This window comes from Coloeus monedula (assembly GCF_965178545.1).
Source record: "Coloeus monedula genome assembly, chromosome: 1".
In the NCBI taxonomy this organism is placed as follows: domain Eukaryota; kingdom Metazoa; phylum Chordata; class Aves; order Passeriformes; family Corvidae; genus Coloeus; species Coloeus monedula.
In genome coordinates, this window is record NC_138781.1 from 72857030 (window position 1) to 72929118 (window position 72089).

The 72089-nt window shown below is 38.4% G+C and overlaps 2 protein-coding genes across 6 annotated transcripts in view; one reads left to right on the forward strand and one right to left on the reverse strand.

Annotated features, from left to right (window-relative positions):
• The first annotated feature begins 19014 nt into the window (after positions 1-19014).
• On the forward strand, positions 19015-45480 carry ECI2 (enoyl-CoA delta isomerase 2). Of its 2 annotated transcripts, none has more exons than XM_082294045.1 (10): positions 19015-19133; positions 33840-34002; positions 34874-34972; positions 36698-36889; positions 37713-37782; positions 39145-39247; positions 40814-40934; positions 43035-43124; positions 43967-44110; positions 44929-45480. In XM_082294045.1, exons 1-10 carry the CDS (start codon positions 19072-19074, stop codon positions 45082-45084), a joined length of 1200 nt encoding a protein of 399 aa, XP_082150171.1. In that variant the 5' UTR covers positions 19015-19071; the 3' UTR covers positions 45085-45480. The 2 variants fall into 2 exon arrangements, with proteins under 2 accessions (XP_082150171.1, XP_082150172.1); XM_082294046.1 differs by lacking the exon at positions 19015-19133 and adding an exon at positions 29887-30011.
• Positions 45481-53357: 7877 nt separating this feature from the next.
• Positions 53358-72089, reverse strand: part of PRP4K (pre-mRNA processing factor kinase PRP4K) — a 24442-nt gene continuing 5710 nt past the window's right edge. The window contains exons 3-19 of one of the 4 annotated variants that reach the window (XR_014226907.1): positions 69645-69818; positions 69222-69377; positions 68405-68486; positions 66950-67160; positions 64445-64518; positions 62994-63084; positions 62469-62616; positions 61112-61249; positions 59767-59920; positions 59217-59331; positions 58592-58743; positions 58043-58129; positions 56596-57368; positions 56037-56082; positions 55431-55517; positions 54560-54605; positions 53358-53526 (exon numbers count right to left, since the gene is read on the reverse strand). Coding sequence is in view for 1 of the 4 variants with exons in the window: in XM_082292757.1 (XP_082148883.1) it covers positions 57165-57368; positions 58043-58129; positions 58592-58743; positions 59217-59331; positions 59767-59920; positions 61112-61249; positions 62469-62616; positions 62994-63084; positions 64445-64518; positions 66950-67160; positions 68405-68486; positions 69222-69377; positions 69645-69818 (1786 nt within the window). In the remaining 3 variants the exon portion in view is untranslated. Of the gene's footprint in view, positions 55518-55548; positions 57369-58042; positions 58130-58591; positions 58744-59216; positions 59332-59766; positions 59921-61111; positions 61250-62468; positions 62617-62993; positions 63085-64444; positions 64519-66949; positions 67161-68404; positions 68487-69221; positions 69378-69644; positions 69819-72089 lie in introns of those variants that run through there. The other 3 variants (XR_014226906.1, XR_014226908.1, XM_082292757.1) reach the window with 3 other exon arrangements.

Genomic DNA, 72089 nt, shown 5'->3' on the forward strand with positions numbered 1-72089 from the left:
ATTATAGGAATACTGTATTTTCTTTAGAGTGAAGGGCCATCAGAAGAGAACTGTTTTCTTAAAAAAACTTGTCCTGTTACATAATTCATAAATGGTTACAAGGGTTCAAAGTACACTAAAATTTAAGCAAGTTAATCTTAATTTATAATCAGTTTTAATAAGATATTCATGAATACTTTGTTCCTTTATTCTATGTGAATTAAGATCAAGGAGAATTGCAAAATTAAAGGAATTTTTAGATGCATTTCTTAAGTAGATAAAAGGAAAAAAATTTACCATTGCACCAAATCGTGAATATGCAATGAATTACACTAATGAATACAAACCTAAGTTTAAGGTATTTGAAGTACTGTGTTAAAAACTGAGGAGACCCTGGTGGCCAGCCTGTAAGTCCCATGCTCTTGAAGCTCCCCTCCAAGCCAACTTGGACATGGAATCATCTCTTTGTGATATGAATGTTACATAGTCCAAAACATTTGGTCAGTACTTCTTTGCAGAGAAGGCTTTGGGAAAATGCAGCTTCTTTTCTAATAGTTCTTTCTGCCAATACAGATGACACAAACTTGCATCCAACAAGATCAAGGTGTCTATTTCAGTATGACACCAATGGAAAAACTGGTGTAGGGAAAGATTAACCTCAGGGAGTAAGAGTTTAATTACTGCTTAAGCAACACAGCAATTTGCAGAAGAGCATGCTACCAATGTGTTGCATGAATCAACACTGAGTGGAACCTGAGTATATAATAATGACATTTAACTCAGAAAGAAGGCAACAGAGGAAAAAAAAGCCAACAAAAACCCCATAGCTATCTATAGTAAGTGAGACAGGGAGTGAGGAGGAATTACTTTTTTGCCAGGGCAGAGTAGGCTATTTCATATCATTACATGTGAAATGGAACATTTCGAGAAAAAAAAAAAAAATCCTGATGTTAATTGTAGAAGTAGGAATAACTGGAATACGGGACAGGATACGGGACTTGCAGAAGATGTACTACTGAAAACACCCAAAAATTGGCTGAAGAATTAACTGAAACCATTAGAATTTTCAGTTTTTCTACCACCTAGACCGTAACACTATGACCTAGACAGAACAGCTCTGTGCAAGACTTTGTCATCCTGCTGAAGTCAAACATCCATTGCTCCTTCCTCATCCATAGATCTAGTCGTTTCATTATAACACGAATTGGGTTGGTCAGGCGTATCACCCTTGGTAAATCCACACTGTCTGTTCTCAGTGACCTTCTTCATGTGGTGAGGATTGGCTTCCAAGAGGACTTGAGCCATAATTTCCAAAGGATGTAAGCAAGGTTCGCCCATCTAGTCCCCATGTATTTTTATGGGTTCAGATTTCTTCAGTGAACCCTCACTTGACCATCCAACACTATCTCTCCTATTTGAACACGTCTCTGGGCACAAGGCTTGGGAAGTGCTGATAAAGACAGAGGCATTTTTTAATCTTCTGCCACTAACTTACCCAGCACATTCAGCCATGGGCCTACATTTTCATAATTTGTTCTTTTTGCTGCTAAAGTAGCAGTAAGCATGCCCTTGATGTTTATTGTCTGTTTCAGCTCTAGCTGAACTTTTGCTTTCCTACTGCCACCCATGCCATCATGGGCAGCCTCTGTATTCTTTCTTTGTAGTCTGCTTCTGCTTCTTATGTATATCCTTTTTGCATTGGAACTGAGCCACATGTTTCCTATTTTGTCAAGCCATGATACATATTTTCCTGAGTCCTGGCATGGGCAACACTTTGCTCCTTATCAATAATAACCTGAGCTCCTTTGCACTTCCGTGATGCCTTCTACAGGATCTCACCTACCAGCTCCCCATGAATAAGCCAAAGTCTTCTGAAGTTGAATTTCTCCCTTGTTCTTTGCCTACCTCACCCCACTCAGGATCTTGAACACTGCTGCTCTATGGTCACTGGGACAAGTCTACCACTGACCACATCAAGAAACTACATCATCTCAGATCATAGTATTCAAAGGGCTGAGATACTCGGTCCTACAACACAGGTTGTAAAGATCACTCCTGTAAGGCTGAAGTCCCAGGGCTCAGAATACTTGCAGAGGAAAGTTCACTGTGCAGCAAAAAATGTGTTCATTTTCTTTTCCTTTCTAAAAAATGGAAGAAAAAGCAAAGACTGTACAGCATGTGTATATGGATTTCGTTATTTAGGGGAATTTATATCAGCTTTTGAAAGATAGAGTTATCAATTCTGGCATGTCACATAAATATATTTATTCTTTACAGCATAGGGCACCGGAGGATTTTGAAGCCATGCTCTTATCCACTTCCCTTTAAATACCCAGCAATGACAACTGTACCAGCCTCCTATGAATTCACTGGCAGCTGTTTATTCCTTTATTTCTCACTGTCTTTCTCCACCCTGTTGTCTCTTAAATTGTAAGCTCTTTGTGGCAGAAAAGCTCTTTTTTCATTGTTTTGTGGTGGGTTTTTCTGAACAGCACCCAGAACAACAAGGAATGAGGTTCCTAAGCGTTACCATAATACTAAGCAACACATGTTCATAATTTTTTCTATTTTTGTATCTTTATAGGTGACATTTTAGACCCTTTTTACCCAGCTCAGCTAGACTCCAGAAGCTGCTCCATTCACATCTTCACAAAGATAGTGGTTTCAGCTGCAGTGAGCAGAAGATTGATCCAAATAATCTTCTTCAAATATGTGTAATGTAAATACTGCCCAATATGTCATCTACAGATATATTCAGCTTTCTGAAGAGAGACAGAGGCACAGAAAGATGACCATGTTACAGGCTGCTTTTGCCAGAGAAAGAAAGCAAACTGATCTTTGTTACAGTGAGTTGTTTTGTTCAAAAATAACAGCAAAACAAATCAGAAAGGACACCATGTTGTTCTTCATGATAGAGGAAGACAGTTCTTACTAACTTCCACTGAGGGATTGACATATTTGTACTTCAGTTTTTACAGTACATGCTTGGACCTAGAGAAAGGTTACCTTTCATTTTTGAAAGCTTTGGAACACCAGAACACCAGTGTTTCATCATGCCTTCAGTGACACACAGTCATGTAGAATAAACTTCACCTTTTAAAAAATTGCACAAACTCTGCAAGTTTTTACTTTCTTCACCATCCATGAAATAGGTACACAATTTCATGGATGGTGAAGAAAGTGAAAACAGTTTGTCTCTAAAGGCCTCAGTTCTTCTTTTCACAGGTTTTCACAAACTGTTTCTTCTACAATTATTTGGTAAGTTGAGTTCCTTCCAAAGCTTAGCAAGCGCTACCTAAAATGCCACTACATTTAGTGGCATTTTAGAAGAGAAGCAACAAAATAACTTGCCTCTGGAGATGACACTACTCAGGTCACCAGAGAGGTGGTCCAACAGTACTGACAGTCACTCTCATCCCAAATACTTCAGTGTTTAAGAAAATGGTCTACAGCTATGTAGTCTATTCAAGCATAATCAAAATAGCCCAGGATTACAAGAACACTGATGAATGATTTTGTGTTCTGATCTGTGTCTGTATGTCAGACCAGTTTCATTGTGGGGATACTTGGAATGGAACATCTTTTTGTTCCAGTAGTGACTATTCTGAGTAAGATTTGAATAAATTAGTCTCTCCTTCCACCAACATGAATAAATTTGCCAACACTTTTAAGCATCTGCAAATAAATAATAAAAAAATGACCTTTCATGAAGTCTGACTTGCATAACATTTTGTACTTTGTGTGTATTTTTCTTGAGAATCTCTTATGCTCTGAAACCTGGATGAAGCCACATGACTCTGTCAAAATTTAAATGATTTAGTCCTGTATTAAATACGTCTCTAATAAACTCCTGAAGCAAATTCACCACATTCACCTTACACCATGACATTCTATCAAAGTTCTAAGAATTAAGACACAAGTATTATATCTGAAAAGCAGCAATAAAGCTCTTGTGACTTGCACATGTAAAACATTTAAGGTGTGCCTCTCAGAATTTATTTTCATAATTTAATATTTTGTTCCCAAGTCTGCTAGTTTTTCTGGGATGCTCATAGAAAACACTTTAAGACATGACTTCTTTTTAACGCATGTGAAAAAGAAATAGCTAGATAATTTGAGTTCATTTTTAGGGGATTCTGCAAACCACGAAGGATTCTTGTGCATCATCTAACAAGGCTGGCTTTTCATGTTTGTTTTGCACTGAGAATAGAGTCCCTCACATCTCTACTACCTTGTAGTACTCTAGCTATTTCCGCTAGGTCTCACAAGGGGAAAGAAACTAATGGACCAACAATTTTCTACCTTGCCCCATCAGTCTTGGCTGTGCCAGGACACCATGGGGTGAGACAGAAGAATGTGCTGCCTCTTCACAGCCAAGATCAAGTCCCTTAGAGTGATAAAAATCACCAGTGGTGACAAGTCGATTTATAGGGGTGATCAGAGGCTTATGGTTTACAGAGTGGCTTTTCTGTATGAGCAGCTTCTCTGAGATGGTCTCCAAAATTGGTAAAGTCAGTGTTTTTCCTGCATCTACTGGTACTGCAATTATTTCCATAACACTAACAAGTACTTGATGTTTACAATAATAGTGAATGCAGGTTTGAAGGGCAAGTGCCAAAGGTATGGAAATAGAAACAAAGGGAGACCTAGTGCATGCCATTCTAAATGAGAACATGTAACATAAAATTCACACAGCTTCAGAAGATCCAGGTGTCCACCTAGTGTTCCTCCAAAGCATTAATTTATGGGACACTCTCCCAAGAGCTCACAGAACTTTAATCACATTGCAAATTCATGTGGCCTGAACATCTGAACTAGACTTAAATAACACAGATTCAATAAAGTGCTGCTCCCCATTCTCAGTGAAATGATGTTCAAATATTACAGTGTCAAAAGAGCAAGGCAGCTACAATTCCAGCTAAGAATAAAGTTCTAGGAAGTGGCAAATTTCATGTGAAACAACAACAAGAGACAGAATGTTTCTTTTGTCAGACAAGAAACAAAAGCTTCAAGGCACAAAGGAATCATGAAGGATTAATTACTTCACTGATATACTGTCTTCCCGAAGTGGGCACTTCAGCAAATCAGCAGTACTTATGATGACATCTACCAAAAAAAATGTAATACCACCTTCCAGAATTATTCATTTTCACAGACTATGTTTACTGAAACATTCTTTGTTTACTCATGAGTTTGTGGCAAAGAAACTTAATATTTTTTGATGTTTCTTCTTGCTATAATGCCCATATGACCATATGAGTAGAGGCATCTAATAAAAGGAAATGGATGCTACAAGTGTAATTACTGAGAGGGCCACACAAGCTGAACTATCCAGGATGTCTGTTTGTCTACAACGTGCATAAAGTAACTTTGTCAGCTAGCCATCGAATAGCCTACATGCATCGAAATAAAAGATTTTAGTTCAGATTGTATTTCAAAGCCCTTTTGAAAGTACTCTTAGTCCAGATGGTAAATAATGTTTCTCAGACTTTAGGAATTTTAAAAGGATTTAGTTTTATAAGAAGATAAGCATCACAGAATTGCTGACACCAGAGTACTTGTATATAGACATTTGGCTAAACACAATGCAATTGAATAATTATTCTGAACTCTTGCAGATGACGGAGGCTTGGGATTCAAAGAGACCAAGAGGATTTTGGGATCTTGTTCAAAATATTCATGAACTACTGGATGGATCCAGCAAGCAGTGATTAGGCCATTGTCAGCCTATGAAACTAGTTGGGCCATGTTTTATTGGGAGCAATGAGAAGACAGCTTCCAGATCTGCCTAGAAAGAACAGAGAAACGTAGTAAAACACCTACTAGAACTTTACAAGGGTTTGGACTTTATCTGAAAGAGAAGGGTGCAGGACTGTCAGGAAATAATGTTGTCGTCAAACAAGACAGATTTGTTTGGACCATGTTAAGTGTTGCTTTAATGTCCTTTTTATTGCTTCAAGAACTGCTCTCCTTCTCCTATAGTAGGCTCAATTTCTACAGAGGGTGATTAAAGATGCAGAATGAAGCAGCCTCAGGAAAAGGAGCAGCAGAGAATGCGAGCTGTGCTAAAACCACGCCCTGGCCAGATTGGTATTATTGCTGGCCTAAGTTTGAGCCAAAGAACAAATATTGTTAAATAGTGAATTGCAGAGTTTGTGGAGAGGTCATTGGCAAATCAAAACAGTGCAAAAACCTAGAATTGATGTGGTAATCCATACATGCTGGGGCACGGCAATAAAATGTGCTGACAGGTACAACAGAGACTTACAAAAGTGTTTGTTTTAAGAGTGCATCTGCAGATCACAATATGATAGACAAATACTTTTTTGCAGAGCTTCATCAATAAACTGCCTTTCATTAAATGTTTGACCCAAAAGGACAATTAAAAAGCATAAGCATGACAAAGGTACGTAACACTTCTATAATACTTAAAGCAGCTCCTGTGCTTTATGATAGCCAAAGAACACTGTGAGGAAGCCTAACTCAAATTATCTATGGAGGAGAGATGTATGCCTGTTAATTCGCTCTCAGTAGGTATAAAAAAATCAGTCACTTCTGAAGACATTCCATCAAGAGGAGTATAGGAATGAAATCCTGTATAGAATACCAGAAAAAGACAGAGTGAGGGGAAAACTAAAACAAAGTTTAATAAGAAAATGTGGTCACTTGTAATCAATACCTGCAAAGCAGTGACCAGCCTTTGCAGGATTCCTCTTTACAAATTTCATCAGCAGTGTGAGGGAAAAAGGAAAACACTGTAGTCTTGGCAAGCAGGTGAATTTTTCAGCAGACCTCTTCTGGGCTTAAGCAAGTCTGGAGTTTCCCCAGCTCTGTCTCAGATTTTGCAGGAATTCCCATGGCATCTATATTGTTGGGGCATGGAATAGTTTAGGTTGGAAGAGGCCTTGCAGATCATCGAGTTCCAAACCCCCTACCATGGGCAGGGACACCTTCCACTAGGTCAGGTTGCTCAGAGCCCCATCCAACCTGGCCTTGAACACTTCCAGGGATGAGGCATCCACAACATCTGAGCAACACATTCCTGTGCCTTACCACCCTCACAGTAAAGAATCTTTTACTAATGTGTAATCTCAATGCACCTTTTTTCAGTTTGAACCCATTTCACTGCAAGTGCAACAACTGATATTAGTGAAAGCCATTAGCAATTCTTCTGCTCCAGAAATTTTCCACTTCCCTCCAGACAGCTCCTGCTCTGATAGAGCCACTTATACTGGCTTGTACCCTATGCAAAAGTAAAGCTGGACTTGGATAATTTCTTCTGGTAACAGTCTCAGACAACTGGCTGGGTTGCAGTAAATTACCTAGAACACAGAGCTGTATTAGCTATAAACTTACACTCTTCAAATAAACAGTGAAGTAAAGGATACTAAAGATCATTTCAAGGTGGACTGATGGAAAGAAAATTAGTAGGTTGTCTCAAGTTTACATTTCATTCCTTATAATTAACTTAGACATCTAGTGGCTGTTCTCCAAGAAGACAGATACTGTGTTTATTTAAAAAACAATGGGTATGTGTTATATTTCTTAAATCGTGTTAAGAATCTTTAGTTACTAAAGAAGCGTGGGTTAAGTATTACAGCTTGTGTTTGCCAGTAGGGAGGAGGGGAATGATATTAGAAATATGCATCAGTGTTGCTATGATCCAGGTTACCAAAGACTACTTAAGCCTGGATGTGGAGTTAAGCATCATTAGAATTTATGCTTCAGATGTGACCAATTACTAACATTTCTGATCTTAACTTCATTTACTTACTGGCATTGCACTGCACCTTGCAATCTGAAAACTATTCTATGGGAAAGCAAGCATCTACAACACTCTCTTTTATCTATACTCAGTTTAATTATTTGATGGACCATGAATCATTTGATTAGGTTTGCTTCATTTGGGTTTTATATTGTATTAGATTATCTGTGCTGCTCCAGTACAAAGGATGCCGCCTTAACGTCTTCCTTGTCCTCGTTTTCCAGTGCTTTACCACGAGGAGGAGCTGTAGGGAGCCTTGTAACGAGATGGAACATTTATCTTAGAACACACCCGCAGCAAGCATTTGCTCCAGACTCGGCCACTACTGGTACAAGTATTTCAGACAACTGCTTACAACTCTTATGAGCAGGATAAAGGCTGCACTAGACTCTTGTCCTCTGAAATTATCCAATGTGATTTCTATTCTTTAAAAAAACCTCAACAATTTTAGGTCACTAATAAATAGATTTAGCTATTTTTCTTAGCTTTTACTCTTTCTCCCAAATACATGATGAGTGGAACTGACTGTTAGTGCCGACATTCATGCATAGTCACATGTGTGTCCATGCAAATGTCCCTTCTTGTAGGAAAGTCTACCAGAAGCTGAAATCTATATTTGAACTGGCTGAGTTCTCTCCAGAGAAGAAGGAAAAAATGAATTAGCATATATTACACTCCAGTGTCTTCTAAAAATTTAGTGTACTCATTATTTATAAATCCCAGGGGAGAAATTAGCAAAGAATTTCATTTGAAGCCTATAGAATTTTACGTTATTTCCTGCTCAGTTTTACAGCAGCTTTACTATTTAGTTACAGAGATGTAAAACACCAACAGCATACTGTGAACATCCTCTTCAAAGCAATAGTCATGACAAATATTTTACAAGCCAACCATGCTCTGAAATGTTTCAACTTTTATTCCTAACCCAGATTAATAGCAAATTTCTTTATAAAGCAGGAAAGGATGAGAAAATTACAATTTTTTCACCTGTTAACAGGAAATACATATATAAAAATTAAATAATGTCACTATATCTTTATTCTTTTCATTCTATTTCTGTTTCATCATTTAGCCCTCTCTATCATAGAATGAGATACTTGAGTCATTTCCTGATATTTCTCCTCTACCTACCTTTTGTATCATTCTCTTTTTTACAATATATAAGCAGTAGAAATCATCTCACTCTTCATGTCTGTTCATCCTTCTGCTTCTCTGCTGCATGCTGCTGTCTACCAGCACGACAGCTGGTGCCAGTGACTGGTATGATCAGGACACCTACTTGCTAGGAATTAGAAATAAGCTTGGTACAATTTCATTGCATGCCTCTTTAGGATTGCAAAAGAAATCCCTATTTCCAAACGTAACATGTTCAAATATATCATCCCAGGATATTCAGTAAAAAATAAAGTTTTATTTTAATTGCAAGAACTTTACAATTTTGCTTTCAGTGACATAATAAATGGGATAATTTGGAGCACTGAGATGTTCCACTAACAGCTTTTTGTCACTGAAAGCAATGAATCACTGTCACTGCTGAGGGTCTCTAGGCCATCACAGGAATTGGAGCCATACATAAAAGAGCTGCTGTCATGACCATAACTGCATACATCAGGTACTCTCTCCATAAACTAACACTCTATTTTCTTTGTGTACTGCCAAAACAGATCCAAAATCAACAACCGACATATTTAGAGTCTTCAAAGATAGACCAGTTCAAATCTTCTGAGAGGCAAACTACGGCTCTGTACCTTCCAAGTAATTAATATTTTAATGTTAAGGGAAATATCTGCAAAGCACTCTCCACACATGACTAAAAGCACTGGGCAATTAAAGGGTATTCATTACATACTGGAGAAGGAGAACCATTATCCTTTCCTCCACCAAGCATTTCCACCATGACAGAGAGATTAAATTCTACTGACTTACTGCAACAACACAAAATTCTTTGTCAGGCACAGTTTGCCCCTCTAATCATGAGGCAACACTTGTGGCTCATGGTGCTTATAGCACAGTTGGGATGCACAGATTAAGTGCATATGTGCAGGAAGGAGGCATCATGTTTTTGAACAAACTTTGCCTTGTTGTTCAAGAAACAATTTTGCTTATTGGTACAAAATGGGTGCCATTAGACTGAAGGATGATAACAACTTCTACTCTTGGCTACACCAAATCCATTTTAAGGAGCTTGGGTTTCTTTTTTGAGCAGAAACAATCTTGACCTTCATTTCAGCTACAGTTCAGGGCCATTTAATTGTTATGCTCAGGTTCTTTCCATGGGAAGTATAGGGCCTCAGGGCTGCCCCAGTTCATTTTGCAATCAAGCCAGAGCCCAAGTTCTCACTTCATTCAAAGTCATAAGATTCCTGATTTCCTTAGTGGTGACTCCATGGAATGGAAAGGTAAGTAACAATGGAGAGCCAGATCATTATCAAATGATAAAGACAGGTAAGTGCTGTGGTCTCCATTACAGCGACATGATTTAAAGGTTTTCTCTGTGATCTAAACAGCTATGGATTATCATGAAAACCAAAACATTCTAAAACCTAGCTGGAAAAAGGCATTTCTATAAACACTCTCCTCTAAGAGAAGCATCTCAACTATGTGGATTAACCTGCCTTAGATAAATATTGAACAAATTTTTTAAAACAACTAGTAACACAGGAGCATGTCTGAGGCTGGGTTGGTGGAGAGTAGGGGACAGGCAGGAGAATATAGACTGAGAGGGAAATTTGAGAAAAGTAAATAAGAGGTATAGAAGAAAAACCTACAGGAAGAAAAGCAATAACTTACTTAAGAAAAAACAAGGGACACTAGATTTTAAGTATCAGGATTTCATAATTTTGACCAAGTATAATAAATAAATTGACTTAAATTGACTCTCAAGTTACAGGACTCCTTAAGGGGTGAGGTGTGTGTGTGATTTCCCTTAGGAAATTACTTCTATTATTCTAATGATTAATAGATTCATTTATATGACCTGCTTATCAACCCAATTTAGAACAGAAATTATAACTTTAAAACAAATTAAATAAATCAGTTAGGCTTTACATCATTTCAAAGTAATATACCTCTAGTATCAAACCATCTAGGTAGCAGGTTTACTTCCTCATCCTCATAAGATTCATATGATATAGAGGCATTTCAATCCAATTCAACAGATGTGGACAAAAATGTAGAGTCAGCTCTGTTTTATTTGCTATTGAGCACAAAACTGATGTTATCAAAGAACTAACTATTATAGCTCAATACTTTAGCATATCTATTCAAAATGGAATGAATACCATATAAAATTTTCTAGACTGAATTCATCTGACTTTTTATCATCCAGTCACTCAATATCTTGATGTCCTTATGCATATCTTTTCCATTGGCATGTATCATTCCTGTTGTGTTCCTACTATTCCTACTCCATCAAGAGTTGTTGGGCCAGTGGATGAGGAAAGAGCAGTGCATGAAATATGTTGTCCTGGTTTCAAGTGGGATAGAGTTGGTTTCCTTCCTTGGAACTGGCATGGTGCTGTGGTTTGGACTGACTTTGAGAAAAATTTTGATAACACACGGATGTTTGTTTCTAAGCAGTGCTTACCCTAAGTTAAGGACTTTTCAGTTTCCCATGCTCTGCTAGCGAGGAGGTGCACAAGAAGCTAGGAAGAAGCATGGACAGCTGACGTGAGGTGCCCAAAGGGATATTCCATACCACAGACATCATGCTGAGTATATAAACTGGGGGGAATTGTCCAGGAGAGGCCAATCACTGCTTGGAACAAATGTGTTCTGTGCTGCTTCTTGGGTTTTACTTCTCTTTTTGTTTTTTCCCTTATCATCATCATCATTATTATTATTAGCTTCAGTTATTAAGCTGTTCTTACCTCAACCTGAGAGTTTTACCTTTTTTCCAACTCTCCTTGCCATCCCATCAGTTTCTGTGTGTGTGTGCTGAGTGAGAGGCTGTGTGTTACCTAGTTGCCAGCTGGGGTTAAACCAAGACATACATACTGACTAAAATTGACCACAATTTCAAAATTAAACTTGCCTTAAAGCAGAGACAATGCGAATAAGAATTACAAAAGAAAAATATTATGTATTAGGGTAGCTTCCAAGAACATCATCAACACCCCAGAAAATCACTAGCTCAAAATTAAAGAGGAATCACCAGCTTCTGACACCTGAGTTGTGCAAGCAGTTCAAGCAAAGCTCCTGACATGGACCTATACCATACCCTTGTCAATAGATTTATGGTGCCCTGGAGTCTGCTAGGTCATCCAAGCCCTGGGCTGTGGGAGGAAATGAATTAGCAGGACCCAGTCTCCAAATTACACTGGGTACAAGCAGAATGCCCTGCTGCATTTAACACCAACCTGTGATTTACTGCTAAAACTCCTTTGCTGACTCTGGTCACTATGTGGAAAGGTGAAGTAGTGAAGGAACTAAGTCTTACTAAACATATGGATGCAGTCCAAATGTAAATGTTTCAGTAATCATGCCATCTCAAAGAGTGACTATGCTCTGAGCTGTGTCAGCTCCACTATTTTTGTGGAGAGAGTAAATCAAAATGGGAAACTGGTCCAGCTAAAGGGTCTCCTTGCGTGGGTTATTTTTTAACTGGCTCACTTCTCTGATCTGGTTCACTGAATGCCCACACAAATACCGGTGTCAGCACTGCACAATGGGCTGTGCAAGGGTGAGCACAAATAAGAAGTAAAGAATGCTGCTGCTTACTGTCCATCAAGGCCCAGAGAATCTCACACATGAGAAAAACGTTTACTACAACAATTGTTTGATGGAGGACGAAGCTTGTGATGCAGACTTTTGCTTACTGGAACCATTAATAGTTTCACTTTCCTCTGTCAACAAAAAAATGTGTAGGGATTTAATATCTTCCCCTATCTCTCTGTCAAGTTTCATTTTAACATGCTAATTGATGCAGATTACTGTCTCTTTATAATATGCTTCCTAAAGGAGCCAGGTAACAGCCCCATTTATACCTACTTACAGGTATACTGCCTTCTGCAAAATAAAACATTTTAGCAATATAAACAGCCCAAGACAGAAAGCATACCAGATCCCTCAAGGCTATGACAGAAACCGAAACAAATCCCCCAGAGGCAGTGCATTAATGCTTTAATGTCATAAACTGACGTAACTGCTGCTGAAAGAAGCAATCCCACTGCCTGTCAGGCCCCCTCACATCTCCCTCCTTGGCACCAGCATGAGCATGCATTCATCTGTGTGATGAAAAGGATAAGGTGTTTGATCTGGGTCACGATTAACCTTTATTCATTTACTTACTTGGGTTTTGCCTGGTTAATTGTAACTCAGATCAATTCCCTGAACCGGGTCAATGCGCGGCCATGAGAACAGCCCTGTCAGCAGAAAACAAGGCATGGGAGTGAATTAGGAGGGACTGAGGAAAATAGAGAAACTGCTCCTTTCAGTAGCAGTGTTTGCTTATTCTGGCTTAAAGTTAAACTGTGAAATGATGGCCCTAAATAGTTTGGGGGTCTTTTTTTTCAAATGAAAGCGCAAAAACGGGAGTGCCAGTTCTTTGGCAAAAGGGTCTGATGAGCCCACAGCCAACACCTGCATCGTTTAAGGGTTCAGGAAACTAAAAGGGACTCCAGCTTAAGAAGATTTCAATTCCTTTAATTAACAACAATTCTGCCGTTTGTTGATTCATATGTTAAATAAGATTCCTGTAACTACATCTCCTGATTTAATTCCAGGCAATAATGTTTCTTTACCAGGTGCTTTTAGTGTGAAAAACCAGTGGAACCAAACATATCACTTTAGACACATTCAAACAGGATTTTCTCGTTTCCTGCATTTGCAGATTATTTTTAATGGATATCTTGCCAAAGTACTGACAAATGAGATATGATATGTAACCTTTCACAAACAGTTGTAGAACTTCAGAACAGGAGGATGAGAATGTACACATTCCACAGATTGTGAATAGGGGTTGCAAATCTACAACATATTTGAAAACATACAGGTCTTTCAAAAGCTAAGTACCTAGATTTGTGTGTTACCGTGTAAAGCTCCACAAAGTATCTTTGAGATTGCTTTTCATGTTATTTCCTAAAAAAAAAAAAATATTATTTGCAATTGCACTTTTGTTTCTGTTCTGGTTAAACATCTTTAGAATAATATTCCTATGCCGCTTAAGTGCTCATTCAATAAACCAAGCAAGCTGATGAGGAAAGTGTAGCAACTTCTGAACACCAATACACTGGTTACAGAGAGAGGCCTTGAAACAAGATTGCCAAGCAGTTTCTTTAAACCTGCAACCATGACTTGCAAGAGCAGCTAAGTGCTGGTGTTAAGAAGCACAAAAGTTACTATGATGATGACTACAGAGCAAACAGCCTTCTCCAGTGTCTGAATACTCTAAGTAAATAATGGATGACCAAAGAAAATAGGAATCTGTCCATGTTCTACCTACAGGAAATTGTACTAGACCCTGTACAACATGGCCACATCCTGCAACTGTACTGTAAAGAGATCAGAAAGACTGTACAGTGAATTCTGTAAATTCTGAAAGAGAATATTGAGAGATATTACAGCATGCAGAGAGAAGAACTAAGCAATAAAAACACAATGTGACAGCTAACTTTATGGCACACTTGAGGCCACACTTGAGGCAAGTCCTTCAATAGCAGTATAGTGCCTAAATAATATACAGTAGTTTCCAGACAGGAGGCTTAGCCCCCCAGATAGTCCTTTGTGAAAATATTTCAGTGAGGTAGGCCTAAACTTCTAGTCCAGTACATAGGATCTTAATAAAAATTATATGTATTGTCCAACCTTACTGAATGCTGAGAGTTTTGGAAAGATTCATTATTCAAGATAGAAGAGATTATATTTTTATTAGATGAGGATAATCTGCAGCTAGATGGGATACATTAATTTACATTCATGGTGAAAGAACTGCAATGGTTGGGAGTAACAGGGATGTTTTGGGATGGAACATTAGGGCAAAGTGTGAGAAGACAGAGATAACTCAAGGCATGTACCAGGTGGTCAGTGGAGGTGACTACTGAGAGTTGTGGACCAAGAACTTGGCATTTTAGATCCAAAGTAAGCACAATGCTGCAAAAAGGCCATTACTCCAGAATTAATGATTGCATGAGAATGAACCAGCAATCTGGCCAAGAAAAGTGGAGTATAATTTGTTAGCTCCTGATTAAGTCTCATGCTTATATTTCTCTGCTGGTAAAAAACTCTGCTTAATTAAACAGGTCAAAATCTAATTCCTTCTTGAGTGTCAAGAACTGAGCATACCTTTGATGCTGAAGGAAAAACAGGGCCCTCGTAAACAGGAGGTTCCAAAGCCATGCTTACAAAAACATTGGTGATTAATGTCCTTTGCTAATACTGTAGTTTTTTACACTGTAGCAGCAAAACTATGAAAATGCCTCTCCCGTATGTCTGAAACAGGTTGTCATCATCAGTGCAAAAATCATGCTAATATCATCACAAATTAAGTCCTGCAGGATTTATTGGACTGGTTTTCAACAGGAAAACCATTTGTTATGGAAATCAAGTTCTGAATAATAAGTACACAACACATCTGCTTTCTGGATAAACACTTCCATCAAAGAGAGAACAGCTGCCTTGTCATGGTAAAGAATTGCAAATATTCAACTTCTTAATACTGAGTTCAGTCCAGTAACATTACAAAAAGCATATTTTGGAAAATCTACAGGAAAAATAATCAAACACCCAACACAAAGACTACAGAAATTACTGCAAAGATGCAAGAATTCTCATCACAGAAAAAAAAAAAAAAACATGATAAAGATGATTGTGCTGGTCAGACTGTAGAATATTGCACATATGAAGAAGAAGAAGCTGGTGATCCAAATTTCTTGAAGAAACTGGTGATGTAAACGATAGAATGATCACCTCAGTGTATCAAAATCAGCTTTGATTGTGTCAGCAGTGTTCCTCCCTTCCAACACAAAGTTATGCAAAAGGCTTTTATCAACACGTCAGAGACCCTGCAATTAGGCTGAAACACAGCACATAAGTATAGATTGCAACAGGCAATCATTCTGCAAACAAAACACCAGGATCTGGTGGCCTGAAAACTTAGTGCGTGATTTGGTGTTTGATAATAAGGGCCCAGTGTTTTCTCTAGCATACCCATACCTCATATTTATTAGGACAGGACAGAACTGGCAAAATGTACCTGTGCCTATGTATAAAGGGATAGAATAAAAGAGCATAACACAGAGCCACACTGAAAGTTGTAAGGTTTGTGACCTTCCTCCCCCAAGATCACACTTCCAAGAATAAGAACACTTCACAAAGAAGAAACAGTTAAAAACATGCTAAGAAAAGAAGCCATATTGCATATGTAAGGAAAAGATAACACCACCTATAGGGTAGAAAGAGGTTTATGTAATGAGCTTCTCATAAATGGGGGGGGGGGGAAGGGGTGGGGTGGTTATGTATTAGCTCACCTGAGCAGTCAGATGAATGCTAGGAAGTTGAGAGAAAGACAAGAGAAGAAAAAAGAGAAAAGAAAAAAGGGAGGAGAACACCTGGAGATACAGGTTTCTAGAGACAGACACGTACAGCAAATTGCACTCTTGTAGACACAATACATGGATTGTGATCTGTATCTTACAGAGGTGATGGGAAAAAGAAGTCGTTGAGGTTATGATTTCTCTATGGCCCTCTCTGTAAGCACTGAATACTGCTGGTGTCTGTATTTTATCCTGTAGTATACAATCCTTCTTTGAATGCAGAGATGCCTTTTTGCAGTCTTGAGGCAAAATTGGAAGATGTTCATGCATTTTCAGAAGTTCCAGTGGGACTTTATTAAAAAGGCTGGCTTATTTAAACTGACATACATTCAGCATAAAGAAATTAAGCAAAATTAAACTCCTAGACAGTAGCACAAAATGTGAAGATGAACTAAAAAAGGAAAAGAATATGAGACTTTTACCCAAGGATAAAAGTGCAGCCAGGAAAAAATCTTCATCTTACCATTAATAATAAAATGCTAGAGAGGACATTGCCATGAGGGACTTGTTTGTCAAACAATAAATCTGAAGCTAATAAATCATTACTAAATGAGTCCTCTAGGGAGCCCTCTCTAGATTCATTACTTTAGTGCTAACAATACTACTACAGTAAACTTTCAGTTGATACTCATTACATTACATTTCTGTAGTGATTTTTCTGGCCTTTGCAAATAACAAGACTAAAATTGTTGTGTTCACAAGGTTTTCGTTAAAAAAAAGTGCTCCTATAACTTGACCAAAAATTGCTGGCATTTTAGAGCCAAATTCTCCTCTTACTCACAGAATAAGCCTTGTTCCTATATCTCAGAGCAAAACTTAGCCCACAGATTCTCTACATGTTCAAAATACTGTCTCTAACAAGTTACATACTTGTAAGCCATGAGTTTGCTTGATATGGGGAAAATAAGGATATAGATCAACAAGAGCGTTTACTACAACACCTTCAGGAGGGTGCTTTTAAAGTCTTCTACAAATGTGAAATGATTTCACCTCACAGCCCTGTCTAGCAGAGATGTAAATTGCTACTGAGAGGATAAGCCACAAAGAAATACCTGCCTTAAGTAGGTCTGCTACAACTGTAAACCAGTAAAGATTGTGTCTGAAATTGAGAAATGCTAGGATCTGTAATCATGAGTAAAAGTCAAGGTCTATCAAGTTCAAAGAAGAACACCTGTACTTGAAACCCAAGGCAACGTTAGGAAAAGTCAGCTACGTGTGATTTGACCCAGGTCACACATCATGACCTTCACAGTATGAGGGGAAAAAACTGTGTCACCCTGATTGTTAGTCTCTAACAGTTACGTACTATTTGGAAAACTGCAATAAAACATTTAAGGAAGGGGAACCCTGCAGGTCATTAGCAGCTTCAAAACATTTATCCTTGAGGAGAGTCTTAAATGCATTTACTTTTGGGGAGGAGGGAGGGGAATCCCCAGGACTAAAAGGTGATTTTATTGGATGTCTTTTGAAAGGACACTAACAGAGCTGAGTACTGGAAATATGAGGATCTTCAGAGCTCATAAGCAAACACAGAAACATCTTTCACAGAGCAGATAACACTGGCAAGGGAAAATTAAATATAGCTTCGGGAGATGAAGATGAAAGACCAAAAGCTGAGCAATAAATAGTGATATCTTTTAAGCTAGATGGGGCAGACACTAGTGTTTATTCTGCCCTTACACAGTGCCAGTGCCACTGAGGTAGAGACACCAAGCCAACCAGCGGCCTGCCAGGTGATTTGTGGGCACAAGCAACAATACAAACATTTTAGGAGCTACCTAAATAGAAAGTTAGTACAGTAAGTGGCTCTAATTAATGATGCAATGCCCACTACAAGCTGCTTTTGGGGGGGACTGAGGCAAGCCCATGACTTTTGCCCATGAAAGGGCTCTGGTTTCATATCAATTCATTTTCCACTGATTGCTATGGTGACCTTGGCCACCCACCCGGGTTGCGCCACAGCTGGTTCCATTTCTGACCCTGCACAATTTACAGCGTGTGGAACTGCCTGGTCTTCTTGTTACCCTTGCTGTGAGTGAGTTTAGGGTCCTGAGCAGCTCCTAAAGCACCTTTAGCCACTCAGAAGTTTAAGGGACTGGATGAGATTTATCCAAGGGTACTGAGGGAGCTGGCTCACTAAGCTGCTCTCCATCATTTATTATCAGTACTGAGGGAGCTGGAGGTGTTTAGCCTGGAGGAGACTCAAGGGTGACCTTACCACTCTCCACAACTGCCTGAAAGGAGGCTGAAAGCCAGGTGGGATTGGCCTGTTCTCCCAGGCAACCAGCGACAGAATGAGAGGACGTAGCCTCAAGCTGCACCAGGGGAGGTTCAGGTTGGACATTACGAAGAATTTCTTCACGGAAGAAGTTGTTAAACATTGGAATGGGCAGTCCGGGGAGGTGGTGGCGTCACCATCCCTGGAGGCGTTCAAGAAACAATTGCATGAAGTTCCCTTAGTTCACTCAGTGCCATGGTCTAGTTGACAAGGTGGTGTTGGGTCATAGGTTGGACTCGGTGATCTCAGAGGTCTTTTCCGACCTAAATGATTCTGTGATTCCCGGGCATAGCTTCGAAGCGCCGCCACACACCGCAGCACCGCACCTCTTCCACCCACAGTGCCGTGACGGCGCTATCGGCACAGCCCCGCCCCAGGCCGCCCTCCCCGCGGCGATGGAGGCGGTGATCCACCCCCGGGTAGAGGGGGCGGCCGCCACCGCCCAGCCCGGGGCGCGGCCTCCCCGGCAGGGCGGCGTTTGCTGTCTCCTCCCCCCTCGTTCCTTCTTTTCCCCGGTTATGGCGTCCCCGTCTCTGACCTTTGTCCGGAGGCTGTGCTGGCGGTCGCTCTGTGGGACGAGGTGAGTGCCGATCGCACCGGGGCTGCCCGGCGGGGCCCCTCACGGGCCGGGTCGGTCGGGCCGGCAGCCGCGGGCCGGGGTCGTCCGTGCCGGGGGCTGGGCAGCCGCAGCTCCCTCCCGCCGGGGCTCGGCGTGCAGAGCCGGCGCTGCCCTGCCCGCGCCGCTGGATGAGCCGGGCTGGCGTTCCCTGGATGGCCCCGCCGCTCTCATCCTGAAAAACGGGGGAAGTCTTTCTGCTAAAGCTGGGGACGCCTCCGGCCGTACCAAGCCACCTTTAAGTGTTTGAACACAGCGTGGGAGTGGGAAACCTGTGTTTGATGCCTTCCTGAGGCGAATGTTTAACCACCAGAAAAATTGTTGGTTAGGCTGGGGGTGAGGTATCCAAAACCGTACTGAAATGTAGAGAAGAATGTGTTTTGGCCTTTTCTTGTTTTCTCTATTTTATTTTAGATTTTATTTTACTTTACCAGGCCCATATAATCATAGAATGGTTCGGGTTAGAAGGGACCTTCATCTAGTTCCGAGCCTCCTGCCGGGGCAGGGATGCCTTCCACTAGACCGGGTTGCTCAGAGCCCCATCCAGCCTGGCCTTGACAAAATCAAGTTTAATTGTGGGTCCAGCTAATTAGGGCTTCTTGCTAAGACTGTTTTGGCTTTCCAAATAATCATGCAGTATCTTCTACACCTTTATTTATTGTATACGTCTCTAAGCTGTTTCCAAATAAACTGTCACGTGCAGGAGTGTGCAGTGTAGCAGCCGTGCACCTTCAGGGTTAGCTGGGCAGTGGAAAGCAGAAGGGATGGCTTGAGTTGCAATTACACTTGGAATTGCGTGATTAACATTTTAATTGAAATGGCTGAATTGGAAATTCCTCTATAAAATTGCTTGTATGTGAATAAGAATCACAAAGTATGCTAATTCATAGAATTTCCTCTTCCAGTCAAAAATAGCTTAATACTAAAGAAAAAGCAAGCATTTGGTGTGTTAAGCATACTTGGTAAACAAGTTCCTAAATGGGATAGTGAAGCAAGCATCATCATATCAATAGATTTAAAGATGTGTGATACTCTGATTGTTAAAAACATTCATATTTGACTGTTATAGTGCACACTTTCATACGTGAAATGCTTTTACTCAAGTATCCAAGTCAGACACGAGTGCATCTTGACCAGAAGACTGTAAGACATTTATGCATTAAATTGTAATATTTTTCACCCAAAGCTTTGTAAGAAATTATTTGAAGTTAAGTACATGAACATCATAAGATAGAGGGAGAAAAAAGAGAATTGTAGGACTTCTGCCCTCAGTTCAAAAAAAGAACTCTCTAGGCAAGCTTTCTCAGCTAAATAATATTAATTTAAGGTAGCTAAATTGTTACAGTGAGAGTGAGGGAAAGCAGTTCTAAATTGGGAAAACATGTAAAAGACTGGCCTGCTGATCATCATTCGGCTGGTGGAGTCACATCTATTTGAAATGGCAAGATTCTCTATGAGATAGCAGTTCGTACATCAGTATTAATAATGGGTTCATGCTTTTAGTATTTTATTCAGATATAATAAAGGAAAGTAGTGCAATTTTTCCAATGCCAGAGCACCAGACAGATGAGCTTTGTTTTCTGTATTAGCAGTATGCAAGCAGAATTATATCAAAGACACTAGCAACATTGCTGTGCCAATGAATTTAGGAAGCATTTTTTGCAGTCTAAACTTGGAAAAAAGAGTTGTATCCTTGGAACACGGAAAGAGAAAGACTTGTACAAATATAAAGGCAAAATGCAAGGATTCCTCTGACTTTGTTTTGGTTTGTTTGTTTTCCTAAGCAAGACATTCATAACCCTTTCAGAAATGGAATTGTGAGCTCCACAGGCTCTCCTTTTCCTGCCACATTGCGATATATAATATTTCAAGTTTGAATTCATTTGAGGAGGGGGAAAGCTGACACAAGTGCGCATTCAGAAGAGTCTTACTGGGGCTGTACGTACTTGACAGTCTTTGTGTTCAGATCTTTGAGGTTGGAGGCCCCACAACACCACTGCTGTGAAGCCATATCTGGTCAGGCAGACCACTGGGCACTGAATGCTTGCTGCTGGGAAACCTGCATCTGTGCTATCCTTGTTCTGAAGGGTTCCTTTGGGCTAGTTGTCGTGCGATCCCAGCACTGAATGCCTGTCTGTGGCTGGAGGACATCTCCCAGTTTTATGTAGTCTAGAAGGGATCTGACTTGTATGTGCCAAGACAGCTGTGCTGCACAATCCAAGGGAGTGGAGTTGGCAGCAGCTCAGAGACTTTCTCCAAGAGCACTCTCCTGGTCAAACTGAGACAGTAACATTGTCACACGCAAGCTTCCAACTGTAGTCCTTGGTTCAGCTATTTCAGCAGCTTTAAAGGAGGTCAGATCTTGTCAAAGACCAATTTTCCATGAGCTACTCTTTTATTTCTCAGAAAAGCCTATTTCATAGGAGCACTATTAAATGCTGGTCTTTAAGTAAAGTGAATTGAAAACCAGTAAATTTTCTCTTACACTGTTGGCTTCTTCTTGCTTTTGTAGCTGTTGGTCTCTCCCTGTTCCTGATTCCTGCTTACAGTAAATCTCTCCTTACTACAGTATCTGGTTTTCAGCTTGGGAGGCAGCAGTCTTAAGAGTTCAAGTTCACTTCCATCTGTCTCTTGAGCAGCATTCCAAATCTCCTCTTGGCATCATCTCATGACAAAACATCTGGATGTTTACAGCCCACCCACATAGCAGGAGCTCAGGTGTTACAAAGTTCCAGGACAATACACAACAGTCCTTACTCAGCCCTCTTGTACGTCTGCCTGGGAGTTAAATGATCCTGCTCCCTGAATTGTTTACCCTTCATATGGTAGTGCAGTTGATTTGTTGGTCATTATATCAGGGGCCCTTTGATACATTTATGGCAAAGCAGGACATTATAACCCTTCCATCTCCTCCTTTACCTCTAACTGCAGCCCTGTAGACACGTAGAGAAGAGCTATGGGTCTTTTCTGCCTTGCCTCCCACTAAGCCAGTCAGGTGTAAAGTCCAGGATCTTTAGGGCCCAGAAGCTTTGTCTTTGCCCTGAAACTGTGCTTTTATGAGGAAGCTGCTCCACTGAGGGTGGAGGAAGAACTGATCTCTTGCAGCTGAGAGATTATTTCTTGCTTCATCAAATGCCTGTGCTCAGGGCCTCATTCAATGAGAAGCAGTTCAGTAGTCCAGGTCATTCCCTGAAAAGGCTTCTTGATTGCTGTTTATGTTGTATCACTTGCATCACAGGTTTTTGTTTGCTTCTTTTTAATATGTGAGGAGAGATAATATTGGGGGGAACTGTGGATGCCAGCACACCCAGAGGACATGTAAGCCTTGCCTTGTGGAAAACATCGTTGAGTCTGCTGTCATCCTGGAGGTGACGAGTAAGTCTGGTGTATCCCCTTTTCTGTTCTGTTTCTTTTTTCCAGGTTTGGCCATAAGGACCTGTTTGGCTTCAGAGAGAGTCTGCCTTGTATCCCTGTGGTGGGAAATGTCTAGTCCTTTCTGTCGATCTTACTCAGATAGTTGTGGTTGGGTATGGACGTACAAATTTTAGTAGCTTTGTTCGGATGTTCTCATGCTGGCTGAGCAAAGAGGGCACTATTGCCTCTTCACCTACTTTCCTCCTACCAGGGCCTATTTCTGTATTGCAGCAGCTGCTTTCCTTTTCTTTCCGGCTGTCTGCTGTCATTCCTAATCCAATTCCCTTTTACAAGGAGGAAGACTGGGTTTTTGTAGTGTTGTTTTCAAGTAATAGATCAGACTATATTCTTAAAAACTCTGTTTGCAAACACTCCTGAGTCTCCTGGGGGTCTGTACCAAAACCTCTGGCGCTGGCAGTAGAAGTTGCTTTTATGCCTGAAGCTTTTCCCCAGATGTAGGTGAGTTGGGTCTTGTTTCCCTCCTGATCTCAGTGTGGCATAGGCAGCAGATGTCCTGCAGCCTCCCAAACATCTGCCTACCAACTTCCCCACTCACTAGCGGTTGAGTGGGAATGCATCCTGGCTCACTGACATGGGAAAAGTGTCCACATACAAAGGCTGTGTCTTATCCACGGTACAAAACACATACCCTGATCCTACACCACAAAAGCCCTGTAGAGTATGTTTTTACTCCCTGTTGCTGTCTTACACAGACTCCTGTGTTTTGGTTTCTGAGTCTCTAAAGCTTGTGCCTCTTGGTGCTATATTTCAGGCTGTACCAACGCACCTTGCTCGACTCTTTGCTATTCCTATCAACCAACATCTTTTTCTATGACAGATTTCCGTTTATCAGCTCTCCTTGGCTTGTGCTGGATTCTGTAGTGCTCAGGTACTCTGCTCTGCTCCTCCTGCTCGAGATAACCATGCTTATCTTTAGTAGGTCAGATCTGTAGTTCTAATTGATGTTGTGAGTTATGTGGGTCACAGACCCTTGCCTGGGCACCAGAAAAGCAAGCAGAGCACATACCTGCCTTGATTTTAAACCTACTTTTTCCCCAAGCTTAGTCTTTTCTGTCTTGGTGCAAGTCAATAGTAAGTTTAGAGAGTTCATCATACTTTACTTACCTTTTAAGTAGTAATATTTCTTTTGTTTTATGTATTAAAGAAACCACCTTCTTTCCTTTCTTGAAACCTTGTGCCATTTGACTTTTGCAGTAAGCTTTTGCAGAATACTAGTAAAATCAGCTTCTTCTAGCATTTGTAAGGTAACTTTCAAGTATTTCAGAAAGGGTCTTTATACCACCAATGGATCTTGAATTTCTCTTTAAGGCCTAGGATTCTGAAACACAGCCTTTGGAATAAACTAATCCACTGTGGGCTTAACTAGTCAAAGGAAAATGAACAAATAACTCTCTTAATGGGAGGCTTTCTCTGCAAATACTCGTGTTAATTGCAGGGTTTTTTTGTTTGCACATGCTGGTTTGCTAATACAATTTAAAAGATAAAAGGTAGTGGTGAGTTGATTGGATAGTTTTCCAGAGAAGTGTCTTGGTAAACTTACGTGCTTATTTAAGGACACTCTTAAACTGTTTTGAGTGGAAATACACACAGTGCTTAAAATCAACAAAATGTAATCCAGAGCAGCAAGCTGTATGTAATTGAGCAGGATTTCACAGTTCATAGCCAAGGTGTCTGGACGTCTTGAGGATGGATTGTCTTGGATCACAGCTTTCTGAGCAATCCCAGTTCTCTAGGACTCTCTTCAATGTGAGATGCTCCATCTTCCTGGTTCTTTTCTGGTCTCTTCCCAGTATGACCATGTCTCTTGTGCTGTGGAACTCAGGATTGGATGCAGTAATCAGTAATCCAGGTGTGGTCTCACCCGTGTTGAATAGAAGAGGTTCCATTCTAAATTGGGAATAAAAATGATTTATTGAGGTTTAGAAATATTGTGCTGTATGGATTCTTTGTTGTTTCTTTGGCCCTCCAAAAGAGTGGCTACTGTTTTTTCTGGTAAGGTGTTGTGATAATATTTATTCTGGTATAAGGTCTGGTGTAAGAAGTATATAGCTTATAGAATGGTCAATAATTCTTTAATAATTTGATCCTTAGAAGCTAACCATTAATTTCAAATATGCTGTCATTTCATACCATGATACTCATGCTTATAAAATGCTGACTGCTTCAAACGTGTCGGTATAGTCAGCCTGTTTCTGAAACAAAAGAATCTTTGTTTGGTTTTGTGTTGTTTTATTTAATTCCCATTAAATGCAGATAAAACACACTTTTATTCAGAGGAAGAACTTCCAAGTTATATGGGTTGTCTGCCTCTTTCCCGGACCAGCAGTTCTTCATGATCTCTACAATGATAGAAGCCACTTTGGCTCCACCCTTGTTGCATCCCCGCTTATAACTGGCACAATTCAACATGATCCTCTGACCTCTGTCTTGGGAGCTGCTGCTTTAGGTGCAGCCTTCCAAATGCTCTAATTTAAGCTTTTTACAATGTCTTGGTAAGACATGACACGAAGTCCCCTTTAATGTGTATAATTTCCATTTCAGTTCATTGGATTTTTGTTGAGTAAATTGCTCCAGGTCTTTAAAGACAACCTGTTGGTCTGTTTGATTGTGGATGCTGGAAACACTGACAAAACCAAGAGCAGTGTGCTACTTTGTGTTTAGAACTAAAGTGTTTAATTCTAAGCTGTCTGAAAGAGCTCTGGATTTGTACAGGATAAGCCATTGGCAAATACTACTTCGTTACTGTTTTGTTCAGTATTCTTTGTGTCCACCCCCATTGTATCTAGGTGTCATGGATTCAGGAGAGAAAGTACGCCTCAGAGAAAAATTTTATTTCCTTTCACTGATTCAGCTGCACTATGAGGAGTGTCAGTGTGTGTTCTGATGTGGGTAGGAGCTCCAGCAGCTGGCTGTATCCACATCAAGAAACCTACCTACGTTGGCTGTTAACAATTAAACTAGCTACATGTTTTCTTGCTCTTCATACAACCAAGAAGATTTGTCCCTGCAAGCCAAATCAAAATGGCTTTTTCCTTTTTCCATTAGCAACAAAATTATTTTGAGTATTTGTTCATAACATCTTGTTAAGTAACCTTGGATAAGGATGTGTAAGGAACCTATTTGAGTTTGCTGCTCTCCAAATGCTGCAACAAACTCTCAGTGGTTCTCAGCAAATGTCACATGTATGAGTATTGCAGCTGTATATTTTTTATGCTAATGTTCTTATTTTTAACTTTCAAATGTGTTTCACAGGATATCTATCTGTAAATCTTCCTGCTCGTAGACGTGTCTTATATGGACTGAGAATATACAGGAGGTTCTCTCATGCTTTAGTCATTCACCATGTCCAAGCAACCTAAAGAAAAGGTTTAGGACTCTGTTAGTTACTCTGCTGGAAAGAGAATTCTTGTGGAGATTTCAGGAGATGATCCTAGTTTCCCTTCCAGCAGCTGTGATGAGAGAATGAGTAAAATAAAACTGTGCCTGTACAGAGCACAAAGATCAGAGCATTTCATATCTCAGTGAATGGTAATCTAGAGCCTTCATTCTTAGCTGTTCTTTAATATTGAAAAAGAAACTATCAAGCGCAGCTGAGCCACTTGCACTAAACAACAGTGATTCAGCACTTCAATTTGCCAACAGACACATAATTATCCTCCCGTTTTTATATGTCAAAACAGTGTAGGAGTGTAAAATAGTAAAAGCTGATAAGGATTTATACACAAAGCTTGTGTTTAGAGCAACTCTTGAAACATCCTAATGTAAAGGAGAAAAGAATTTGACTCTCATTTCTTTGTTTATTAAAGTAGCAGCAGGCAAATTGTTTATAGAGTATTTGCACTGATGTTTTCTACTAGTTAGGAACACTGGAAATATGAGAACACTAGACACATTCCTATTGCCTGATAGCAATAAATTTTAGTTTACTCCACGCTGCAGTATAGTGGGGTACAGCCAGGGACTATGCTGGTGGAACAGGAAGGGATGGATAGTTGTTTCCTTACGGCTTGGGGATTTTTTTAGGAAGGCTGGAGTTCTGTCTACTGAGTCATCATCTCCTTCATGGTATCGCCATGGTTAATAAAACTTGGTATTTTTCATCCCCAAGTGAACAAATGCATTGATTTCTAGAGAATAACTTCGATGCTGGTAAGACCCCATGGATGGAATAGGGACTGTGAGCCCACATGCAGGAACTCTGAGCAAATGGAACAGCATTGTAACCAGTCGCTATTAAATTAATCAATGCTTTTAACAAATTTGTTCTAACATGCTCTGGTCAGATCTGTTGTTATCTCAACCCTTTGTGCCCCACCTTGGGCATCAAAAAGGCCTGTTGTGGCTTAACCTCAGCTGAAGTACCATGCAGCCACTCGCTCACCACCTCTCTTCTCCTAGTGGTTACTCCACGTTTCCCAGTATAAGAGAAGAAACTTGAAAGGACAGACCTAGAAATAAAAACCTGAAGTAATTTGCCTTTATTAGTGTAAAAATTGTCAAGCTGAGGTTTCTTTTAGTATTATAGTGTCACTGCCTACTGCACAACTCCTATTTGTGAGAAAATCTGTCTATACAACTTAGAGGAAGAGTGCTTTGCAGCCAGAAGTCTAACAGCAGCAACAGGCATCATTGATTTGAGAGGCACACATAAAAAAATAATTTAGTAGCAAGAAAAGAAAAAAAAACTCAACTGGAAAAAGTGTATAGTGAGAAGTAGTGTGTATATTTAAATGATCTGAATTTCTTTGGGAGCAGCCTGTAATAAGATGGCATAAAGAAAGAAACTACTACAGCCAGAAGAAACTACCCAGAATTTATCTGTAAATTTACCATCTACGCTCTCCATAGCGCTCCTTTTTTTTCCAACAGCAAAGGAGCATGAGTGTTCCAAACATGCCACAGGATGCTCAGTTTGCTTTAGCATTTTCAGGTGCCTCTTCTTTTTCCCAGCTCAGACCTAGGTAGCTTGTATGGGGAGAATAACTGGAGAGATACAGCAGAAATGAGCCCTCTTCACTTCAATCTGTATGGGAAAAGCTCTTATATTGCTGTGTGAGTACTCGGGCTATGTAAAAAAATGTATGAGTCCTTAAAGTTACATTATTATCTGTTTGGATTCAGTAGAATGTGACCAATGGCATGATGAATGATAACTTGGGGAATCTGCAGATTAAAATTTTCTAATCATTTTTGTGTTAACAGCATAGACAATAGCTTCCTCTTGTCAGCAAAATGAAGTACAACTTTTACATTTACTGCATGAAGAAAATACTGCAAGTGAATATGGAAAATGATAAATATTATTTTCCTGGTTACCAAGGAAGCGTGGTACTGCTAATGCTTTGCTCATTGTCATTATTTGTCAAACTTTCTTTTTATTTTCATCTTGTTAGAGATTCTGATATGAAGGCTTGGGAGGAGGGGAATGAGCGAAGTTGGTGTATCAGGTTAAATTTCTTTTTTCAGATGGTCCACTCATTTTCTCATGGTTACAGTTTAAATACAGGTTTCTATTCCCCTCACACACCTCATTTCCTAGCAGTTGCTGCAATTTCCAGTGGTGACAAGCTTTCCCACCAGCTCTGCTCCTGTGCCCCTTGATGCATCTGAACTAATAATCCAAAGTTGCTATTCCTTCTCCAAATCCCTTTTCCCTTCCGGGGAGAAAAATCAGGATAATTTAAAGAGAGGATCAAAATGAGAGAAGTGCTACTGAAAGAGGGGGACTGAAGCCTGAAACTGGTTGGAGTGATACTGTCCAGGCACCAGCAGGGAAGGACAGCCCCAGCCACCTTGGCAGAGAGCATGTGTGGTTCCTCGCTGTGGATGGACACTCCTTGCAGCAGGAGGACAGGGAGCAAGGAGGTCTCTTTGAGCTGCTCTCCTGTGTGACTTTAGAGCACCCCTAAGAGCAGTTGCTGGTGCTCTTGGGATAGGTTTTAGGCTCCTGAACCTTGTAGAACAATTGAAGGTCTGGCTGACACCTGCAAATCAGTTGTGGGCTGGGCTGGGAAATGTTCTCTCTCTTCTTTGCAGGGACTCTGGAGAGGCGTGCAGTCAGAAGCTTGTGTTAGGTTATAACCAAACACTTAGCATCTTGAGGTTTGTGGGAATTGATTGCTTTGTGTCATAGCTAAAAAAAAACGACCAACAAAAACCAACCCATACAACTCTTCAAACAATAGCAGCAGCAAACCAGTATTTCATTTTATTTTCTCTTAAGATGGAAAGGACATGAGCAGAAATAGCAGCACTTTATGGTGCTGTAATACCCTTTGTGTGTGGGAAATGGCATGGGGTGGTTACCATGCCCTTCATTGTTCTGCATGAGGAACACGTGTAAAGAGCAATGGAAAAAATGACAGCACCTTGAGATAGTGATCATGGCAAAGAAGGGATGTTGCACGCATTATCTGAAGTGTTAAACATAATGGACAAAAGATGTTGCAGGATTCATCCAGGTGACAGTTTAATGTGCTTCTTTCTTCTGTCTAACAACACTTCCTGTTCTTTTTCATGCTTGTCTCCCTAAAGCTGCTTAAAATAATGTAAAATGACCATTTTCCATTTCAGGAGTTTTAAACCCATGTGTATCTAGCACCAGCCGCTGCTTTTAATCCTAATGGGATTTATAACTGCTTTTCTATGTGCTTTATTTCCCCAGGATCTACTAACGTTTAAAAGAAAACTTTTACTAAGTAAATGGAAGATGGATTTCAGGTATATCCATCCCTTTCTTTTGCTGAATGTACCTGATGTTTCCTGTGCAAAGAGATCTTTTGACTTCTGTTTAATCCTAATGAGGAAACTGCAATGTTGCTTTAAAAGTTAGAAAGTGAGCAGTCAGTATTTTACAAAATGTTGGCATTTTTAACTCTTTTAAAGTCCTTATGCAAGTGACAGAACTACACAGAAGTGAGAGGCCTGCCTTTAACAGGCTTTGCAGTCTTTTTGTGAATCATATAAACAGTGAGAAATTACTTTCAGTGTAATTGAAATCTTAAATTTTAGAGATTTACATTTGAATGTTTATTGGGATGAGAGACATTTAAGTGAACAGGTAGAATGAATAGGATGAATGGTGAACCTCCAAGATATCCTGAACAACTGAATGGCAACAGAGAGATGTCTGAAGCAAGGGAATAAACATGAAATGATTGTCAGCCTGGATGTTTCAGGTTCAGGCAGTGATGCCCAGGATTTATTTCTTTTTTCAGAGTGTACACCTTGCGAAGTCCCCAGTGACTGGTCTTGCAGGAATACGCAGGCATTTGTCATGGACTCTGACTGCTCTGCCAAGTTGTGACTCCTCTTGCTTCTGTCTCTCTGGTGGGGGCTGGCTTTTTACCCAGCTGGGGGAGGTTACCGAGCCCTCTCTGCTCTTCTGTGGGTGCCCCTACAGCGAAGGTAATTTGTAGTGGTGGGGCAGTGGCAGCTAATTGGCCACAGGGTGCAGGGCAGTAAACAGGAAGCTTTGTGAAGGAAATCATTTTGCTTTGTTGCTGTGAGTAGATGAGAAAGGGAAGTACAGAGGGGTTTTTGATTGCCTTTCCTAGGTTTCTTTTCCTGCCTGAATTAAAAGCTTGTATGTCAGGTTCCAGGCTCTCTGCCTGCCTTGCGTGGTTTCCACAAAGTGTGGCCACTAAAGTGGGGTGTGGATTTGCTGAGTGAATGACTAAGAAGGACTCAGTATCACAGCAAGAGAGCAGCAGATGGAGGGAGCAAGTTGTCCCAAAATGTACTGCAGCAGCCCCTCCTGCTTCTCCGTCCTTGTGCTGCAGCAGCCTCTCCAGCTCCTCTGCCCTTGGGACTGTGGCACAGCACCACTGTGCAGTGCCAGAGGTGGCAGCGCTTCTGTGTGTGCTGAGAGGTGTCAAGTCATCTCCTCACTCTGTGTGATTTACTTGGGATCGAGGCGCTCTCTTACTGCTGTTTGTTGTGCCTCTGAAGAATGAAGTCCTGTCCAAGATGAATTAATTGTGAAATAACTTAATTTTTCCTTTGTGTTTTCATCCTTTGTTGTTATTTTAATAGAGAAATCATAGTAATCGGCTTAGCCTTAGCATGTCGAGAATTGATGAGCATCTCTGATGTGTAGGAAATGTCTGTTGAGATCAGAAGGCAGAGGGAATGGAGTGAATCATCAAGTCCTGCAGAGAACTGAGCTACAAGCAGCAAGGAAGAATGAAAGATAAAAGGCCTTTTCTTATAAACGCACTTTAATAGGTTGCACAGTCTCCTATTACAAATCAGTAGGTAAGGAGGAAAAGAAGAATGAAAGATGAAGTATTTGAAGTGGATAGTTTTACCCAAACATTTTTTAACTTAGAAGCAGAAGTGAATATAACCAAACAGCAAAGTTCTTCTGAGCCTGGACTGGCTGAAAGATCATTCCACTTTTCCCCAGCCAGATTTTTTTATTCACCTAATTGTTTTCTCATTCTCTTCTAACTTGTCTACTTTGCATCCATAATAAGGAAGAGAACCATGACCTGCTAAATGCAAAAAAAAAAAAAAAAAAAAAAACCAACCAAAAAAAAACCCAAAAAACCAAGCCAACCTTAACAGCAAATATTGTGTACATACCTTCAGACTGGCTTCTATGGCATTTTCCTCTCCCTAGCTGCTCATCCTCAACTTTCATTAATTTATGATCATTATCAAATTGTATATAAAAGAGATTCTTAAAGCCTTTTTATGATATTGACCACCGCCAGGCTGGAATGAAATCCAGGTTGTCAAACATGGTGTAAACCCAAATCTGCATTTTTAAACATGGGATCTACCTCAGTCACTGCCTAGACTGACAAGAAAATTTGTGGCAGATACACAGATCATCTTGGGGACAGTAGCATTCCAGTAATTCCAAAGATGGCTAGCAAAATCGGAGGGAAAAAAAAACCAAACCAAAACAAACAATTATTCTTCCTGCGCTCTCATTTCTTCTTCCTGTAAATGTGATTTCAAAAACATGTTTGGAAATAGGATCTGAAAGGGTCATGTTCTGGGACTCTGGAGCAGACTAATGAAAGGGATGCAGTATTAAAAAACTTGTATCTGTATCCATTTAGGTGCACTTTTTCCTGTTGAAAGTCTTTTTTTGATGCTGGAAACGAAGTCCACAAGTTGGCTAAATAATCCCCAGCTGTTTAAGGGATGAACTCATTAAACTCTTGACAGAGGCTTCTGAACACACCAGCTTGAATACTGGTTACAGTGAGAGTTGTTAACCCCATGTTTGTCTGGGTGCGCTGCTATCTTAAGAAGTTTACAATGCATCAACTCAATTAAAAGGACTTTCTGTTCCTGCAACCTTTTCTGCTAGCCTATTCCATTTTGTATTGTTCAGATAGGTTTCTTGCTACTGGCATAAGATTTTGAAGCAAATTTTGAAATTCTTTCACTTCAAAGGAAATTCTGTGTATAAAAAAAAAAAAAATTCTTTCCATGTATGTCATTCAAACTTGGTATCTCCAAAATGTCAGAACTTAGATTTTATTAACGAAGAAAGGCTGTAATAGGACATAAAACCAATAGATCTTACAAACATTTGTACAAGACACCTAAACCATCTAGCTGCATAAAATGAAAGAGGAATAAAATTAATGGGGGGCAGTTCACATTCTTCACACTTTCTGCCTGCAACTTTAAGGCTTGCAGCAGAAATTGAATTCTCTTTAAGAAATAAGAGCAATGAGGATATTTTTGAGGTAGGCTGTAGAACATCTTTAAAATTCTCGTTAAGCTGTATAAAAAGGCAGAATTTCCATGGTTTTTAAATGATTGTCCTGTAACTGAAATATTAACATTAAGTTGATTAAGCATTCTGTCAGTCTGCATTTGAGATATTCATTAATTTTTCAAATGAGACTGATGATGAAATCTATTATGTATGATGTTCTAACAAGACAGGTGTGTCTGTAAGTTAGAGTAGGGAAAGTTAGGCTATTTTTCTTTTTACTAGAATAGAGATGGAAGGTTCATACATAAACTTCAAACATTTTAAAAATAGTAAAAAGGCTTAATGTATATTGCCATTTAACAAAAAAAAAAAAGGCTGTGACAACATGCTTTTGCCCTCTTGAAATAAGTCAAAATTATCGGACTTCTTGGCTTTTGATACCACACTTTACTGAAATAAAACTGTTTTTACAAAGCATTGTAGAGTTGGGTTAGGTTTGGTATTTTTGTGGGAGGTTTTGATGGAATTGCCTTTTTGTGGTGGGAAGTTGTTCTCCCAGAATATTTTGACTGCCTTTTTTTTTTTCCTTAAGTGCCTACAAGCTGGTTTACAGACAGTCTTTTTTCAAAGAACATTTTGAAATTAGTCTTCACTTGTGCTGCCCTGATTGGAGAACCAGGCTTTCAAATTGAGATGTTTCTAGCTAGAAGCACACACACTTGAAAAGATCACAAAGCAGACAGACTGCATCCTCGCCTCAGTTCGTGGACATATAAAGCTGCTAATCATAGAATCATTTAGGTTGGAAAGAGCCTTTGAGATCATCAAGTCCAGCCATTAAACCAGTACTGCTAAATCTGCCACTAAACTGCGTCCCCAGAGGCCACATGGACACATCTTTTAAATACCTCCAGGCACAGTGGCTCACTCCACTGCTTCCTTGGGCAGCCTCTTCCAGTGCCTGGCCACCTGTCTGGATATTAGGAAGATTTTCTTTGCCAATCTAAATTTCCGCTGGTGCAACTTGAAGCTGTTCCCTCTCATCCTCACAGTTGTTATCTGTGAGAAGAGACCACCTCCCACTTGGCTACACCCTCCTTTCAGGCAGTTTTAGAGAGTGGTAAGGTCCCTCCTGAGCCACTTTTTCTCCAGGCTAAACACCCCCACCTCCTTCAGCTGGTCCTCACAGGACTTGTGCTCCAGACCCTTCACCAGTTTTGTTCCCTTGTCTGGACACATTCCAGCACCAAAATGTCTGTCTTGTAGTGAGGGGCCCAGAACTGAATGCGTTATTCAAGGCGCTGAGTACAAGGGGGTGAGATTTAAATAATTAATAAAATTTAATAATTTCCAAAGGTTAATTATATCATAGCAAAAGCAAACTTCTAAAGCAACTTTCTTGTGACTTTTAATATCATTCTTGTTGTTTTGATTAGTGTTGTATGTAATATTTCACATTTACTTTAAATGTCTTAAAAAGCAGCATATTTGTTTCTCCTCTAGCCTTTCACAAAAGTCAAATAATGGGATTTTTTTTCCCCACTTACTCCCAGGCCAACACAAGCTGTTTGCACTCCAGCGATTCACCTGCACATGACTGCAGCCACCATGCAGGTCAGCCAGAAGGACTTCCAAAAGGCTCAAGAACAGCTGAAGCTTTTGAAAAAGGATCCTGGGAATGAAACCAAGTTGAAACTCTATGCTCTGTTTAAGCAGGTAGGCTTGACTTGACTTACTTTGTTTGGTAAGGAGCGTTTATAACCTGAGGGGATGGACCTGTAAAATTTATTAAAATACAGGCTGTTCAAATGTATTGTGCATTAACAGGCCCTTGATTTTACGTGCTCAAATTGTGTTCTTGAAATGTTAGCCCCTTAAAATGCCTAAATTCTGAGGGAAGCCAAACCTGTTTTTTCATGCTTTGAGTAGGAACCTTTATTCAAAGAAACAGAGCAAAATTACATCCATTGTGGGATGCCTTCCATATAATAATATTGATTCAGCTTTGGAAAATTGCTTATGCCTAGGAAAAAAAGAGTAGTCTGCATGCTTCCTCTTAAATTTCTTGCATCTACAGTTATCTGGGCCTAAAATGGTGTTGACATTTGACAGTTGATTTCTGTGGTATTTTCCTCTCTTTTTTTTTAGTATGGTCATTGTAAGTTTTGTTTGGGGTTTTTTGTTTGTGTATTTTGAATTCAAGGAACTGTTCCTCCACAGTTTGAGTGAAGGTTATTCTTTACACAGCATGAAAGGGGACCTTTCTAGAAATAGCTTTATGTCCGTAGCAGGGCTTGTATTGGTATTTGGGGAAGTGTTGGTGGATCAGGAGTGACTGCAGGGTCAGTACAGGCTGTGGCTTGTTATGTTGAGGAAGGCAATCAGTAACTCATTTCAAAAAACCTTAAAGACAGCTCATGGTTCCAGGTAGCTTTACTAATTAATAATAGTGAGCTCATAAATGTACTTTTTCTTTCTTTCCTGCTTCCCACTTGAAATATTTCTTTCCAATAGTTTATTTTTCTTCAGGAAAACTGATCATAGAATAATCAAAGGTTTAAATAAGTTTGTTTCACTCTCTTTTCAGGCTACTGAAGGTCCCTGCAATGCTCCAAAACCAGGTATGCTGGACTTTGTCAAGAAAGCCAAGTGGGATGCGTGGAACTCTCTTGGCAATTTGTCTCAGGTGACAAAACCCATAATTTCCCTTAGATACTGTGTAGATTACTCTACCTTGAAGTGTCTGGTCTTTAAGTGAGTGGCTGATGACAAGAACATGCTAGTTGAGCAACTCTGCTTCAGCCATCAAAATGTTTCCCTCTGTATTCCTCAATCATTTTACTGCTTCAGTGTTTGGAGATTTTTTTTTTGTGTGTGTGTGTAAGCCTAGTTCTACGTTATTGCTGCTAGCTTGTATCTGTGCAAGAGCTCTTATGTGGTGATTTTCAGTAAATGTTGTGTTCTTTTGTATTATGGTCTATTCTGCTCTTGTCTTTAAGAAAGATGGATTGAGCTTCTCAGTTCTTACAACAAAACCCAAATCTCTGAATTCAGCATATTCATAACTTTGTCATTTTAAAATGTCAGTCTCTTACACTGTTGACTAAAAGGCTAGGAAAAACTGGTTTATTGAGAGCCTCTTCATTCTTTCTTTCTCAATACATCTTGACATTTTTAGTATCTTTAATAACCTTTAGAGAAGTCAAGTGAAGCAAGCCGGAAGAATAAAGATGCAGAGATACGTAAGCATTCCTTTTTTATACAGGCTTTAGTAAGTCTGACTGCATATAGGTACCATGTTTTCCTCAGTCGCTATTAAATGAAGGAAACAAACTTTTCAAATCAGCTGTGCTGCATTAGGCCTGCTGCTCAGTAGTAGTTGCTGAGCTCAGTCAAAAAGATTCTTTAATATAGAGGGGGTTTTTTGTATTTTTCCTTTTTTATTATTTTAAACAAAACATTGTTGCATAATTTCATGAATACAACATATTGTTCTGCTTTAGGTTTTTTGGGGTGCATTTTGATTTTTTTTTTTTAGCTTGAGGTTTTGGATTTATTTTTGAGATGGCCCTGCTGCTTTTAGGAGTAGTCAAGAAATACTTAAGGAGAAGAATTGGCTCCTCAAGTTAGAGTGGAGAGTGGATAGACAATTTCATGTGCTACTCATTATGGATTATAGAATTGTTCGAAGTATATTATCCTTTCAAGCCAATAGGTAGTAACAACCAAGTACTTAAAATTCTTTTAAATCACTGCTTACTTTAGAAATAGGGAGACAGGATTCTTTAGGCTTCTGAGTGTCACGTTAGTGCTAAATGAAAACTTGTTAGTGCAAGTGAAAACTTGCTGTCTTCAAGCAGTTTTAAAATGCTGTAAGATCCATTTCAGTGCTCTTATTTTTGGCACCACTATTCTAAAATAAAAACTTCGGTTAGAGAAATGTCCAACTGGAAAGCAGAAACAAAGGATCCACAGAAATGTGTAAATGCTGGCAATATGACAAAGGTCTCTCTGGTAAGCTTAGGCATGGATGGGGGCACTCTTCCAGCAAAATAAATGTCATTATCCAAGCATCTATGCACTTCTCTTTTGTGAATCTATTGCTGCTGCTTTTGAGGTGACTTGAAGCATGTTCTGCAGTGTTCAAATAATACATGTTCCCGTCCTCACCCCCTTAATTGGAATATATTATAATAGAGATTTTTGTTTTCTTTTGTCCTGAAGCAGTCACCTTCCCCTCCCCCTGCATCCAGGTACCCATTTTATTAATACTGTAACTGATTTAAATTTTAGCTTTTCATAATCTTGTGTGTGTTATTTTCATCTTACCTTTTTTTTTTTAGTATTTTTTCCTTTTTTTTTTCCCTTTCTTTTTCTTCCCTATTTTTTAATTTCTTTTATTTTCTTGCAGGATAATGCCAGACAGAAATATGCTGAACTTGTCTCAAGTCTGGTCTCTGCAGAATCTGCTAGCCAGCAGAAAGAGGCTTCTCCAGAAGAGGGCAGACATGATGGCTACGAAACATTAATAGTTACTACCAAAAATAATATCACGAAGATAATGTTTAACCGACCTGATAGGAAAAATGCCATCAACCATCAGGTAAAGAAATGAACTTGGGAGGATTAATGATTTATTTCTTGCTGGATAAGCTACTTAAATCTTTAGAGTCCTTACTACAGGTTTAGCAGAACTGACTGAAGCATGGTGGTCTGAATTTTATGAGGGATTAGTATTGTGACTTCAACAACGACCTAAGGAATAAACATCTAGTACAAAATGAAATCATTCAGCTAAAATTTTACAAATTAGGCTTTTTTGTGTCTCTTGATTTCTTTCAAACAATATAGGATTATGGTCTGCACTAAATTAAAACGGCAAACTGCAGGAGGACTGGCCTGTGGTTTGCATGCAAGATTTGACTGCAGCCTTGAGTATAATAAAGCATTTGTGCAGCCTTTGGCTCAGCACTGCTGCATGTGTGTGTAGGTGATCCTCTGTTTCCCGTAGTTACCTTCATGAGTAAGTCCCTCCTGTTGGAAGCATCATGATCATCCTGGTTCACAACTGCAGAGATACCAGAGCAGGGTCTTCACCCCACTGCTGCTGATTCTTTCATGTGTTATTTTGTCCACTTAAACTGCTGTATTGAAATTAGCTGTTTCACGTCAGTGTTTGTTTCTGCAAAGGACCTTATTTTGTCCTTTAGGTTTGCACTGGAAGTTTTGAGTATTGCAAGTATGTGTCTTTATGGTCAGAAGTACTTCACGTGTAATACCAAACTTCTTGCGTATGATAAATTTTTCAGTGCTTAAAAGGATCATAGCTAATCTGTCTCTTGAGTTCCTTGTTGTCAGTGTCAATCTCGTTTTTATGTTCTTTTGCAGCATCACATTTGTACTTTGTTGATTTTCCTTTTATGCAGATGTACAGAGAAATTATCAAAGCACTTGAAGAAGCTGGAAAAAATGATTCTACCATAGCAGTTATTACTGGTATGTTTTATATTATACCAAAGTACAGTACTGACATGAAATTCCTACCTGTGCTTAGACTAAGATAAAATTAAGAGAGGAAATTCTTTCCTATATTATAGACCAAAGATTTTCCAGGATGTTTTGGCAGATTTTCTTCGAGCTGGTGTTTCAAATTCTTAAGTAAGCTTGCTGTTACATCAAAACATCTTTCTCAGCTGAGAAGATGGACATGGAATACTCCTAAGGGCTTTATTACTTTTGAATAGCTGCCTGTCTGGTCCATCCTCATTGCAGAGAAGTGTCTTTTTAGGAATTTAGCCAAAATTTGAGTTTTGGCTGGCAACTAAGTAGTGTGAATTCAAGGTGAATTTGGGCTTAAACCTGTTTACTCTGAGGTAATTGCATGCAAATTCTACTCCACTGTCTGCTTTACCGACACCTGGTTCCCATTCCCAGGATGCTGAATTTCCTTTCAGTAGCAATGACTGGGCACCACAGCTGTTACAAGATAAGAAGGGTGATTCACACAACTGGAGCTGGAAAGTCTTAACACATGTATAGCTGTGAGTCCACAGCAAACACCTCTGCACAAACCTTTCTGTTCCTTTGCACACAGTGAATAAGAGCTGCAGTGTAAAGTAGGTCCCATCCTGTGAATGTCCTCATGGAACATAGGGTGATTCAGGCAATTAAGTCATGCAGTCTAGCTTTTAAATGCTGCTTGCTTTTTTGGTGGTGCCTCAGACTGGCTTATACATTGAATACCAGCTTATCTGTTTCTTACTGAAGAACCATCTTCCAGTACAGTCATGGCGATGCAATGCTGTCAGTCTTATCCTTAGACTGCTGTGCCTTTTTCTAAGTAGATCATTAAAAATGTGAAACTACCATATATTAAATAGGTTATTCTATCTACTTTTGATTTCTTCATCAGTTTGAAGGTGGGTGAAGAGAGATGCATCAACTTACATTTCTATTGTCCTGTTTAAAAAAAGAAGTTTCTCACATCTAATTATTTGAATGCTTGTGAATTGACAGAAAAAAAATACCTGGGGAAGTATGCAGGGAAAAAAATAAAATATTTTTTCCATCTGACACTGTTACAGAAAAAAAAGAAAATTAATTTTCCCCATCAAATATTTCACAGTTAATGTTCTTTGGCTTTTTACTGATTGTTTTTTTCAACAAATTGACAGTCAGAAACTTACTTTTAAATCATAGATGTCCTTTAAGATACTGTGTATACTTTGAGAAAATCCCTCTAATGACTTAACAATGTTAGGCACTGGGGATGAAATTCTTTTGTAAATGTAATAAATGAAAGCTTCTCTTTCCTACTCAGAAACCATTGGTGCATTTACTCCTATGTGTTCTCTGCAGGAAATGGAGACTACTATAGTAGTGGAAATGATCTGAATAATTTCACTAATGTCCAGCCTGGTGAAATGGAGAAGATGGCAAAAGATGGAGCAGTATTACTCAAGTAGAACATCTTGGTTTCATATATGCATAAGTTACTGTAATGGGTAAAATATAATTTGCAGGCATGGTTAGAAAACAGCAGGGACCCAGTTATGCTACGATTCATCTGTTTAGGTGACTGTGTCTAAGGGCGCACCCTGTGCATAAACACAAAGATGGTGTGGGAGGAAGTGGTATTAATTGTATGAAATAAATAGATTAATATTAGAAGTCTTTTTAAATACAGTGATGCTGAAGACTTGATTTCATTGTTTAGTTCCCAAAGTACATGCAGATATAATGAAAAATTGTTTTAACTGTACATGAAAAAATTGTGGGGTTTTTGATATCCAGCAGTGTCTACACTAGCAGGAAGTGCCAAAATACCTTCGCTGTCAGACTTCTTTCAATAGAGACAGGTGTAATGAACTTGTTCAAAATTGCCCAGTAATTCTGAGATCTTGGTTTAAATTTGAATTTACCGGTTAAATGGATTTCTTTTCTAAGGCCAAGAAGATCAGGGATATCATCTGACACAAGGGGCTGTTTATTTTTTTTCCCTGCTTAAGCAGATTTTGTCTTCTTTTTTACTTCTGTATGTGATAATTGCATCTGAGAGATGCTTGCAAGTTGGATTGTTTCCTCAGGCACTTGCAATTGGTGGAAAAGCTGAAATACACAGAAAAGCAGTGGTTTTGATTTATGTTTTAAAGATGAGCTGCAGGTACTCAGTTTTGCAGCTTTTACTTAGGTGAGCTGTCTCTGTGGGTCACAGGTGCCCCTTGAAGTGATCATGATGCAGTGTGAGCCTGTTGTGAAGATGTTACTCAGTGGCACCTGGCAAGTGTTCCAGCCTGCAGTGTTTTGTAGGGTGTTCAGCACAATGCAGTCTCGTGTGCTTTGTGGTATTTAACCTTGCTCTTGTGAGAAGCCTGTGTTTGCTGGGCTGTTAACTTTTGCACAGGCACAGTGTTCCACTACAACCAATGCTCAGAGATGCCAGAGGAATGGAGTTCTTACAACACTGTTCACTTTCGGAAAATGCTTGATTTTGAGAATTCATTTTGCACCTCTTGGATGGAGAAGCAGCTGTCAGATGAAGCAAAATGCTGTTTCTTGAGCCTGTGCAGAAGAGCACTAGGGAGTTCTGTGCTGTGGTAACATCCCAGTGTTGCTGCCTGTTGGGGCTTCACTGCAGAACAGAGTCTGTGAAGGGAATGGCCATCCCATGGGTGGAGTTGGGATGGATGTACAGGCAGAGGACTCTTGTCAGTGACCTGTATTCAGCAACTGTAGCTGAAGAGGAAAACACTTCCATAACTTGATCGCAGGAACAAGAAAAGCTCTGCTGACATGTACATGTTTGATTCTTAGTTGCTAAGGAAATGCAGCTGTTTCAAATAGCTCTTATTTTGTTAGAATTCGTTTCTGAGAGGCTGAAAAACCAAAGACTATGTAGTGTCTATCTAGCTCTTGGGTTTTGTTATGCAGTGTCTAATCACGTGTTTTGAAATTTGTATCTATTGGATGAAAAACACTTGAGATGTGTCTCTTACATCTTATACCTTCTGTTTTCCCTTCCCTCTAGAGAGTTTGTGGGTCATTTTATTGATTTTCCTAAACCACTGATTGCAGTGGTAAATGGCCCAGCTATTGGAATCTGTGTAACAGTCCTTGGTTTGTGTGACCTTGTCTATGCTTCTGACAGGGTAAGTACATGGCCTATCCCAAGACAGTCTTCAAGCCTCTGTCTGTATTAAATATTTGATTTGGGGTAATCTGAAAGAAAAGAACACTTCAGGAAAGTCTTAAAGGTTTTGTATATCACATCAAGGAACACCTGTCTGTATTAATTACCAGCACAGGGGTACATCAGGGGTACATCAGTGGTTAACATGCATGGAATTTCCTGTGCTGTAGTTATGCTTATCAAGTTACTAACTCCAGCTTACAGACTCTTTTTTAAGAGCCCCTCTTCTAAGCTGATGTGAAATGATGTTTGTAAGGCCCACTTAAGGTGTGAAATGGGGAGAAAAAGTTTGTTCTGGAATGGAAGTTCAGTAACTGGCTGAAGTAATTCATTACAGATCACTTGTGACCGTGTCACTCCTGTCATGTGCTTGTCTAATGTGCATGATTTATTCAGTCAATTATGGTCCATAGATCTTTTTTTTTCCTAGAAAAGTGTTAGATTCTCCTACTTTTGCCCCTCTCATCTGATCTTTTTTTGCTACAGGATGAACCTGTTGTTTCTAGTTCTTCAGTTTAAAGAGCAGTCTATATTCATCCTCCCTTAGAATAACCTTAGCCATCAGTCTGCTTAGCCTATTAGATATATCTCAGGTTTACCTTCTCTATTCAATCTTTTCCTTTTTTTAGGCTAAACAGCTGACATTTGTTCAGCTTTTCCTCATGTGGCCTGTAGACACATTCCTCTGGACTCCTTCCATTTGCTCTGTGTCTCTTTAAGCATAGTGGCACAAGCTGGACACATCAGCTCATGTCTTACTGACGTGAAATGGAGCAGAAGAACTTCTCCACGTTCTGCAGGCTGTATTTCTGATTTGACATCCCACTGTGTTGGGTGTCAAAAATCAATATGTTGATTTACATACTTGTGGGCTGATCTAACACCTGGATCCCTTGCTATAAAGTTGCCAGTAAAACAGTTTTCCCTGTCATGTGTCATATGCTGCATACCAAGTTGTTCCTGACAAACTTTAACTTGTCCATATTCAATAGTATCTTCTTACTTATACCTCTCAATTTTATTAAGACTATGTGGAAGTCTAATCACTTCCGCTCAGGGTATCATCTCCTTACAGCCATGAGTTAGTATAGATTTAGTTGAAGTTTAATCCAAATAAGCATGAAATGTTTTGTCCTGTTAATATTATCCTTCTTTCTTGAATGGCTTGAAATTCATACTTGAACTTCCTTTACTGCTTGATAAATGCATCGTATTTTTGCCTTGCATTTCTATTGTTTTTTAAATCCCTGCAGGTTTTTATTAGTGTCATACTTACAGTCTGACATAGTTTTCACTTTCTGTATGTCTGTGTTTAAAGTCCATGACAAGCTCATTATTTAGAGTCTATTGGTACCTTCCTACCTGCGCTGGGACAGCTTTTGCTTGTATCCTAGGTAACAGTTCTTGGAGGATTTCTATAGGATCTAAGCTAGCCTTTCACTTAGATTATCCTTCATGACAATTTTCCTATTATCTTCAAGTTTATGGAAGCCTTCTCAAAGTTGATCGTTCTCTGTTCTAAAAGATGGTTCACTGTTCAGTTCTGACTTGCAATTATGGTATTATTTTGTATGACCCCTTGCTGCATTTCTGGCACAGGGTCTTTTTAGATTTGCTTAAAATTTGGGGAAAGAAGATTCAGTGACTTGAATTTTTCAGGAGAAGAATAAACTTGGTGTGCCTTCAGGAAGGCAAAAATTCTGTTTGCCTCCTAAGTTACTTGGAATACGTATTTAATAACTTTTAAGGCAGATGTACATGAACATCCTTTCTGTAAAGACTTTGCACATTAGTTTCTCTAAGTGCTGTATTCAAATAATGTAACCCATCAATAGGGTTGTTGGATAAGGGAATGGAATTATACAAGCCAGCTCTGGGGTGCACTGAAAGGATGAAGCAATGATTCCAGATGGCATTTGAAGCCTATTATGGTAACAGTTCAGATGTGTTTGGTGAACTCTGTCTCAGTAGAAGATTTAAAATGAAAATTAAGTGCTAGTACTTTAATTCCATGCTGTGATGTAAGGTTTCCTTTATTTTGTTCCTTTTTTTTTTCCAGGCTACATTTCACAGCCCATTTAGTCAACTTGGGCAGTCCCCAGAAGGATGTTCCTCTTACCTGTTTCCAAAAATCATGGGCTTAGCCAAGGTAAGAATGACTACACTGCTTGTGGGATCATCTGACCTTCGTGTGTTGGTATCCTCTGACCATGAGAGCAAGTGTAGTCTGTCCATCTTTTATTTTCTCTGTCTGCTCTAGAAATGAGGAAACTACATAATAGTAACTTTAAAAAAAAATTAAAAGTAGAAAGAAAAATGAAGAAGCAGAATCCAGATTTTCTCAGAACAGCATAAATCCTTTCTTCTTCTTTTGATATCCCACAGAAAAAGTCTTGGCAGTTTAAAAGACTTATCTGATGTTTCATGCATTAATATAATGTATTTTTTTGAGCAGGGTTTAAATCTGTAAAGAGCAGAGCAAGTGCTTCATAGATATCCCAGTATCAAAAGTATTCTATTCAGTGAGACACAGCCTGCCAGTACATGTTCTAGAAATCTTGGAGTCACTGCAAAAGTGAACAAACATATTTATGATGAGGTAATTTCAGATTGCAACCTTGGAGCTCTGCTCGAAATGGCATGTACAGTCCATGTACAGTAGTGAACAGTAGGAACTGTAGGCCAGTCCCTAGTGGTGAAGCCCAGGCATTGACACTGGGCATGATACTTGCTTAACTGCTTCATTATGGCCTGAATGATGGGACTGAGTACCCTGCTCGAGCAGGGGCTTTGAAGTAGACAGTATCTGGCAGTTCCTTAATAATAACAATAATAATCATCATCATAATAATCTAGTCTCTGTTCTTTTCAGAGGGCAGATATTAACAAGCAAGAGAGTAAAATGAATGTGATGTGGAAGCATGCAGCTTCCCTGTCAGATTGCTCAAGTCTTGTGTCTTATTGAATCACACTTTCTTTTTTGTTACATAGGCAAGTGAGATGTTGCTTTTCAATAAAAAGCTGACTGCAGCAGAAGCCTGTGCCCAGGGACTTGTGACTGAGGTCTTCCCTGACAGCAGTTTCCAAAAGGAAGTTTGGGCAAGATTAGAAGCTTATGCAAGCCTCCCCAAAAATGTCAGTATTTTTCATTTTTCTCCACCTTGTAAGCCTGTAGCATTCCCAGTTCTTCTGCCAAACCTCTCCTGTCACTTCATTTCACTTCATCCTTAATTGAAATAATGAGGATCATTATATTTTCCCTCAAGCACAGATCTCTCCCTTTGCTGCTGGGAAACAGATCCCTCTCTTCTGCTCTGTCTGCATCTAAGATAGTGCACTGTCCAGAGAAATGCAGTGGCTGAAAAGCCTTACAAATTAAGTGATTGCTCCATCTGTGCAGTGTCTCTCTGAGTGCCTTGAGTGGCTTTTCTTAGGTTTTTATTTTGGCAGTAGTTTATATTTAAGAACCTTACCACTGGTTCTGCAATACTAATTGTACTGTGTGCACTCTGGGTGCTCAAGATGATGCTGGGTGGCTTTACTTTTTGCTGAATTCAGTGATCCTGCTCCCTAGTTTAGGGTTGGCAAGACTACTGAAGTCACAGTGGTCTTGTGTTACCTTGAACAGGAGGAGACAGCTGTGCCAGCTGCTGATAATGCGGGTTGCATTTGACACTGCAGACAGTTGAATGGGTTTTGTTTCTTTTGACCATCTACTCTGATAATGAGCACTTAGTGGACTGCTGGTTTGCTTCCCATGAGCCTTCTACACCTTATTAGCAGTCTGGGGAATTAAATGCAGTAAATACTTTCAGCAAAAATGTTGACTAAAAGCTGAGAGATGTGATGTTATTGCAGTTGGGTTAGGATTGCAGTGAGGGTTTTGTATTATTTCCTGAAGCATTCAAGTATAGAAAACCCACCCTCCTAATGTTCCTCTCTTTATTCTCCAGTCCTTGGCAGTGTCAAAGCAGCTGTTACGAAGTATGGAAAAGGAGAAGCTCCATGCAGTCAACAGTAGAGAGTGTGAAGTGCTGACAGAGAGGTGGTTGTCTGATGAATGTGTAAATGCTATTGTCAGCTTCTTCCAGAGGAAATCAAAACTCTAATCTTCACCAGTAGAATAATTCACCAGCTGGCAGTAGCCTAATCTGCCGTCATCGTTAATGAACTTTCTCTTCAAATAATAATTCTTATACCTTTTCATGTGGTATATCTCTGTTCTGAGTACTGGGTTAAACCTGGTTCACAAAATTAATACACTCTTATGTGCCTTGGATCCATTATGGATATTTAGGTTGGGGAAAAAAGGTTTGTTATTCTGTAGGCACCAGTGATGTTTCTGAATAATACTAAAGCAGATTGTCTTTCAAAAGAATCAAGAGATTCTATAGCACCCTATTTTGATAGCTCTTCAATGAGTATCTTATGAGTGATTCTTTTTATTTGTCTGTGGGGAAGGAAATGCTGTATTAATGAAACAATAAATCAAAATATTTAATTACTGTTGTGGTGATTCTTATTCTTCCTGTGAAACATCCTCAATGAGAGGGCAAGTAGTTCGTGGGAGCCCTATTAATGTAACAGTCCTACAGAAAAGCATTCTATTGACTTTACATTCAACTCAAATGATGTTTGTTTTGAGCTTTGTGGATCTAATCTCCAATGCATTTTTCCATTAATTGCTTCATATGACCCCTTTTCTATGGAAAAGTGTGATGTGTTTGCTTTCCTCAAGCAAAAATGCAGCCCTTGATAACCTGTTGATGGATGAAATAGCAGAAACAGGGATTCCTTGATCAGTAGATGCCAGCATACCTCTTCCAGCAATGGGAGATAAACCACTGCTCTCTGTGAGTAATGAGAATAAATCAACATTACCTCTAGGGAATGGAACTCCTGAGTGGTTTTGGTTAACTTTTGGAAAAAGTTAAACCATTGTCTTAGATCACTTAGAAAGTTCCTAACTTCTGTGTTCACAAAATTTGCATTAGCATCTTTAGTAATTTATACACATTTTAGAGGTGTCTGGTATTAAGTACAACAAAGTCTGATGAGTCTCTTTAAGACAATTTCTATTTAGTCCATACAACAAAGCAGCAGTTTGGGATAATTTCTTCTGAAATACAGTCACTTATTAATTTTATCTATTATAATTAGATTGTGAGAATTACATCAGTGTTCCTGAACATTCCCTTCCAAGGTGTCACTGTTGGGTGGTGCCCATTTTCCTAATGGGGGTGCAATGTACAACAGGATTCAGTTCCTGCTTGGCACAGTTATAAACACTCTCTGCCACTGTGCTTGTGTAGAATCACACATAAATGATCAAATAGATCACACGAATACCAAGGACAAGAAACCTGCGCCTCATTTCAGAAAATAAGGTGTTCTAAGCTTACACTGATCAGACCTGCAACACTCATGGATTATATTCATTATAGTTACTGCCAATACAACATCTGTTTGACTAAGAGCACATTTGAGACCAACAATTAGAAAGCCAGAGTCTGTCAGAACCCACAAAACTCTGCATGGAAGTGATGTGCTCGGTATTTTCAGGCTGCATCATGAAGCCAGCTTTTGTATTTCTAACACTGAATTTACAGTAAATCTCCTATAACAACTCTGCTGTGTTGAAGTGCCTCTCCCTTGTTCCACCTGCATGTGAACACTTCCATGAAGGTAATGTAATAGATCTCTGATCTGAACAAGGATATAGAAAGTTTTCAAACGGGTTAGAATTTATGATGAAAAACTAAACTATGATCAGCATTAAAAGGTTTCCTGCATCTAGAAACTTTCCTGGGTACTTACAGACAATTATGCATGTTGCATAATTGTGTAGAAATCAAGAAAAATGTTCCCATTTGCAAGATTTTTTTTGAAAATTATTTTTCCTTGATTTGCAAGTGAGCGAACATTAAAATGCACTCTGTATTGATATTACATATATATGTAATATCAATACCAATCAGTATCAATACATTTTAGCCATAAGTAGGTGGAGTAGGTCTAGAATGCAAAACGTAAAACCTTGGGGGGAAAAAGCAAGCCTTTGTCCCTACCTAAAATTCCCATCTTGTTCATGCAGACCCAACACCTGAGGTCTAAACTAAGTTTACTAAACTGAAACTAAAACTAAACTAAAGTTTACTAGACTTAGTAAACTAAGCTAAAAACTAAATTACACGTTTGTAGCAGGTTAAAATTTTCTAGTAAAAGATCAAAGGGAAAAGGCGAGTTGATAATTTCTGAGAAGCGTTTTCACAAGCACTGTATCTCTCATTGGTTTTCTTTTCTTTGCAGGGCTCTTGTGGACCTTTTGCTTAATTTGAGGCAATCTGAACATCAGTGTAGCATAACAGAGGTGAACTTTGTTGGCCAAATAAATTAGGTATCCTGCTTTATTTCATATTCCATGTGCTTATTCTGAAATGAATTTCTGATATTTGAACAAAATTTTCCTTACTTTAGCTAACTCAAAATATCAACAAAGAATGAATGTTCTATGCCTAGAAGAAGACAAGTGAAGGTGAAATTGCTCTGAGCAGGTAAAATAATGTTTTAATAATTATATCAAGTTCAATTGACTAGTTCATGTCATAAGCACCCACCCGGGCCAAACAGGGGAGAGCAATGCATGCAAAGACATGTTAGCACTCTGGAATTAAATATCAGTATGTAATTATGAGTTTATGTACTTTTTAATTGGAGCACTCAACAGGTTTTTATTAATTGATGTCAATTTTTTGTCATTAAAGTTATGGAAGGGCATTTGGGAGGTGAAAACCAGTATGTTCCAGTAGAAGCCTGGAGTCTCCTATTGAATGTGTTAGTCTGTTGCACCCTGAAGATGCTTGTAGACATCTAAGTATACAATTCATTAACCCCATTATTAATATGATTTCTTCAGTAAATACTCTGCATTCTCTGTCTGATTGTTGGTTTTAGTTATTGATGAAGTAGGATACAGCAGGAAGGGAGGGTTTTGCCTGGCTGTTCTTTTATTGATACTGGGCTTTCTCTTCCAATTTAGTTAAGACCCTAGAACTGCAAGAACCACGTCAGTACTTTTCAATTTCAAACATTTCTTGTGCACCACATATTCTAATCCACAGGAAATGCTTATGGAGATTGAGAACTTCAACCCGAACTTTGAATATTCACTTACTTATCTTGTTTTCCCTGAATGTGTACACAAATAATGATATCTCCAGTTTGTATCCCTCATGATAATGAGGGATATGAAATGGGTTCACCTTAATTAACATTTAGTGATGTGTGGAGTTTCATGTTTTCCAGCCACTAAAGTACCTATTGCAAATGTATTTTTTACCTGGTATTTTAGATAAAAGTAGTATAACTAATTCACAGATATGAAATAAGGAATTCTTTACCTATTGATATGAATGTTAATTTAAAAATCCGTAAAATACTTGCATAGTTTAAAAAAAAAAGAAATTAAACTACTTACAGAAATTCCATGGAGTTTGTAACAACTTACCTAAAAGAAGATAACAAAACAGTTTCTAAGTTGCTACAATTTGTATTGAAGGGATATTTTTGCTGCCTCACAGCACTGCTGAATGTTGTTCTATTTCTTTTTGACATTTAAAGTGATGAGTGCAGAAAATTTTAGAACTTTTTTTTTTTTTTAAAGCATCTGAGCAACAAAAAAAAAGCCAGCTCTGACCATATTGTTCCATTAGTCCTGATCTTTTAAAAATGTGTGACTTTACAGTTCTTTTGTGATACAAGTACAGAATGCTGGTTTTTTTAATCAAGGTCTGCCGTTGTAAAAGGAATAAAAGGAATAAGTACACAAAATTAGTGGAGAGAATTTCTTGGAAATCTCCTCCCTATTCTGCAGTAATAGAACAAAACATTTTGTCAAGGACAAACAGTATCAAACCGATCTAAATTCCTTCAGTAGTGTGACCTGCTTGGTGTGTAAGTGGACAGCGGTGAATGTCATTTCAGTTTAGTAAGGCTTTTGTGCTGTTCTGCTGTGCAGCTGCAATTAACAATTCCAGGAAATGGGATCTAAATTAAATCACAGTTGTAGGGTTGTAGAATCAGCTGAAACACTCAACTAAGCAGCAGTCATCAGGTTATCAAAGTGAGAGGGCATAGACTGGGATCTGCAGGAATTACAGAACAGTTAGGGCTGGAAGGGACCTTTAAAGATCATCTAGTCCCAACCTCCCTGCAATGAGCAGAGATACCTTTGACTAGATCAGGTTGCTCAGAGCCCCATTTCACATCACCTTGAATGTTCCAGGCATAGGGCACCCTCTACATCTCTGGGCAACCTGTTCAGTGTTTCACCACCCTCATTGTAAAAGTCTTTGTTCTTAATATCCCATCTAAACCTGCTCTCCCCTTCAGTTTAAAACCATTACCCACTGCATATCACAACATACCCTGCTAAAAAATCCAAGTGTGGTAATGGTGTGAATCTTCACATGTGCTTTTTACTGGAAAAGCACACAGAAAGAATTTTCTGCTGCTGCTTTTGCTGATTGTGTTTGTAAATGAGTTGGATGTCAAAAGAAAACATTATTTTATAAAATACACGGCTAACACCAAGTTTTAACAATTGTGAGCTGGATTGTTCATAACCAAAAGGATGAATTTCAGTGAAGAGAAGCACCTTTCCACTGCTGTATTTTCTTGGATGATTCTACCAATGATTAAATTATTGTCTAGCAATGCTGAAATTGGATAGCCCAAGAACTGACATAATTGCTCTAAAATTGTTACCTCAGAACCATTTCAGTAAGGATTAACTTTTTAGCAAACCTTAAACAGGTTTGTTTCAAATTCAGTTCTTGCTAATCTAGCCATCAAGGACGGACAAATTCTGCAACATGAAGAAAGAACCCAAAAAAACATTCTGTTAAACACTTCTGTTTCCCACACCCTGCCCTTCCCTCATAGTTCTTCATCTCTGAGACTGTGCTCTCCCTTTGCTCTTGCTGGAAAACATAAAGGTGATACTAATGGGGTGGAGAGGGGAATTGTCCCAAGTTTTGCTACTATGTGCTGTAGCTAGCATAGAGCACATGGCCAGGTTTTGGGAGGTTTTTCTTTTTAATATGCTTTTGCAAGTTTTTTGTAAACTCTGTATTTCAAAAGATTTAGGAAGAATCTTTGTGATATTACATCTCCTGTTACAGGACATTCTTGTAGCAGCTGTGCCTTCCTCCTATAGTAAATCAGGAAAGCAATGGAAGTATGTGTGATTGTCTCTGCTCAGTCAACTAGAAACTGGGAGAACCATGAACCAGTGGCTTCTGCCACTCTCTCCTTCCCTACTCCATAAAACCCTGTGGAAGTCCTGTGGCTTAAGAAGTGCTCAGCAAAGGCAGATAGTATTTTACCTCTGTGATGGGTACAAAGCCAAGAAACCACTAAAAATTTTTAAACTCTTGCCCCTTAACATTCAAAACCAGCTTAAACAAACCACAGTTTCCCCTGTGCCTTTCAAGTTTCATTTCCTTTTATCATTCCTATTGCAGATGAACATCCTGATAACACTCTTACTTTCTTCTGGCCAGTGTCTTATCACAGGGTGTTCATCACAGGGCACTGGGCTGCTCATGATTATGGGAAAAATTAGATTGGAGCTAGAACACTTCTTAGACCAAAACCAGACTGCAAGGTTGTGATTTTTGGTTTATTTATTTATTTTGCCTGGCATCTAGCTGTGTTACGGAGTGTTGGGATAGCTTTTAATTCATAACATTGCAGCACATACTCTGAACAAGACCGTGCTTTGCAACAGTCAAATTTCTGTCACTGAGGGTCAGCTGGGTGGCAGGAGGGCAGCCGAGATGTTGCCAGTAGTTTGTTACTTGTGTTTTGATGTCTTGGTTGCTCTGTGATCAGTGTACTAGAAAACCAAAAACATGTTGTGAATCCAGTAGGAAGAGTACAGAAAAGGTCCCCAGCCTCCCCCTGGCCCTAGGAGCATGAGAAGCAAAAGTGGGTGTGCACCTTCTTGTGGGAGTCTGGAACAAATTTGGAAGTCGGTTACACAGGATTAGTTGCAGTCTTTGGAGCAGAGCATCTGTGAGATATCCTAAATTGCTCTCAATTTCATATATTTAACTACTGTGTAATTTACTACAGGAAATGAGGGTTTCTGGATTATTTTAAAAGAGAAAAACCTCAAGAAAAAAAGGATCTTGATCTGGGCATTATTTGGGATTTTCATGTAAGCATAGCTCAGGGTTTTTTTAAGGCCTTATAAACATAAACAGATTGGAAATTACTTGCAAATAAGAGTGGACATGGTATATCAGCTTTAATGAGCTACAGAGCAATTTGGGTCAGCTTGTGAAACCACCCATTTCCTACCCTGTCAGAGAGTGCTGGATGTTCTCTGTAAAAGAGGAAGGGACCTCTATGCCTGAATTTGCTCTGCCAGATTTATTTAAGCCTCCTAGGGGGAGGAAATGGATAGGCATTCTGTGCATTTTAGATTTAATCTAAAAACTCACAGAATGACCAAATTGTCATTATCCTGTGTGAAGGAGATCACCCAAAAGAAGACTGATTGCAGGTAGTCGTCACATTCAGCCATGATGCAGCATCTTCATTCAAGAGGCGGAAAGGAACACACCAGTTTAACCCAGCTGGCCTAATCTGTCTGGATATTAAATCCAAACTAGATTTTATGAAATTATTTACAGAATTCTGTGTGTTGCCTTCCCAGTTGCCTAGTAGATACACAAGTAACCATGGTATGGAGGTCAGCTTGGCTTTAGTTGAGCAAAACCTTGTTCCTGCCCCTGGAAAAGCTGCAGCTCAAATGCCAGATTGTTTTACAGAGTACCATGGTAACATTTTTAGGTTGAGTTTTGTTTTAGCATAGGAGAAAGATTTGTAGAATGTCTGAGCTGTCCCGTTTATGCAAGGAGTTTTGCCATTGGTAGTTAAGAGCTGCTTGAAAAGTGAATATGCAGAATGTCAAACCCAGACCATTAAATACCCTTTTTCCTGCTACGACAGAAGACTACGGAAGGTGGCTACCAATGAAGAAATTCACCTGCATCCTCTAAAAAACCATATTTCTGCCTGATACTGTGTCAGATTCCATGACAGATCTGCCTCTCCAAAGGGAAAGGCCTAGTGTAGCTGCAGGTTTAAATTGGCTTTCAAAGACTTGAAGAACACGTCAGTTTCACTAAGAGTCTGTGAAAAGGTCCATTTCCTGTACCAACAGAGAATTAGGGTTTTAACGTGTTACTGGCAATCAAGAGTGCTTTCTTCTCTGCCTTCTTGTGCCCAGTAACCTTTGTTATCAGCTCCTTTCTTTTTAAAGCTGTACCGACTTTCTTTGCTTCTTACTCTTGGTAGCTACTATCAGTCCCATTCTTTAGACTGGGGGTACTTGAGTTATCCTCAGTGACCCCCTCCTAGTTTCTTTCCACAAGAACACAAAGCCACCCTTCATTGCACTCTCACTTAAAAAGTCACTTCTGAGACTGAACCATCAACAGTTACTCTATCAGTTATGGCCTATTTGTTTATACCTGCCCATAAGAAGCTTTAAATTATTTCTCATTAACTTAAACCAAACACTGAATCTCTGTAAATATTCATGTGTTTTCATTATTTTATAAATAATTAGCTCATACCTACTTTATAGAAATATCTGGGCCACAATCATCAAAATCAATGTTTATGATTTATGACTAAGACAGTGAAGAATTCAATAGGTGTATGATGGAAGGAAGGCCAAGGTTTTACATTTAGAGTAAGTATTGTCACAAGTTAAAATTAAGTTTTAATTATCTGCGTACTTAGATGAACAAAACTTGACATGGATGTGTAGAACACACATGTGGTAGTCCCACTTCTGTACCCCCACACAAATATACTTAATAATGTGATACATAATTTACAAGTTATAAACAAAAACACACATTCCCTCCCACTTCACTTCGCTGCTACTCCCAATCTATTTTTTTTCCCTTATAAAGATTAATCTGTAAGTACATACGACTTCCCTCTGCTGCAATACAAGGCAATTCTTTCCCCCCCAACTCAATACAGGTTAATACCTTGCTATAAAGGATAAAAAAAGGCACAGTGAAAAGTAAAGTGGATTCACATGAAATCTTTGGTGCTTAGGGGGCTTCCAAAACCATGGGAGACACAGAGACGCAACTTAACAAAAGCTCCATTTTACATATTCAGGAAGACTTTTCCCAGAGATTCTCTAATGCCTCTGATACCAAAGGATACAACCCCATTCAAAGAACTATACTTAATTTCTAGTGCCTTTAAAACTTGTTCATACATTTCATAGCTTTGCAGTAGGAGATGCAGGCACAACAGAAGACAGGATGCAGGCAAGTTTTAAGCACAGTTTATTAATTTCAAGCAATTGCCACTTCTCAACATTCTCCACCCACGTTACAATTTTACACATGCTGTAGAAGATCCCTCTATCTCCAGCAGTATCACAGTCTGGTCTGCCTTCTGTGTGGGGGTCAATACACACATAAAGGTTCTTCAGAAGTTTAATGCCACTTACCCTATGTATGGAGATAAAGTATTATTAAAAAGGTTTTAAAGGAATCAACTATTAAAAACTCTTAAACAATAATTAATTTTTAAACTAAGTAGTAGACACCAAGGTAATAAGAACACATTCTAATTCCACAGGGCTGGAATCTTGTTTTTTCTGAAGGCTTGGAAAACTGAGTATGTTAAATGTGAAGCTCCTTGTCACCATGAGGGAGAAGGAAACAGAAATCAGCACAGTAAATTTAGCCAAACTTTCTGTATGTAGGACCTCTAACAAAGACATAAGTTAAAAATTCATGCTCAGGAGGAGAATGGAAGTTATCCTCCCTCTTAGATGAGCTGAGAAATTGTTCATTCTGTTGCACAGCTGTTCTGTTTGCACCCAGCCACAACCATGAGAATTCATCTGACTGTGGCAGCCACAGCTACTCTCCTCGCCTCAGAGACCTCAGGCTACAGGGACAGGCATTGCCCAAAACTGGAGAGGGTCCTTAACAGCGTCAAAAAATCCTCAAGTCCAGAGGTTTTTGAAGCTAGCACTAAAGATTTTTCTATTGTTGCCCACAAGAAGTATCAGCTGGATGGGAGACTGAAATCCACTTGTTTTAAATAACCCCTGCCAGTTATTCTCTGTATCGATAATTGTTTGACAGAATTGAAATAAATAATGAACCTACTGAAGTTAAAGAAAAAAGTGCGTCATCTGCTTAAATGTTTACTGGTTAACGCATTTATTTTAACCAAATATAATGGCCAGATTTTCTGCCTAAATGTCATAGACTTTGTACTGCTCAGTCTATCATTTTAAGAAAACTACATTTAAAGAGTAATGCTTATTTACCTACATTTAATTACAATAAAAAAATCTCTTCAACCGGAAACAAAACAATCTATGTAACAAATGCTAATACAGCAAGTATGTTTCAGGAATTATCAGTAATGCAGCAGTGTTAATCAATTCTATATTGAAATGCTGGAAACTAAAAGACTGAGACAGAATTAGATGAAGAGCATTTTTCATATCTTTTATAGGACAGAAACCTTTGTTCATGTCTTCTGGTAGCCTTCATCTTCTTTTGAGCTGCACCTACAACACAAAGAACAAGTAAACGAGCAACTTTATGCTTCTCCAGAACAGCTTAAAACAATTCTGTAGGTATTAAGGGGCATCTTTTCTACTGCTTTGTTTCTGTATCACCAACTCATTTCATTGTTTCATATTCCTATTTTAAGAATAAAGTACAAAGCAACAGAAAGAATAAGCTATTACTACATCTGTGTAAAAGTGCCCTCAGAAGTGCTGCCTATGTTGTAAAAGTGCAAGTTAAATACAGAAAGCGTAACTAGCAAGCAACTAGTGTTTCACTAAACATGAAAGCTAACTTCTTTCATTTCCTGTATGAAAAAGATACCTTAAATATGTGGAAATAGGGAGAGATTGGTTTTTATTAGTAATTTTACAATATAAATTGAGAAGAGACAGGTTGAAGGTTCCAAATAGGCATACAAAACCACCCATCTCCTGCTCGTTTTCGTAGTTAGTTCATTACACCTCCTGGGTGGGGTATTCCCCACCAGCAGAATGACCTGCTTTGTGGCATTTTTCCTCATTCTTGAGTGCACTAAGAGTGCATGATTGTTGCCATTATGTACCTAGATGGATACAAAAATCCTTCTTAGTTCAAAGTATTATAAAGTACGTGAAACCAGTGGGGTTTTCACAGCCTGTCAGAATATATTAATAAAAAATGAAAAGATGAACTTCTTAACATCGTCAAAGAGAACATTAAAACAGCAGTATGGACCTGAAAAAGTTGTTTCTGTTTTCCTCACCCTGTATAACCAACTCAATTGTCTCAAGCTCTTTTAACTTGTTGCTAAATGTTTATCTACACATGCTGTCAGAAATAACCTTGTTAGGAAGGTGAAGTTGGTGTCTCAGCAAATCAGACCCATGGAGTAGGCGTTGAGTGGCCTGTGACTCGCTTTCCTTTTTTCTCTTTCAGCACCATCAGAAGGAAAAGTGAGAAAAACAGCACAAACATTAGTTAAAGCCTGAATTTAATCCCATGTCCTACAGGAATAATTTCATTACAATGAAAGCAGACAGACAGTATCTGTAGGGTTTTTTGCTTTGTTTTTAAGCAGTGATAATTATTTATCCAATTAACATAGCCTATAGCTCTCCCAAAGATCATAACATTTAATCATCCCTTTAATTAAATGATTAATAGGAAATGCAGGGCCGGGTCTTACAAATTACCTGATTTACCATCACTGAAGACAGATTCTTTTAAAAATGGCTACAAATGCCTTGTTCACAAAAGACTTTATTATCTAATGATGCATACTGAAAACATACAGAAATCTGCATGGTCCACTTTACATGCAGCAGAACAATCTTCACTTTACAATAAGTAAGTGTCAACTGTTTTATGCAAGAGACAACACTTTAAAGTCACATTTCTTAAAGAAAAGCTTCATTTACAAAAGAAATAAAAGGTAAAGAAGCAATTACCGCTTTTAAAAAGCAGCTGCTTTGTTCAAGAGTGGAAGGTTTATGCCTGTATTGAAAGACAACATGATCACAAATAATGAAAACAATGAACAAATGAAACACTTTTAGCATAAAGCAGTACACTTTCAAAATGACATACAAATAGTTAAAAATTTCATTATGTTGTCTATCTATCCTTTAGATATAAGGTCTTTCGAATGAGATCCCAACATATGTAATTACTAAATGAAAACTCTTCTGTAAGTATTGGTTCTATGTCATAGTGAACTGTATTTAACAAAATGTATACAAAGTCTATAGCAAGTTGATTAAAAAAATTAAAGTAATAAGAAACAGTACACTGAAGGCGCTCTATCCATCAAGTGCGCTCTCTCCCAGTTTTAAATGTGATGAACAGAACAGAAGTTGTAACTATGCCACAGTTGCAATGCCAGAAAATAAAACAAGATCATTTCTCAAACATGCAGGGAATTCTGCCACAATGCTATTGTCTCTCATTTGTCAGTTGTTCCAGTAAAATAACAGCTTAAACACCGGTGATGTTGATGGGTTAGCTTACCTTCAGTGTACTGAAAGTTGTACACAACCTGCTTTAAAAGAGGAGACCATCCCTGCGGGCAGGCTCAAGAAGGAACAGACCCCCTTCGGCACTGACTACACCAAGGGCATGCTGCTGTGGCCTGCACACACACACCTAGGAAAATGTGAATATAAACAGCATTTATGCTGGCCATTTTGTAAAGACAAAAATGAAGCCAAGTCTGCTAAAAACAAATCAACCACCCAGTATTACTGCTCTCTTTTTTTTTTTCTTTCTTTTTTTTTATAACAGATGCTTTTTTCTTTTTATAATATATACGAACTGCAACCATATACATTAGCATTGTACTTTTGTGCAGTCTTGGCAATTAAAACAGTTCTACAGTGAAAATTTTCACATAAGACACAAAACAGAATTACTCTAACATTTCTAAAAGAAATATCAGCCTTGATGTTAATTCAAATGTATCATTTCTTCCTCAACTTTGCAGGGGAAATATTTATGTTTATATACATTAATAACTGCTGTGAAATTTCTTCAGTCTTTGTATCTTAATTAATCAAACCCTTTGAACTTCTTCATCTGGTTTAAATTTTCTCCTGGATGAAGGCGTGCTGTAGAGCCTGGTTGATGCTAATCCGTTTAGCTGGGTCTAGCATTAGAATCTGGTCCAACAAGTCCTTTAGCTGGTGCACTTTTTTACGCTGGTCTTCAGGGAGTCGTTGGCACCCAATCAAGTCTGCTAATAGGTCCTTGGTTGGATTAATGGTGCTCATAACAGTAACCTTCTCCTACAAACACAAAAATGGCAGCCTTGTAGAACAGAAGTAATGCACAAACTCCCTATCCATCCCTTTTGCAGAGCTTCAGCAGCAGCTTTTCTGCACGCTTGTCTCGTGTCAGAGCAGCAACACCCTTCCCCCACACGGCCTCATAAAATCATCACAGGGCAGAAAAGAGTGGAAAACACACTCTTGGGGGGAGGCCACCAACACAGGCTCACATGAACCTAACATCCCAGTTAACTCAGAACATGGAAGTCCACATGGAAAGTCCTATATCTGACCACTATTTCGTGATTCTTCTTAAATATGGTATGTCAAAATTATACCAAAATTAATAGCAAACCTCATACAACATAACCACATCATACGGAAGTTAAAAATCCTTCTACAAAATGAAGGCAGAATTTCTTATACTAGTAATCTAAGGACAGATTATATGGAGGCACCCTGTATATCTACCAGATTAAATTTAGATTTCTCTTAATCGTGTTCCTACATCCCAGGAAAAAAAATCTTTTGCTGTTTTATAACTCTGTAATCTGTCCACACTGCTGCAAAAGGACTTTCTAATAGCTTATAAAATCTTGTTTTTAATTAAGAAGCCAAGGTACATTTGAAAGACCATAATAGTAGGAAAGCTTGGAAAAAGTGATGGGTTAGTCAACACACAGGGGACTTACCCTTTCCGTCACTTTATCTACTTCTATATACATAAAGTTGAGATTTTGATCAAAGTGCTGATCTTTGAACACGCCTTTTCGAATCATCTGGAAAATGAGGAAGAGGCAAGAGTTTCAGGCAACTTCTCTGTGTCTTACAAATTTCACAATTAACATCAATGTCTACTAATTTATTGCAACATGAGTAATTTAATACTAATAAAAAAATGTATCAAAAGGACAGGAATAAATGTTCGAGATTGAAAACAAAGATACAGTTCAAACCCCTTGAAAAAGGACACAGTATCTTTTATTGACTTACATTTTTTTTCAGGTCACTGCTTAGAAGGTTTCTGCTTTCACTTTATACTTAGTCTATGAAAAAGAAGCTGTATACTTTCACTTCATAAGATTTTAAATCAGTATAAATTACACAGTCAGAACAAAGTCTATTACTTACTGTTAAGAAAAAAATGTATATGATAAGAAACAGAATTCCAGGAGAACAAAGAATGTATCTTCTACTGTTCATTACAGCAGTTTCAGATATTAAGTACTTATTTTTCTTACCTTGTTTGGCATCTTTCCTTTGAGATCCATGGCAAGTTTCAACATATGATTATTGGTTTTGCCAGGAAACAGTATTTTTCCTGTGTAAAGCTCATATAATGTGCAGCCTACAGACCACATATCTATACCATAGTCATAGATTTTTCCTATAACTGAAACAGAGCAATTCCAGTTAATTCCATAAAGGCAGACTTTGATATAGTATCACAAAAGCAGACAGATGAAAAAATTCTGATTTGTAAACTATATTGGTGCTGCTCCTCTTAGGAATAAAAATTTACCATAAAAGAAGGATGTAAACCTTTTAGCTTTTAAAGTACCCCTATTTTAGAAGGGGAGGTTTTTACCTAACACCTAAACTGATCAGCTTTAAATTAGCAAAAACCAAGAAGTCAGAACAATACCTCTAAATTGAAACATAACTATAACCCATCAGAGTGACTTCTCACTGAGCTGATCATCAACATACATGAAGAATCACACAAACATGCCTTCAAAGCCTGAATTTTTGACAGCCATCATACTTTCAGAGTCATGTTTCGCTAAGACTAGAATAAATCCAAGTCAAATTTTCATCTGCTAATACTGGCATGTGACAGATGTAGCTAATCCAAAATGTACTTACTGATTTCTGGAGCTCGATAAAATCTACTAACTAGATAGGGTGTGATGTCATTATCTGCAACATGTGAAGCTGAGCCGAAATCACAAAGCTTTAGTATTGTTTTAGACTCATTCACCTGAAAGTTAAAACATAAATATCCATTAGCAAAAGAGAGGCGTTAAGGACCTTTCCCCATCATCTCACTCACATAAACAAAATCTCCATCCAGACTCAAACAACCTACTTCCATTTTGCAGAAAGCAAGAACATCTTTCAACTATTGATGGGAAAATTCCAAATATTTCTCCCATGAGACATTGTCTTACTTTGGAAGATCTGCTTTCTATGAAGATGGAAGTGGATGAAGGTTTGTTTGGAAAAGATTTTATTTAGATGCTGTATTATATTTCTTCCTTACTATTTATACCACAGTATCATTTTATATCAAAGTGTGAACCCTTAACATTTTCAGTAAATTTGACTTCACCTAAATTAACAGAATATGAACTTCAAATACTTCATTTTACACTACAGACCATGCAAAAAAAATTTTAATTATTTTGTTACTTACCAAAATATTATCTGGTTTAATATCTGCATGTAGGATATTGCATCTTTTAAGAAGTTTTAAAGCCAGGAACAATTGCTGGCTGTAGGAACGCACAGCTTTAATATGGAGCCCAACATCTTTCCCATACTTCTTCAAAACCTCTCGTAAATTCATACTGTTAAGGGAAAGGGGGAAAGAAAGAATTGGAAAGAGCTTAACAAAAAAACCATAGCGGCCTCTTAAACTCTGAGACAAACTTGAACAAACCAGTTAGCTTTAAGTATTTTTTGAGAAAAGCAGCATTTGACTTAACATACCACTCTGTGAGCTGCAAAATTGAAATAAAAAGGCTGGTCAATCAGATCTGTCCTATATTGTGTAATTACTTACTAGACTGGACTTTACTTAGTTCAGAGCATACTTTTTAATCAATATTGATTTGACAGGATTTATTTGCACATGAACAGCATTTCCTTAACAACCGTAAAGCCTTTGTACTCATTTTCTTCAGAAATAAAAGAAAAAGGAAGCATGCGAAACATAAAAAGTTGAGGAGATTTTTTTGGTGACTTAAGCAGCATATGAAAAGACCATCATTCCAGGACAAAAACAGTAATTGGACATAAATAAGGTACAAGCGTGTTATCAAGAGATAGTGCAGGACAAGACAATAGTTTGTTCTACAGTTAATTAATGAAATATGATAGTAATCTCACAAACTTGGCATTGTTTCAGTATATAACTTATGCTCACCCCAAATATGGCTAAAATTGAAATATGACATACACAGAAAACTCAGGATATGAACAACTGATGTCTCTAAGTAGGAATGGGGACTAAGGCAATTAATGTATCTGGATCTACCATAAAACAGTATTTACAATCAACCTGTCACAAGAGCTTAATTACTTGAACAGAGAGTGAGCTTGCAAAGAGCCACTGAAACAGTTTTCTTCCTTAGACTGTTATTATATAGGTACTCTTCACAGAATAAACAGCAACTCCTGAATCTCTCTGGGAATGCATTCTTAACAGAAACCCTTAAAATGATGAATTATTAAAACTAATAAAAATACTGACATACACAAAAAATCATTAAGTAGCACCAGTGAGAGGAACCATACATGATCTTGTTTCAAATATTTTCTAGGCAGAAAACTCACAACAATGCTAAAAGTAAATCAGAAATAGTTCAGTAGTCTGTGATTTGTGCCTGCAGACAATTTTTTTTTGTTTCAAAGTTCCTTGCATTCTTGAATCTTGGCATGAGAACAAGGTATCAAAACAACAGCCAAACCCAGCAAGGTAAAGAATGCTCAGTAGTACTTTACCTTCTACAGACAACCCCAAACATTTGTCACCTTACCTGAGTGGCTCAAATACCAGACAGAGATGTTGTTTGTGGTAGAAATGCCTGAACAACCGTAGACAATGAAACTTGTCATCAGGATCAGCATCATTGAGTTTCTTTAAAAATTCCAGTTCTTTTAGGCCAGTTTTTTGCCTGAAAACAGAGAAATGTGATTATAAAACAAAATCAGTTAAATTCTAATATTTTTTTAAATCTAGACATTCACTTGTTGGTTATAGTTATCCAGGAATGAGAAGTGTCTTGTCATTACCTAACATACCACAGCTAAAAAAACCGAAACCACAGCAGTGGGGTTTGCTGTCAGTGACTACACACTGGGTTAAGTTTATTTAATTCTTGGATCTTCACTGTACCATTGTAACCTACTTATCCTTTCCTTCTCACTCTCAGTTGCATGTAAGGCTAAAACTGGATTTTGTCCTGTAATATGATAAATTTTAAACAGCACTCACTAGAGTAGCTTACTTTTTAAAAAAAGTACTTTGCCACATACAACAGTATTAAAAGAAGATTTAAACTGAACTGACTATAGATTCAATTACACACCCAAGCTTATTACCTGTACAACACACCAAACTAAAATAGCTTAATCACCCTCCTTTTTGCCTCTAAAACTTTTTTAGATACTTATTCATGTAACTAAAACTGATCCAGTTATACACACAGTAAGACAACTTTTAAAACTTCCAAGGTAAGAGACATGGAAAACATTTTCATTTAGGTTGTCTTTAACAGAAGAGGACACAGTGACTGTATAAACACTGCAGCAGATGGTAAAAATGAGTATTGTAGACAAGTCCTCAAATGACACAGTTTAAGAGATCTTACTTGTTGACTCATTCTGAAAGACCTCTTTTTTTTTGTATTTCAACAGTGAGAGTCCCATCCCTTTTTATCTATCTTATATACATACAAACATTTAGATAATATACAGAAATAATTAAATGTATGGAAGTCTCTTTGTAAGTTGCAGATGACTGACTGGGATCCAACCCATACCCTGCCAAATAGATTTGGTCCATTGAAACAGTCTACAACTCCCATCTCAAAAAACATACGGCTCATAATTAGCTGTAACCTTGTTTCTTGATATCACTGCTCCCTGCGGTTTTGCAAATGAGAAAGTGCCTGATGAAAGTGCAAGTACCCTTCTTCCCGTGATAGCTGTAAAGAAGTGTGGATACATAGTCCTCAAGCGCTTCCCATTATCTGGCTCATATTAGCAGAAAAGGCAGCAATCACAGCTGTTACCTGTTACTTTACTTGAAACAAAGGGAGATTCAAATCACATCATGAAAAACTTCCAGCTGTTCCAAGTGTTTTATTACCACCAAACAAAAACATTACTTACATAAGTTCATTGTTCCTGATGATTTTCACGGCTACTTCTTGGTTTGCTCTGGCCATGTCCCTGGCTCGCACCACGTTACTGAAGACCCCCTGACCAGTGTAACCATAGACATTGTAACGTTTATCTAAAACTTCACCTATATTAACACCTGAGGGAGAAAACCAAGCAAGTTCAAGTTACAAGGGATAAATGTAATGGAACTTTTCCAGAAAAATAAACCATTCCCTACCATTACAAAATATGAGGGCAAATAGCAAAATCCTTTAATTTCATGGTGTGCAATGTTTTGTAGCACCTAGCTTGGTGGAGATTATGGGGAACAAAGGGTGATTCTCCAAGTCTGGAGTCTTTTCAAAACTGAGGTTAAAATCTGCATGCTCATTTCATCCATTACATTACACACTCAGAGAGGGCTGTGGGATACATCTACATTAGAACAAAATTTCAATACTTTTATACATGAGGATCTTCTCCACTCAGCACCCTCACTCTATTTGTCCTTGCTGATAAACAAACACAACTCACGGTAATAGCCTTCTGCATCTGTCCAGTTATCCCTGAGATTGGGGTTTTCTTTGAAGTCTTTTCCAAACCCAGCAGCCCTTAGACGAGCACTCTGAAATAAAAATAAAAGTAACAGCTTTGCTTGTGTGCTCTGTATTTTCCCTTGACGTTTATTTACCAAAGCCCTTTTCCCCTACTGAACACAGTTTCTCTTCACAATACAAACACACTTATCTTGCAGGAGAAAGAAACAACTTACTGTTATTTACATATCGGTATTTAAAGACTGATGCAAGGAAAGAGGATGAGATCAACCAACAGAACTATTATTAAACATAAATGGGCAAAGTTTCAATTAATACAAGGAATTTATACAAGTCATGTTAGAATGCACATTCTAACATGTAAGTAAGACTTCTTATTTACAGTAAGTTTATAGTAAAAAAATATAGCAATTTGCAAGGAAAACACAACTGTTTAAACCTTGAATTTCTGTTCATTACATGCCACTTGTTTCATACTGTTATACATACAAACGTAACACTTCTACAATTGCTGTTGACATCTCTTAACAGACTGGGCAATATCTTGTCACAAATTCAAAACTATAAGTAGTAAAGTGTATCTTCAATTGAACAACAGCTTCTGGAAGGGGGAGCTGCTCACAAGCCATGTAAATCCCCACTTGTAACTTCTGAACTTTTAAAAATGCACCCTCACACACACACACTACCCTTCAAGTATTCATCTTTTTCCAAGTCACAGTGTTACGAGAGTAAAACCATGGCAGCCGATGTTACATCCGCCATAAAAATTCTCCAGCTAATTTGGTTTAAGTTAAGAAGAAAGTTCTTGTCTTTACTTATTTCTCAGTGTTGTGCATCAGCAACAATACAGAGGATCTATAGAGAATGGCACATAAAGTCTCAAAACTAGTCACTGGACTGCCAATATCTGAAGGTCACTGCAGGACATTTAGAGAAAAGGTAATGAAAATGTGTTAAACGAGGAAATGTATCTTTTCACCCCCAAAAAAATCTCCAAACAAACCACCAGATTACCCCAACATAGCATCATTAGCCAATTTCAGTATCTTACCCATTTTTTAATTAACCATATGTGAACCTCTGGAAAAAGCTCATATTTAGAACATTGCAACATGGTAACATTAATAAAAAGCTGAACTTATAAATAGATTCATGTTTTTACCACGTCCATTGTATTCAAACAGCAGGTGAATTGCCAGTTGCTTACTCTGGTAAAACTGCCACTTATTTCAGCAGGTTTTATTTCACTGAAATACTAATTAAGAACCAATTTGCCTGCCTTGGGTGACCAAAAGATTAAGAACATACAAGTCACTTAGCTGCACACACCTTTACAAAATCAAAGTTCTCACAACCCTCAGGTGACAGTGACTTACAAAAATCAAGCAGAAAGAGTCATACATTTCATCTCCAAGAATTACCTACATCAAAGTATGCAGCAAACATATCATCTGATTCTGTGAACATATCGGGAGCTAGCAGCTTCTTCTGAGATGAACCTTAAAATGAAATTTAGATTACTCAGCATGAAAAAAGATGTCAAACAATAACTGTTGCCAGTATAATTTGGCACTTAGTATCTTTACAACATAGTCTAAGATCAGTATATTGGCAAACAGGTAGCTCTACTAACGTTTCTAGCAAATATGATTTCACATATTTGACATTCTAGAATATAAAACTCAGAATAGCTAAGTTCTTCCAAGCACTCAAAAATTTATACCTCCTTGAAAAATTACATATAATAGCTTTCAAGTAAGCATAGCAGAAACAAAAAAACTACGTACTTACATGCTCCCTACAAAGAATGCCTATATAGATGTACGTATAAAAAGAAGTATAAAATGACTATGTGTATACATTCAAAAATACAGTCATGTTTTCAATACACAAGTTCAGGCTTTTCTGTTAATCACAAGATGTTCTATGAAAACCCAAAGTTTTAAAGCCCAGAAATTCTTTCTTTGGAAAATGTTTTCTCCAACCCTGCCAAAAAGGACCCGGTGTGTAGCTTTTAGTTAAACACAATGTTTACTACAGTGTTAAAGAGAAACATTTTTGTTATGGGCAAGATTATCCCTCTCTCACCTTTTAATCATCTTTAAATCCCAAAGACATTTTACTTGGTTGATAAGATAAAAGCAAAGAAATACAAATTAAGTACACATTAACAAAAACAAGCAAACTTCAAACGATTTCATTCACGCACACATTACGGCAGCCCTCTATGAACATGGTAAATCAGAGGCCCCCCCTTCACTATGCAATGGAGAAAAATAAATGGCTAATTCAGCTCAGAGGCTTCAGGTCTCGTGATGCACACAGCCAACCACTTCCACACCAAAGAACTAGACTGAAATGTGACAGCATAAAAAAAATCATCCAGTATACTGATACCACTGTTTCAAGGTATAGACCTGTCACCTGACACTTGTGGGGAAGCAGTTTACACCACTGTTTTGAGCTACAATCCCTTCCAGAAACTTCCTCATATTTTCCTTTTAGTTCCAGTTACCTGCACTGGGCTACAATGAATTATTGAGTAGTTTCTTAGCAACTTATTACCCTGGCCCTGTAAGTGGTCAGGAAAGAAAAAAAAAATTACTCTTGTGGAGAAAGATAACCCACTACTTTCAGCTGTTGTTACAGCCACCTCCAACCCAGGACCTTACCACCCAGATGTGAGTGTAACTGATCTGGTTTTAAAAACCTTTTTCACATGTCTATGTGGAAAACGCCTATGTAGTTAAGACTTATATTTTCATATGCTTTAGTATACAAAACTAGAGAGCAGTACATGCTTTGACAAAAAAGGAAAAACACACTGTCTGTTAGACATAATAAGTCTAAACTTGGGGTATGCAAAGAAAGCACTAGAACAGTTCTTTTTACTGTTCTAATTTTGCAGGAGAACAATCTGAAAACACACGACTCAAGGGAATGCCAGGATAAACTACAGAGCAGTACAGCAGTCCCAAAGAGATGCAGCTTTATTACTTTGAAGAGAAGCATCCACTAGAGACAGTGTATTCAGCCCCCAAGGATACGTGTAGCGCAGGACATGAAATACAAGCTAACTGCAACTCTTCCTTGAAGGGGTTGGGCAGGCTCCACAGCCCTTGTTAAACAGTGCTATTGCAATTAAACTGTAGAGAGAAACCAAAGCAGCTTAAACTAGCTCCAGTATGACCACACAGCATCTACACACACCTTTGACTACTTGGAAGATGGACAGTAATCCACTTTCAAACCACAAAAAAATCAGCAGACTTTCAATACTACAGGGTGCGCTGGGAGATGTTCCGCATTCCTTTTGCTGCAGCTGGCACAAGGCAGGTTTTATATCAAAATTTGTTTCATTTCAATATTGCTGTACAATAGAGTACATACAGGGGGGAAGAAGAAGAAGAAAATACCTATTTCAGCAATTAGCTATGCTGCTAAAATGGACTTAGTAGCAACGACCCTCAAAAGCTTTAATAATTCTAAATTACTACAGACCCACCTATATTCTTCTGTCACAGTGGCTTTGACCAAAAAAAGGTATAAAAGGAGCATAATTTCCAAGCCACAAAAAATAAAGTCTAGGACTATACTAAGCTTCTAGGAACACAACATGCCTAAGTGAAAAGAAAAATTTGGAAGGGTAATTCTTAACCACAAAGACAGACATCATTATTTGCTCTTCCAAATGTAAAGCACAAATCGTGTTATGAGTTATTAGAAATACAGAGAACATGTTCCACTCATCCTTCCTAATGAGGAAGATTTATTTAAATGCTATGTTTTAAGCACCATAATATTTGTGAAAATGTTCATAAATTCCATCCCAAAATTCAATCTACTTCCAAGTCTGGAAGTATGTAAGTAAACTAAGCCAAGTATCTGAGCTTTCATAAATTGCATTAGAGAGATTTCAGAAAACCTTACCATTGTTCTGTTCAACTGTCATGAGGTTGTGCTTGGCTTTCACTGATGCCTCAAATGTGTCCACATTTTCCCGTTCATACTCCTTAACATCAGCAGCGACCCTTTCTAGGATGTCATCAGGAGAATTTGAGCGACTGCGTGTACTACTTTGAGGGCTGCTTGGTTCAGATGGTACAGATATGTTACTGTCTTCTGTCTGGCCTTTGTATTTCTAAAAAGAAATTTAATTCTTAATCTCACCGTCACACCTTATCACAATTAAAACATTTTCATATCCACCTTTTCAATGGTCTGGGCTTTCAGCTGAAACCTTAATCTTTGCTTTCATAATCACATACATCTCTAAAGACAACAGATTATTTGCAGAATGGGATACAACTTCTGAAAATTCATTTTGTCACAATGCACCACAGCCCAGACCATAAGACTGAAACATTCATGTGTGTTCTTTAGGTCTTTGTATTTCTGTAAAAAGCAATTATTACTCAATATTAGTTATTTCGTTATGCACAACAGAATGTCAGCAACAACAGATTTATTACTAAACCGTCCTGGCACAAAAACACTGAAACACAGTCTCTGAGGAAAAATTAATTATTTTATATCCTATATTCTAGAATATTTCTCGGTTTTATTAGTGTTATGGCACAGAAGAGTAGCTTTTAGACTCAGTTTTTTAATGTGAACTGGAAATCCTATTTATTCACTCATGTTGAAAAAATCCAGAAGAATTTAAAAACTTCAAACATCTTTGCAATTTTTGTTACCCTTAAGTACTATGAAATTATCCAGACCTCACTTCCTATTCCAAAAGTTAAAAACCAAGATGAAAAAATGCTGCTACTACTCAGCTGTCAAGGCTGAACTATTCAATAAGAAAAGCAGAGGTTTTCTGTTTAGGGAATTCAGCTCTGAGATTTGCTTCCTGCCTGCACCAACATCAGGTGTAACCAGTCTTTAAAGAGAATTTATATAGTTTGGCTCAGTCATAGTTCTGAAGGATTTTACAATGAGAACCCATGAGAGAGTGGCTTTACAAAATTTTGGAATCTGACAACTTCCACTTGAAACAAACTGACCAGTTAGGTTAATTGATATATAGTTATATATATCTGTTACACTGACATTATTATATCAATGATACAGCTAGAAAGAAAACCTACAGATGAACATAACTAAAGAACATTTCTGACGTGTCTTACGACCGTCAGAGAATGTTTAACTGTAGCAAAAAATGACTGTAGCAAAAAATGACTCACAGAAGCGTCACTTCAGTTTTAAAAGCAATGCTGTGACAATAGAATTGTAGAGTTTAAGAGAGACTAGCATTTACAATGAGCTAACTGCAAAAACATAGCAAGAGGAATTACTATCATAACACAGCAATAGGCAAAAAGCCTTCCTTTACCCTGACACTACATTAAAACCACAGAAGTAGTTCCTATGACCACGTACCTGAACAATTGCTTGCCGTTGTAACCTCCTTTGTCTTATCTCTGCTTCTTCATCCTCTTCTTCCAAATCAAAGTCTTCAAGGCTACAAAAATACGATTTTTTAATATAACTTCATAAACATGTAATTATCTACTGTATTTTACCAAGTGCAGTTCCTTGGCATATAAAGCACAGAATATATTAAAACAATAGCTGTTCAAGTGACTCAGAAAGCAATGGTGTATTAAATCCCACTGCATATATCTACATTTCCTTACAAAGAAAATTTATCTCTTGATATCTCTTTGGGACTTTCTGTATTCCATTTTTAATTGCAAACAATTAGCAGCCATCTTTCAAAAGACAACAAACAAAAAAACCTTGTTCCTTTTCACTGAAGCATCATTCTTCCATAATAATTTGATTAAGAATGCATACTCTTGCACAATTGAACAAGCAGATGTCGAGGAAATATAAACACAATTTGCAAACAGCAGTTAATCCTTTCAGCTATTAAAGTTTTTCCCCAAGCAGTAAGCTCTGGTAATCAGACCAAAAGTTTTCACAAGCTACTGATCAAGTTGAATTTAAAAACCTAATGATATATCCTCCCCTCAGGTCTGCCCACTAGCCAACAGGTCTTGCTATTTTTTGCATATTCCAAAATTTTTCAGATCCTCCCAACAGTAATCTGACAAGATCACAAGTACTAAGACATAATTATGGTTTTAGGTGACAACTCAAAAACTACACCATGAAGATAAATGTTAGCTCGTTCTTGGTATCAGTGGAACTGTAGGTTTTAAATAATCAGTGCAAGTTAGAAATATATTCTTACTTTTCATCTGATGAAGACTCCTGTTCAACTTTCATGCCCTCAGAAAGACTACCTTTAAATTTGTCTTCTTTAACTTTGCTTCTGCTCCTACGTCTATGGCCACCACGTGACCTGGACCTCCTTCGAAGGCGAGATCTACTTCTCCGACCTCTATCCCTGTTTGATAAGAATAAGAGATTTGGATTTGGGGAAGGCTTGTTTTGGGTTTTTTTGAGAAGGAAAATCTTTTCAGAAAACATAAATATACACAACGATTCCAAGTAATAAAACAATTTAACTCATGGAGGACAAAATTAATTTAACTGTGCGAGCACATATTAACATGGACAAAAAACCCAGCATAGTCTTTTTACATGTAACATAGCAACCCTTATTCTTCCTGTAATCTTACAAAACATACTTAAAAACACAGGGTGTCTTTACCTCCTTCGAGGAGATCTACTCCGCCTTCTGGGAGATCGGCTACGTCGAAGAGGTGTTCGAGATCTCCTCCTGATGGGGGACCGAGACCTTCTTCTGGATGGGGACCATCTGCTGGGTGGGCTGACATCCTTTGATCTTTCACGTCTAGACAAAATGTCATCCCTGGTCCGTGTTCTTAAAACAGAGGAAGAAAGTGGTAGTAAAAATCAGGAGCAAGCTGAAAACAAATCTGTTCTCTCTAAAAACTCACTCTTACTGCAGGTGAGGGACCACCAGATGGGCTTCTGAGGGAGCGACGGATAAGAAGGCTGCAGAGCTGGCTGCCCTTCCTGCGTGTCTCTCCCCACTCTGGGAAGTGTGTGCCCATACAAAGATCTAGTTCAGGACAAGTCTGGAAACAGCTCCTTAATTACTACCACAAAGCTAAGAGAGGTTTTAAAACAATGCTTGTGTTTAGGTCCTACAAAAATAGTGGCCTGTTTTCATGTTTACCAGAAACAGCATTGAAACAATACATAAACAATTATTCTCGAGAATTATTTCACCACCTTCCAACCATGGTATTGAAATTTAGGCTTAGGATCATGCTACTTCACAGTAGTGACAACACTGACTGTTTCAATGTGGGCACTACAACTGCACGGCTTCAACATTTCACACATTCTAAAACAGCCGATGCAAACTAGAATTCTTAATTAAAATGCAAACTAACCCTTCTCAAATAAAAAAAAAAATTCAAGTCTGATACTATATACACTATTTAAAATTTGTTTATTTTTGTCTATACAGATTCACAATTATCCAAGAAAAAAATCCTTGATGGGACTACTACATTAAGAAGCTCAATTGCATGATAGCAAGAGTTCAATCAAAAATTGGAAAGAATATGAATTAAAAATTAAACAACTATTCTAATGAGGTTGCATTAGAAATTGGAGAATAGTTTCACACTATTTCAAAGGAAATGTTGCTACACTATTTTCCTGCTCCTTATTTTTGATTTTTTTTTAATCAAGTTGGAACAACTTATTACAGGTGTTATAGCTCATCAATGAACAAAATATCTTGGATCTGAAAGACTAATTCCACCCATTCTGTGATTTTTTTCATTTGCTTCATCAGTTTCAATTACCTTAACTACAGACAATGATCAGACATACAGAAGTGATGCAAAATAGTAGACAGCGGAGCAACAGGAAAATTTATATGTGAAATTTACTTGTGAAATTTGCATGTGCAGAGTACTGGCAGTTTCTACAAGGAATTACTGTACTCAAATGCTGGAGTAGGCCAATACCTTTAGCCCAATTAATTTATATAATGTTCTTGTGAACAGTATTACATAAAGAGTCACAGGATGAAGAGTTACAGGCTTCTTGACTAACAAAGCGGTTGTACTGCCAAAACCCAATCAAAATATCTGTTACAAAAAATAGATTAGTTCAGAGATCACAGGGATGAGATAAAAAGTAGAAGATGATTAAGAATTCATAGTAACATCACACAATGAGTAACTCCAGTCAAAGACCTGAGAAGTGTCTTACAAGATTAGAATACTGGAAACAAACTTAAAAATGAAATTACTGGGATTTTTTTTTTTTTGTTAAAACTGTTCATTAAAGCTCCTGAAATTCTCTGGCAGTTTGAGTAATTACAAGTAGTTAAAACTTGAACAGCAGTTTGAGTTAGTTAAGGTGTCTTACAAAGAAAGATTATTTCTGCTGATCTGCAAACACCTCCAGCAAAAAATATTTTAGTAGTCCCCCACTCACATGCTGCTCACCACGCAGTTACAGAAGTATGAATTTGACAGCAAAATTCTAGACACATGCATCACTTGAAATAAGTGTCTAGACAACTAATTCAAACTGGCTGCAAAGCAAGCTGTCAAGAAAAATGAAAACTGAAAGATGCAAAATGCTACAGAGGAAAAGTCAACTACTATGCCAGAAAAACTCAGTGGTTGGGCCGACACATTCCTGATTTACTGAAAAGCAGCCAGATAAACTGGCAGCATTTACAATCCTTGCTTGATCGGGTTAACACCACTGGGGCCATTCTCCAAAGTACCCAAAGATACCCCATACCTGAAACCAGAGTAACCTTCAGTGCTTCAGGCTGAAACTTTCACATTTTTAGGTGCCCATTTACCAAGCTTGATCTTTTACTTAAATTAGTGGTACATAAGTACTTCCAATTCCAGTTTTAAATTCATACTTCTTAGTTCTCAGACTGGGTGAAGCTAAACCCCTGATACAAAGTTTTAAGTTATTTATTATCCAATGCTGAACTCTTTTGCCTCTTAAACTTCTTACAGCTAATGAATTAACTTCCAAAAATGCATACACTTACATTGGTTCTCTTCTTGGAAACTTGCCATCCAGGCATTATTAGCTTTCAAATTTCAAGGTAACTGCTTTCATAGGCTAAATTTGTCTTTTAAAA

Bases quoted from the DNA above. Each gene is read 5' to 3' on its own strand.
- ECI2 (XM_082294045.1), top strand. From the start codon at position 19,072: ATGGCGTCCCCGTCTCTGACCTTTGTCCGGAGGCTGTGCTGGCGGTCG. The intron at 36,890-37,712 runs GTAAAGAAATGA...CCTTTTATGCAG, and splicing joins AAAATGCCATCAACCATCAG to ATGTACAGAGAAATTATCAA. The intron at 44,111-44,928 runs GTCAGTATTTTT...TTTATTCTCCAG, and splicing joins ATGCAAGCCTCCCCAAAAAT to TCCTTGGCAGTGTCAAAGCA.